Source organism: Amphibalanus amphitrite, unplaced genomic scaffold (assembly GCF_019059575.1).
Source record: "Amphibalanus amphitrite isolate SeventyFive unplaced genomic scaffold, NRLGWU_Aamphi_draft 000801F_arrow, whole genome shotgun sequence".
Taxonomy (NCBI): domain Eukaryota; kingdom Metazoa; phylum Arthropoda; class Thecostraca; order Balanomorpha; family Balanidae; genus Amphibalanus; species Amphibalanus amphitrite.
The window spans coordinates 271,724-330,948 of NW_024882295.1; the positions used below are offsets into that span (position 1 = coordinate 271,724).

Sequence of the window (59,225 nt, forward strand, 5' to 3'; positions counted from 1 at the left end):
TGCAGCGGTAAACGGTTTCATGTTTAAAAGACCAACATGAGATCACTAGCGTATCCCTGACATGTAATGACCATTGTAAACAGATTAACAAACAGAAGTAGGTACTCATAGAGTCATATAAGTTGTTGATATAGCATTTGTCAAATACAGCACGAGTGACTGCAAGGCAGAACAATAGAAAACAACCATGGAAAAGCCCGTATATTGTCACCATTGCCTTGGACAAAAATGAATGGCGCAATGCCGAGTATTTATTGCCCAACATTCGCTCTGAATAAATGACGAATCGCGTTTGTAACGTAAATCCTGAGAAAAAAGCCATTGATTTGTCCAATTGCACCTCTATTAATGCAAATCGCCCTAAGAAAAAAAAATCATTAACAAAAAACGGAAGGCTTCATATAATAAACTACACCAGCCACACAAAACAAAAACAGCCATCACGGCCATATTTAGCGTGGAAGCACACTGTCCCCGACAGCCAATCACCACACACACTCGCAGGCTGTTCCGCAGAACACACATCCACCAACTAACATTCATCCTCCTAGACACACACAAACAAACACACACAGACAGACACAATAGCTCGTAACATGACACGGGCGATCACGTGTCAGACTCGGTGTGACACGCGCAACCCTATCACACGAGCACGTGCGCTGAGTGATGCGCCCACGTGCACGGTCTCGTTATTGTGGCGGCACAGCCGATATATCAGGCGTCATCCGAGGCTGCCTCGGGTCGCTAGGAGCGGGAGGAGAGGCCAGTGGTGGCACGGTGCAGGTCGGGTCGGCATTGACAATGGACATTAGCCACGCTGCTCTACAGTGCGACGAGCCACAACTATCGACGGAGAAATAACTACGCTGAGCCGCAGCTCTGAGACGCAATAATGAGTCATTTTGAGCTATTGAGCTATTGCTCTAACCGGGTAGGAGTTCCCTTCACCAACACGGTTAGATCCACAGCTGAGTTTTCCCAGAGTCATGGTTTGCCCACTGCACGGACCAGTTTGGACGGCTGACAGCTGTGCTGTCCGTGGTCTCGGCGCCCGACCGACCGGCCCCGGACGCACCTACCGCCAATCCCCACCCCGAGCACCGTCCCTCCAAGACCCTCTGTCGTCCCTCCAGCTGCGCGCGTCCCGCGCCGGCGGACGGTCCGCGTTCCTCCACGCCCTCTCCTCGCCGCTCCTCCGGTCCTCTCTCCTCACAGCCGCCCCACTCTCGTCCCGCCAGCTCTTGCCCTCTCCGTCTGAGTCGTGCGACCCGTGCTGCCGTCGCCGGAACGCCTCGCACCACGGTGAACCCTTGGCCGGAGGGATGTCGTCACTCGTCACCAGTTCTGCAATCAGTCTGCCGGGAAAGAACAGGATAGATAACGATCCGTTTCGGTGGTCACTGGTCAGGGTGGGGGAAAAAACAAGAAGTGTGATGGTAGTACGGCAAATGGGGCGAATTGGTTGATATTTAACGGCGTATAGCTACAAGGGTTACGAAAAGTAGACCTGTGATTAGGTGGTTGTGGAGTGTCGACTGGATAAGATATTTTAACAAAATTCATAAAAAAACATCGCGAGCGTCAGCTTTATTCCACCTACCAACACGATTACCGAAAAAAATCTACCATCATCCCGCCCGGCTCGGTTCGGACCGGCCCGCGGGCGGCGGCTCCCCATATCGGGGCCATCGCTCGGTGAGCGGCCTCCATTTGTGGCTGATTGTCGGCCAACAGAGCCGGGCCGGCGGCGTGTTGTCATCGACCGCCACTGCGAGCAGACGACACCTCACCGGGCGCGTATTGCACATCGATCACCGTCCCGCTCCGCGCCGGGGGCGACCGGTGGCCAGTCGGGCCGGGGACAACACGGGCATTACCGGGGTGGATCTGCTATGGTCGGCAGTAGCCCGGGTAGTAGTGACGGTCACCGGAAATCACCGCCGGGGGACGGGTGGTGGTAGGTATTGTATTCACTTGTCACGTCAGACACTAATGAGCTTATAGCATGCTCCCACAAATGTACAAGTTGATAAGCCTCGTAATGCCTCAATGAAATGTCTCAGGACTGCGCTGGCTCATAAGCGGTGCTCTCAAGTCATCAGGCTGCGGTTACAATGCCCACTAGGGGCAATGGTCAAGGGCACAATAGAACAGCAGAGAGAAATCAGCAGTTGCACGAAAATAATTTTCATGTCTTCGCGTCATTAGTTCAGTTCGGCGAACTAGGTGTTGAAGGGAATGCCATGTAAGCACCATCCTTATTCCATAATGCAACTTTCAGTTCGGTAACATCCATCGCAGTGCAGCAAGCCGTCATTGCTATGCACGTCATATTTCATAAGCATATCAATACAAGTGACCAACAAATACATATGATAGCACGTAGTCCGACGACTTATGAAGAATGAAACTCAGAATCCTGAAGTCATGCAACATAAAAGGTCGCGGACAGTGCAAAACACCGCCTCGCTACGGTCTACGGCCTCCTCCCCCTCCCCCAGAACGTGTCCTACCCAACGCGGCGGGCAGACACGTTGGCTATCGCGGCTCCGAATTGTCAGAAAAGCTGCTCAGAAATGGCACGTCGAGAGGGCGAGCCAGCCGATGATTCTCATGCGTGTCCGAAGGCATCGGTGAGCTGGCATCGACAGCAGGTAGCCAGCTGTTTGGGTACTGGGGGGGGGGGGGGCTGGGCTGGGCACCGTCCCAATGTTTACCGCGGCGCCGACGTGCGTGGTAGGACGACTGAGCCGCGGCCGGCCTGAACGGGTAGACTGTGCCGCACGACACGGGTGTTCTGCGGCACAGCCTACCACCTACAGCGAACAAAAGCGAACAGGGTAGTCGGGACGGAAAGGAGCAGTAAAAACGACAAAATGATAATAGATGTGAGTGGAATCAACAAAACATCACTATGCTTCTCCCTTTTGGCTCCACAAAACACATTGCGTTGCTGCAATGCACAATTTTCACCTCCAGACGTCGCACAGTAGGCGATTTCGCTATCCTAGCACTTCATGAGTTATATCTTAAGTTAGACTCAAAACCAGTCATCTTTAAACCCCTTATTTTGTGCCTAGTTTCATTGCGCTTCAACTGATATAAGTGTTTGCATCAGAAGTAATCAGGTTTTCTTTGCAACGCGCAAGAGAGCGAGCAATGCCTTTTCCCATTAGGCTTAACACAGGACAGAAGAGGCTTAACAAAAACATATACAGTGTTGTCTGTGTTATTACTGTATGCCTGGCCTATTCAAATACATTAGCCAGAGGGGTGTGGTAATGACTGGTGTAAGCAAATTGACCACGGTCAAAAATGCATTACCAGAATGCACTTAAGCCAACATTTTGGGATGGTCTCGTTCCTAAGTCGGCTAAGAGCTTCGGTCCAGAAAATAAATTTATCGTTGGCATACAGTAAAATACATACCAAACTCGGCCGGTGATAAATTTTCAAGACCTCAGTCCTTACTGATTTTTGAACTCGGCCTTCGGCCTCGTTCAAAAATCCAGTAAGGACCTCGGTCTTGAAAATTTATTTACACCGGCCTCGTTCAGTATTATATATGACTTACTTCTCAACTATAGTTCGTTTTTTTCAAAAGGGCTCTGGCTCCAAGTACGTTTTTCGTAAAAGCACGCGTTTTAGCGAGCAAAACGAGCAAAAACTGAACCTGAGAAACTCGAACGTCGCCTTATTTTAACATGTGAAGTATTCCCAATAATTTCCATACGTGCATTTTGGAACCAGGTATTAGAACAGTGGTGACGTCATACTGTCGAACTTGTATTGCAATGTAACGTATAACTATCATGGACGAAACCGCTTACTCGGTTATAACCTCGGCAACAGTGAAAAACGAAGTTTCCCCCAAATTCGTCGAAACTTTGTCCCATCGTACGGACATTGGGTGCCTGCTGCCACCAGTGACGTCATCATAGTATGCTAATTTTTCAAGACACAATTTCCGGGTACTTACCGTGCACAATTTGAAATCGAATATTTTTTCGGTAAGAAATTCTTGGCCAGACGCTGAAGCTGCCAAAACTCACGTGAGAGCTTCGATAAGGAACTTGGAGCCAGCGTCCTTTTGAAAAAAAAAACGAACTATAGCGTCAGTTACGGATGAACCACTTGAGGCCTGTTTCACTAAAAACTTGCGATTACAAGTGTTTGAACTTTACAATTCATAAGTATTTTTGCAAACTATGTAAAATCCGATTTCACTAAACTTCATCACCAGCGGCACCTCCGATAAAAAGAGTTTGCAAAAAAACTTGTAAACAGTAAAAATGTTTTTAATCAAGAACTACAACATGTTACAGATATTGCTTCTTTTTATCAAATTATGTCTAGTATTCATGTCAAAAAAATGCATGAATAAATGATAAGTAATGATGCTGTTTCTAAATGGTATAAATGATAGTTCACAATATCTTATTGAAAGAAAATAACACGCAAAACATTTGACAGCAGAAGACTGTTGAATGCAATTATGGCGCGCGAATGACAGAACATGACGATATTTATTTATTGCTCGTAGCTGGTTCGTAGGGATTGTGCTAAGTAAAAAAGAGCATAGGATGACTCAGCATATCATATTTGTTTTAAATAATTGATTGCTTTGCATCATTGCACAAAAAGTAATAAAATTCCGAACGTAAGAGCCACTGGAATTTCGGGTTTGTAAGTACAACGTTTTCTTTCAAGTTTTTGGTCTTCGTGAAACAGAAAGTCTGCAATTTCGATGTTTCTTACACACTTTTTTCTTGTAAAAAATTTGGTAAATTTTAAACTCAAAATTCATGCTCGGAGGTTTCGTGAAATCCAAATTTCAAATGTTGGCAAATATTTCTTTTAAACTCAAGTTTTTTCTTTGTAATTACACACTTTATTTGTTAGTGAAACAGGCCTCTGATCGCAAACCACGTGAGCTGGTTTTGCAAAGAAAACATTGTTGCAAAGGCGCTTTCAGACTGGTCTGTTTGGGGGGAAATAGTACCAACAGACTACCACATTTCAGGAGATCGCAAATTATCGTGTTTTAGGAAGAAGGTAATTATCGGTGAAATGGAAATGGTTTAGCGCTGAAATTGCATGTAAGCAAAGCTAACATGCAATTGCAAAGCAAAAAAGAGGAGACCATGACTTGCGAAAAATTGTGGTTGTTTGAACGTTCCGATCACATGTTCTACAAATAAATAGCTTTAGCTAGTGCCTAGTATCGTGTCTACCTACAACGTAACGCTTATGTTTGGTGGTTGGGATTCAAAGTTGCGAAATGAATGTACGCTAACGGAGTTAAAGGAAGGAGTAGGAATTTCGTTTTCCGTTTGGCCTCTAAATGAGTTAGAACTTCGGTGCAACATGGGCATGCTGCTCTCCCCGAAGGGAAGCCCTATTGTAAGTTTTTGTAACTACCTACCCGATTGTAAGTTTTTTAGGTCAGAGTTCCCAGGTCACGAAAATGGTCGAAATTCGATTCGGCAGGTCTTCCTGAGTTCATTAGTGGCTTGCCTGAATCGCTAGCTCAATTTGTTGGGGAGTTATGGACCAAAAACTATAATGACCAGATCATAGTGACGTCATAAATGACGTCACGCAAGTTCAACAATGCAAAAGTACAGCATCGGACCTTGCAAAAGTAAAGCTTGAACTAGTTTGATATCGTTCCCGGCGCCAAAATAGCAGAGTTCATTTTACAATATTGACTCACAATGGTGAGGTCATGTGATCGACCTGACCTCATGCGACCTTTAGGGAAAATCCGAGACACACAAACTGTGAATCCTCTGGAGGATACTAGGTTCTGTAAGTTTCATCTCCATGTGAAAGCTGCTCTGGCATTGAGGGCTTTGCGAAGTTGCGACATCTGAGGATCCTGCAGAGGTTCACTTATGACGTCATTGGTCCGTGAACTGACCTGACCTAAAAATGTAGTTGGTGTCACAAGATTCGACTTGAATCAAAGGTCAGGTATGCCAAGTTTCAGCTTTCTATCGCTGGTGAGTTCGGAGCTGTCGCGAACAGAATCTTCGGTTGGGCGGCGGTACTTCGCCCCTCCCCTCGGCCCTGCCCCCACCTTATACGGTAAGGGTTGAGCAAAACGTCCATAACTCCGTGAATCGCAAAAAGTGGCAGCCGATTTTTGCAGGATATTAAAACCAAACACCAGGCTACTATGTAATGGTATTTTTGTTACAGAATCTCCTGGATGGTAAAAGGTGCGCATTGCCAAACATGGTTATCAGTATTGATCTGATGCAGGTAAAAGGTGTGCTGCGAAAAATTATTAAAAATATAGATAAGTTTCAAAAGTAAAATTTGTGTGATGCATACTGCTTACAAGGAATGTGGCTTCAAATAAAATTACGGTTTTCAAGATAATTAACTTTTGTCTTGAGTTACAGCCCTCATTGTAACTAAGGTCAAATCACGACCAGGCACCGTAGCTCAGCTTCTCCAACAAGTTCGTGTTTGCACGTTTGTGGTTTTAAAGTGTGTGGTTTGATGTAAAAAAGAGTGTCACATTTCAGATGCTGGGATATTTAGCTACAAAATACGCCAGTATTTATTCATATTTCCCATCATTTTTTTTCGGGCCCCTGAAGCGCTAGAATGCATGGATCGCCTACCGTGCGTCGTAGGAAGACCCAACGAGAAGTCTTCGTGGAAGCCAAGATCACTAAAATTAACAACTTCATCCATGTGTCTCCCAATCACGGCCGCCCCAATACCATCCCGCCCACTCTCGCGGTCCTCGCTCCCCGCCAAGCACACAGCCCCGCCGATCCTACACCCCGCCAGACACAGCTCCGCCCGCCCGGCCATCTGAGACGACGCCGGCGTCCCGGCGTCCCCACCGACCCGGGTGCTCTCCGATAGCGGTGATCCACCAACAGACGGACACGGGAGCCAAACAGCACCGGACACGCTTCCCCGCTGGTCGATGGCCTTCCGACGGCCGGGCCGGAACCGGCACCATCATCGCCGCCGCCGCCGCCGCAGTCTCTGCCTCCGTCGACAGAGCCGGTCTTGTACAGGGAGGGAATCCAAATGAGCTGTGACTGTATTCCATCAGCGTCGCACATGTATACACGCACAACACTACATTTGGTGCGTGATGATGTTGGCGACGGAGGTGATGAAGTGTCAGAGGTTACAGCGGAAGTGGGGAGGGATGGTGGGGAGAAGGGAAAGAACAGAATAGTTAGCAAGATCATAAGAGTTTGGGAAGACGGGGGAACATCACTGGCACAGGTAGAGTCCTTGTCAAAGTCTGTTTAGATCCATCGTGAGTTACACGACATTAAAGGTAGTGTGCCAGCTTTCCTGGACCGTATGGAGTTAATGGCCCAGATAAGGAGAACCGGATTTTTAGAACTTATCCATACCTTCAAAACTCATGGAAACGTCTTAAATTCTTCAAATTTTGAGTACCCCAGTGCGAAATTCGCCCCGACGGGTTGTCGGTCGTACCCCAACCACATTTCACACCACTATGAACAATAAATGCACACACTGAAATCGCTATTACCGATATGCTCATCCAATCAAGTTTCGATAAACCCGTTCATCATCATCTCCTGCGGTTTCGAACACGCCTGTTAGGTGGTGCGGTAGACCGCGCCCAAAGCCAGGGCCCCGGTAACGTGAGGTAGCCGAGTCGGGGCAGCGTGCGCTGACCCAAGCCGGGGCCGCGCGTCCTCCCGGTGTCATGTGATAGCCCGGGGCTGCCCGCGGGGATGCGGTAGACCGCGCCCAAAGCTGCGGCCCCGGCTTGGGTCAGCGCACGCTGCCCCGACTCGGCTACCTCACGTTACCGGGGCCCTGGCTCTGGGCGCGGCTTCTGCTCATACTTTGTGGTGCGGTGGTGGTGCGTCGGGCCGCGCGCTCTGACTTCGGCCAAGAAAAATGCGTCAGCTGATCATTGTCATTTCTGCCACTTGCGTGTGGTGAAATGGGGTCATAACTTAAGAGACGGCTTTTTCATATCAATTATTTTACATAAAATTATATTTCAAACCATAAATAATGTTCGACAGCCAAATAAAAGAAACAATACCAATACAGGCTTACAGTTTAAGGCTCGACATTGTGTTGTCTACGAGTAGACAGCTGATAACTCATTCCCGTACGTCGTAACTCTATAATGACCTTTGCTTATTGTCACATGTGCGCCGCATTCGCGATTGTTGCCGACGCCTGTTTGCAGGTCAGCCCACTACAGTTGTTATACATATCGAAAAACCGATAAACTTTTAGGCGAAAAAGGCACTATTCCAGGCCCATTTTTGATTTTCTTTGCGATATTAGGTAAAAACAGAAGCTTCTTATCCTAGGAAAAATAAAATGGGAAATCTTTCAAAGGTGGCACACTACCTTTAAGTGCAAGGGATAGTTTGTAGCTTCCGTCCCGATGAACATATTCATGACGACACATGACAAAACATAACGATTGATGATCACGCATGCCATTAGCGACTACAAACTTCGACAGTCCAATATCTATCACAAGATGAGTGAATAACTCGAAAGGTGCGCCACGAACGCTGCTAAATGGCACGTCTGGTAGTATTTCAAACATAGCGAGCATTCCAATACTCCACTGACACCTTGAAGACGCGGCACCATCATTTGTTTCGAAAACTTCTGCTTGACTGCCAACCGCTGGCCATTACTTTCACTTAGAGCGCATACCCCCGAGGTTCTCCAGAAACGTCTCCTATATATCCACGCTCCTTCAAAGCGTACTCACTACTCATGTTAGCTGGCTGCTGAAAAGCGATACACAAACTAAAATCGCAGTACCTAACGTCTCATCAAACTGTCAGCATCTATTTAAACTTTGAACACCATCTCCAACTACCAGCAACCTCAGAGCCAGAGAAAGCCTTCTCAGACCACCAGAACTTCTCCGCACCCTCACTCAGACAGAGCCGACCCATCTCATGACCCCTGCCCGGTGCACCCCCGCCTCCATCAGACGGCCGGAAGCCGCCGTCCAAACGGTCGTGACCCGGCCGGAGTGGATCCATCTGCCGTGAACTTGGAGCACAACGGGCCCATGGTCTACAGCTGTGTCTGAGGAAGGCGGGCAGGCACCGCCTTCGTCGGTAGTCCGGCTGAACCCAGACGGATTTAATCCCGCTGCTTATTAGCGCCGCCGAGGTAGACAGAAGGTGGTGGGAGTTCGGTGGAATCTGAATTGGGTGTGGTTGAGACATGACGGAAAAGGGAGGACGGTTACGCTTTGATGTGGTCTGCAACCCAACACAGTTTATCCCGGCGGATTGAGCCGGAATATAACCTCCATTGATCAAAGCATGATCCAATGCTGGGGTGAGCTGTGCAATGTGCATGCTAGCTGAGCTGCTCAGACATCTAGTTCAAAATCGACTGCAATTGACGGCAATACCAAATATTTACGTCTGGGGAAATCAAAATGGAAACTATGAAGGTGAGCCAATCATGAGTAATGGCATCCACAGTAAAAATGAAAATGCATGACTTCATTCAATCAAAATGAATGATAAATTTATGAACAGCGGATGGATATGTACTATCCGCAATTCATCAAACTTTGAGATCCTTTTGAGAAACAAAATACCGGACAACTTCAGCTAAAAAGAACGAGACAAACCCAACCTTTTACCGGCTGCCCCTGCCATTAGCAACGCTAGTCGCCGCGCCGTCATGGCCCATTCCGCCCGTCACTCTACCGTTCCCCCACGTCACCCGCAGTCACTCTACTTTTACCCCCCACGTCAGCGCCCGTCAGCGCACCACCTTCTCCATTACGGCGCGTCCGGCGATGACCGGGAATAGACGGACGATCCGGCACGGTACGGTCGCCAACGAGTCCCCTGGGAGTCCCGCTGAACGCTGTCCCGCTCAGCACACCGCTCAGCGCGCCCGCTGTCCATCGCCGTCGGAGAGGAGCGCGCAGGAATTGTCTCACGGCAGACCGTTTCTGCGCCGCAATCGTCTCACGGCAGAAGACTTCTGCGCCGCAATCGACGTCGGGCGCCTCAGCGGTCAGTAAGGCTGACACGAGGAAATGGGGAAGCAGTGACGGTCAGTGCCCCGCGGGGACACTGGGTCAGTCAGTCGAGCTGGATCGCCTCAGCTAAGGTCGGCAGACTGACCGTGTCTGTAAGAAAGATTTGAGCGAGACCATACAATAAGGCCCTGATCGGCTGATCGAATCGAATCTGCGTGCTGACCAGTAGCGGCGGAACACCTTCAATTAAGGGGGGCACCGCCGACTTTTGGTCTCATTCTTTCCATGCAACGCCCATAGGGCTAATGTTAACCTTCCAGGCGGTGGGGGGGGGGCATTTTTTTGCCCCCCCCTTTAGTTTTTTCGATATATCTCGAGAACCGCTGCGCCGATCGTCACCAAACTTTCAGTACCCTCCCGGGAGTAGCTAGCGCACATGGTGACCAAAAATTTTTCCAAAGGCTATGATAGGTTGGCCGCTAATGACGTCAGAGTGACGTCATTTTTGCCATTTTCGACCCAAAAAAAGGTTTCGCGGGAAGAGCTGTCAGGCCTACAGCTTTAGAGATACAGAAAAATGATTCAGACATAAAAGGTGTGGAATCAAGAGGGCTACAAAACTGCTATTTCGGTTTTTCGAATTTTTTGGATTTTGACCCCCAAAAATCAAAAAATAGATTTTTTGAAAATAATAGCCGAAAAATCCAAAAAGTTTTTTGAATTTCGAAAAACCGGAATATATGTGATAGTCCTCACCGCCTTCTATCTACATACCAAGTTTGAGATCAATACCTCTTTTTTTGGCCAAGTTATAGCGAAAAAACTGTTCAAAATTGATGACGTCAAATTTTCAAACTCAATTTTTAGCAATTATAGACCTCGTAGCGCAAAACAAAGACCACCATTAGACTCCCCGTGACGAGCTGCATCGAATCGATACCCATTTAATGCAAAAATATCAACTTTGAAATTTGACCTTTTTTGACCTGACCTTGACCTGACCTCCACCAGAAAGTGACCTAAACCGTACCTGATGGTCTTATAACCAATACCATTGAGTTGGAAATGAAAAACTGGCCATAAAACATGCATCGCACAACCTTAGTAAAGTTGGGTTCATGTGGTGACCCTTGGTGACCTTTGGTGACCTGACCTGTGACCTGACCTGGTATGACCAGTGACCTCTAATAGCAACATATGTACTAGAAAACTGGCGCCTTATCGCTGATTTTCGACAAAATGCGTTTTACTCGGTGTTATAGCGCTTTCCATAGAAGCCCCGTGAACGGTGAAACATTTTATCTTTGACCTGACCTGTGACGTCATCGGTGACCCCGAGGTCAATGAAATTTGTTTTCCGTGGACAAATTTGACAGGGCTATCGAACGCCGTTTGAATTTTCCGGATCCGTCCAGTAGTTTCGGAGATACGAGGGGGGGCAAAAAAATGCCCCCCCCCCCACCCCCACCGCGCGGAAGGTGGCTGGTAGGCCCACCGCCTGCCGGGTTAAAATGCCAAAATAAAAGGGGGGCACGGCGCCCCGGTGCCCTCCCCGTTCCGCCGCCTATGGTGCTGACATTATGAACAACAATAAGAACGCCATTTCTGAGGACAATAATGAACAAAAATATTATATACCACGCATCATTCGTGATAACCTGACCTTTGTATCCCGTACACTAATTGGGTGGACAGCATCACAACAAACCAATCAGTCAGTACGCAACTGTCCGAACGTCCTTCCGGCCGATCATACGAGCGGAGCTCGACATCGCAAACGAGCCCTCATCAGTACCAGCGTCAGTGGAGAGCCACGGAGAATATCCCGCTAGCAGCTAGCATTAGTGGCCCGCGCATGCTGCTCATCAGACCGACATCCGTCGCTCCGCTCCCCCGCCAGGGAGAGGCCCGTCGGCGGCGGCTCAATCAGGGAACACTTCCGGCCGGCCAGATAACCAGATAACTGGCGGAGAGGCATTGATCAGTAGCTGCGGACGGGCTAGTTACCGGAGCGGACTGCGGAGCGGAGGCTAGTTATCGGCGCGGACTGAGAAGCGGAGGCTAGTTACCGGCGCGGACTGCCGAGCGGAGGTTAGTTACCAGCGCGGACTGAGGAGCAGACGGCTAGTTACCGGCGCGGACTGCGGAATCGCTGAATGGTAACAATGTCTCACAGAATATCGAGCAATGGTGTGCTTTGGGACTGAATATCGCGCTGGGGGTGTGCTTTGGGGCCGAATCTCTGTCCGTACAAAACGTAGTGCTTTCCTAGTAACGAGGACAACGTCTCAAAGACTATCTTTCCATTGGGGCGAGTCTCCTGTTGAGATGCTCCAGTAATGGCTCTCCACTCTGAAGCAGCAATAATGACGAACACGCTAATGAGGAGAGACGACTGTTCAAATGTTTGAGCTATAAATGTCAAGGAATGTTGATTGCTGAATGGCAGATATGCGGATGCTCTTTCTTTTCTCGTCAGTTATCCAGCGAAAATTGAACGGAGAATCGAGCGCCTGACAATGAAGTGAAAACAAATGTTCACGACCAAGGTCCGTAACCAAACGTAGCTTTGCCCTAATAATCTGAATAATAATCCTACACCTAGCTAGACTCCATACTCCAACAAGTGTCCGCCTTAGATCTCTCCCAGAGCTAGCCGCCCAGAACTCAGTCACCTACCATGAACCCGACTCCCATACACTGAAACATAACCAACTCCCATTTCCTGCACGCCGTAAATTGTTCCCGAGTTCCAGTTCCATCAGCGACTGGGCTTCAGTCGACGTGTGTGTAATTTAGCTAATCCTGCAGCTCATATATCCGGAACGGCTCGAGTTCCTGGCCCGCTCACCGGCAGTTTGTTCTCGGAGAATGACGGACCGAGTTCATCAGCCCGCCGCGGGCAGCAGATGTCGGTGACCTATGTCCAGAACACCGCAGAGTCGCAACGGTGACCGGTGCGGCCAGCGGTAAAAGTTCCTAAACTCGCTGCCAAGTATATAACGTTTAAGACTGCAAGTTGGATAATTAAAATGATGATGGTGCCATAAAATAGACACAGCCGAGAGTTCATCTAGTGACCGGACGGCAACACACGGAGATTACGAAATCCCTATGAGATCAAATGTCTCCGAAATGCAATTATATCGACAGCACCGATGCTATCCATGCCAGCCGCTCAATTTGACGCCATGGTGCATAATGTCCTGCCACCGGGATATAGCCGAATCATCCAACCAATGACAATCTCGCTCCACATTCCAAACTTGATGGCACGACATCCCTCCTGCCATTGCTCTCCCCGCATGGGGAGTAAATCCTGAATCCCATTCGAATCGAGTCTAGTATTCAAACTGTCTGAAGTCAACCGGACTCTGCCTGCCCCCAGAGTTGGTACAGGAAGCCGGCTCCGATGTCTGCCCTCACGGCAGGCGACTTTTCCTGCCGTTCCGCTCCGCACTGCCCCGGCGGACGTCCGCTCGCTGTGCGGGGTCCGCGCGGGCGTAGTCTTTGTCAACGCGACCACAGCGGCGCGGCGGAGACAAAAACGACGCGCCACCGTCGCGCCGGTTTGCCTGACGCGCGCCCCGGCCGGAACCTGAGACGGTTTTTGTTAGCAATCTGGGCAATGTGGGTGGCTTTTTAGCTCGGAGCGGCGCGAGAAAAACTGGGAGGTCGTGTTGGTTGGTCTTTAGCCGACGTGGCCATATTATCTGAATTAGTGGTGATATGAAGCAGCCGACAAAACATAACGGATTGTGGAGCACCAAGCTTGCTGAAACATTATGTCTTTTGTTTAATTAGGAAAAGTTCAGTAGCCTAAAACTGAACCAAACTCCATGTCTCATTTTGATCCCCAGAAAGTGAGTGTAGTCTGAGTTCAACTATGACGTCACTTCTCACGTGAGCACGCAGTGTTCGTGGGGCGTAAGCGCGCATAGGACATCACTACTCACCTGAGCACGTCGCGTTCGTGCGAGGGTCGCTGCCAGTCAGTCTGACCAGGGTCGGACAAACGGTGACCGATGATGGCATCCAGCTCTGAGCGCAGACTCTGAAACGGAATACGAATATTGTGGTCACCAGTTATCACATAATTCCAGCTTCAGCCGGAGGCTCTCCAACATAATACGGGCATTGTGGTCACCTGTCGCCAAGTCGCCACACATTCTCAGCTGCGATTGCAAGCTCTGCATTCTGCAACAGAATACGAGAAGTGCGGTCACCAGCCACCATTCATTTCTAACACAGGGTGGCGACTGGCAAAACAAGAATGGAACGAGATAGCGCAATTCATTTGAATGTTGTGGAAAATTAAAATACATTGCCATCTAGGTTTAGTGAGCAAATGAAAATACATTACCGCCACGCGAAGACGGTCATATGAATAAAGCGGACTGGATATTTGGTACAAACGAAAACAAGTATGCTGGAGTAAAAACGTTGTTTGCTGTAAGCAGTAAAGAGTTTACAAACGCCTGTCAAGGCTTGTGAAATGCATGTTAGACACGAGTCGGTACTTGGATAACTGGAAGGTTTTGACTATGCATTCCTGGAAGAAATTTTTGAACTGTTCGACACAACCTATAAGGCGGTCGAAACTGTGGAGATTGATTAATCTCTGGAGAAGGGTTAATCTCATTAAGTTGGGGTAAAAATAATATATTCGAGAAGCCACCAACTCACCATAAAATCATTGAATCATAAATGTAAAAACCAAGGCATCTGATCCCAGATGTGATGCAGAATACCGCGCAGTTCAGCCCCGAATACTTAGGCTATTCTTTCCTCTGTCAGGTCTCTTTCCTGCCGCGGCCGAAATGGCTCCTGAGAGGCCGACTGACACTTGGCCGGGTGTCCTGTAAAGCCGCTGTCACTCGCCGACCCCGCGGGGAACGACCGGCGTGTCAGGAATCCGCTGACCCCCCCCCCCCCCCTGCCGCCTAGGAGTGACCCGCCCCTCCCCGTCCCCAGCCTGTACCGCATCTTTCCCAGAGGTGCCGCCGAACGACAGTTAAGAGGGGGGGGGTGACATAATGGGTCAGGGCAGAATGATGCTGCCATTTGGTCCTTTTCACAGAAATAGGTCTGCCATTTTGAAGTAGAGCTGACATAATTTCTCGGTAATTTTACTATATTAGTTTCGTATACCACCGTATATATATATACCGTATATATATATATATATATATATATATATATATATATATATATATATATATATATATATATATATATATATATATATATATAATATATATAGTTGGTAAGGTGCTCAAAATATCAGTGACACTCATATAATCATATTTTATCTTTCGACGCGTTTCGATTGTATTTTCACAATCATTTTCAAGATCTACATTATATGTTGATATAACACTGCCTATAGCTATTTCAAGTTACAGAGTCGCTTGAGATATAGCACTATTTAAATTATCATAAAACATGTGACTGACAGTATTCGAAACCTTCGTTTTTGCTAAATGTCTCTCGCATAATAGTTACGCTAGGGATACAGTTCACGATATATAGCACTATTTAAATTATCATAAAACATGTGACTGACAGTATTCCCATACGCCGAGATATCCCTTTAGCATTATCCTAGCCGTGCGGGAAACATTTGCACGTGATCTTTCCTGCACTGTTTTCCGGCACGGGTTGATGACCTACAGTTCTGGTGATTTTTTGATAAAACTCTTAAAAAAGGTGATTTCAATAATTAAATTGTGAGTTTCTGAATAGATATTAAACGACGTATGGGAAATATCTTACTGAACTTGCTCTGGGAAGAAAAATGGAAACCTCGGTCTTCAAAAAATCTCCGGCACTCGGCTACGCCTCGTGCCTACAATTTTTTAAAGACCTCGGTTTCCATTTTTCTTTCCCAGAGCCGTTCAGTAATATATATTCGAAACCTTCGTTTTTGCTAAATGTCTCTCGCATAATAGTTACGCTAGGGATACCCGAAGGTTGTTTCTTCATTAGACAAACACTATTCTTTAGAATTGTGTTTTTCTATTGAAAAACAAACTGAGGGTGTTTCCATTTCGGGATAGGATTCGTGTTTGGTGCAGCGAATTGGGGCACCTTGCACCGTTTGCACACGAACCGATAGATTTTGATTAAATTTTCAGGGCAGCTGCCCCCACAGATTATCTACCACGAAACACCCTCAGCTAAGAACATAATTATTTTTCTTGCACGTGGCACGTGCACGTGTTTTAGGCCCATAGGCTTCAACATTAGGTGGATTTTCGGCATCGCATTTCTCGCAGACGGGTGCTTGTAATGCGATGGGCTTCTATGTGCTGGGTGGCCGCCCCGGCATCTACCATGAGCCGGCGGCGCCGTTTCGGGCAGCTTCGGGAAGGGGGTGCAAATTGCACGTGCAGCCGCCATTGGTTTAACGTTACGAAATGTGCCAAAACGGGTTTTCTCGATTTGCTCAAAATCGGCTCCATAGATTTTCTTTGTTTTTTGAGTACCGGTAGTCGGTCAGTAGGTTCGTTCGTCAATGTCAATCGCTTGAAATATAATTACCTTTTTTGCACGTGGCACGCGCACAAATCTTCACGTCTTAAGTCAATGGGATTTCTTGAAAAAATTACTTAAATCAATTTTGCTCAAAATTTCCACGTTAGATGTTAAAAATGTTTCAGTATGATATGCACCCACATGTCGCCTACCAGGTGGCATAGGCCATATATGGGGCGATTGAAATGCACGTGCACGCCCCGCACTTGTTTGAGGGGACCACCTCCGTGAAAATTTGACCACTGCTGGTATGATGGCCTGTGCCGCGCAAACAATACGTGCCAGCGGAACCAATCGAGGCCAGTCGTCAAGGGGATGCTCTAGGATAGTTGTACACCTCATCACGTGGTGCACGTGTTTTCGCACGTGCGCCACATGGGTATAGCATTTTGGGATAGGTAGCCATTGGTGCATAATTATGCTCAGGTGATAACCTCACTGCATGGGTTTGAGCCAGAGTTCCAAGTCGGTTGCGATAATGACCATTGGTGTTGGGTCTACTACGTGTCAAACACGTGGCCGCCCGGGGTTCTCCATTCCGGAGATATTGTGACCGATAGTGAGGTAAGCCCTAATTTAAAGATTGGCCAAGTTTGATCGGCCGCTGGGAGACAATGGAGGCGCATCCGAAAGTCTACCCATGGGCACTGAAGACCCCTTTCATCTGGTACAAAAGGATGGTCGCTTTATGTCTTTAGGCCACACGTGGCACGTGGCACCCCACCTCGAGTGACCATGTGCACTCTCAATGTAAGGCGTTTTGGCCATAACTTTGCCATTTATGGGCCGATTTCGACGAAAATTGCAACATTGATGCATTAAAATGACCTGTGTCACAACCGGCGCTACGAATACAACAAACTCATGTGCGTCGTTTTGGTCTCTAGTGCGCCACTTAACCCACGCCCCACTGGGGTCTGCGTATAACACGCCCTACTGGGGGGGGGGGGGGCTATTCATAGCCCCCCCTCCTAACTCCGAAACTACTGGGCCGATCGTCAAAATTCAAACGGCGTCTGATAGCCCCGGAAAAACTGTCGAGCGAAACCTAATTTCATTGACCTTGAGGTCACCGATGACGTCACAGGTCAGGTCAAAGTAAAAATTATTAGCATTTTGATTTGTTCACGTTTTGGGCTCTGGCCGCCGTCTTACAAGTCAGATCAGGCTCATGTCCTTTGTCAAATCACACAGCTTTTATCCAGCAGAGAAGAGTCAGTTCCCTTTTATCCAGTGGAGTGTAATTCGGATACACCTCAGTAGGGCGGTTTTAATGGCACCAACATCAGGCTCTAGTGCGGCCTTTTCATGTTGATGGTACTCTCCTGCGTTAAACGGACGTCTTGGCACTTTACGAGGCTGCGTCAGGCGGGGCTGAGGCTGGGGAATGGTTGCTGCGCCGTGTGAGGTTATGTAAAGCTCCAGTAAATCCCCGCTGAAGTGTGAAGCCGCGGTGTTCTGCGCCGAAGTGGGTTAGTGGATGAGGCTGAGCGTGGGCTGGGCGGGAGTCGGGTGAGACAGGCACCCTCGGATTGCGCTCTCAGGATGTGAGGGTGGCAGGTTATGGCTTTATGTAGTAATATCGGACTCTTGGGTGATAGATGTAGTGCTCCGACTGTGGTAGGACTCGCCATGTATCCTCATCGTATAAATATAAAGAAACAAACACATTGATAGAAACATGCATTCTAGATTGATCTTGATGGTTTATGAGATAAGTTTCCATGGGATCAAAATGACCTTTGCAGTCGGCGCGCCCTAAAGCCCCAATAAACTACAAGAGATAAGTTTCCATATGAGCTTATTTGGTTATACGGCTCGAGCAATGTGTGATGACTCCAATCAGGAAATGTAAATCGTAGAAGTTCAAAGTACCCGTTACGTATAAAGCTGCTCTTTATAGCTTCCCGTTTGAGATTCCTTTGGAGAAATTCCAACATTTCCCGTTCCTTTGCTTGCATTTTTGCTCGTTGTAAATTCCTTTTTTCGGACATGCCTTTCTCCGTTGGACCGTCCCCTAGAAGCATGGTCTGCCAGAGTTCCTTGGTCATTTGTCCCGGGCCGAGCAATACGTTTTCATTGCGTCTGGTTTTATCTTGTTTTTAGTGGTGGTCGGATGGTCGCGATGCGCGCGTTCCATTTGTTGTCGGCGAGTAATCTTGTGTTTGATCGGGATGAAACTGGGTGAGTGATGGACCTGACGAGTCTGCCGACAGGAAAAGGGGTAGGGAAAGCTCCATAGGTCAGAGAGAAGCGTTCTTTTGAAGTGCCGTTTTCGTTGAGAAGTGCGAAGGTGGGCTTCAGTGAGCTGTGACGTTTCTGGTTTGCAGATGGGGCTGATGAGTTTAAAAGCAAACGAGAAAATGTCGATGAATGGGTTTGATGCCCAGTCTGTGCTGCTGCTACTTTTGCCCTGTGGTCTGGCGAGTCCTTGGGTCGTGATTCTGGCTCTTCCAGTGGTGTCCTGTGTTGCTGGTAGTAGAGTTCAGCTCTTGGCCTTGGCGCTGCTGCGAGAGACTCTTGCGCTGCTTCGTTCCGGGTCTTCGCAACGCCAATTAGTTAGTGATGGCAATGAGTCGTGACCAAGTCCTGTTCTTTTGCTTTACCTTTCGCATTTGACCCAGTCTTGGGTTTCCATTTCCGGAAATATTGGCCAAACATACACCTTCCCGGAAACATTTCCGAGGCAACACTTTCACCTAATTAATAATAATTATTTCACCAGTGCAACATAGTCCCTGATGAGTGTGCTTGCTCACTGCTCAATGCTATTGAAGCTGGCAAATAGTTTCATCGGATGGGTGATCTTTGACAGTAGTTCGAACTTTCAGCATTTGTTTACCTCGGTTCCTGCTACCCTACCCGTCTCCCTGTCTCCCAGCCCACCACTTTGTCCGTCCCACTGTCGCTGTCGGCTGTCCTGTCCGCTCCCCCACTGTCCGCTGACTACTGTCCGCTGTCCTGTCCGCTCCCGCTGTCCGCGGACACCCGATGATCGATGTGCGGCCCTCTCGGAGCCCCGGGGGTGGGTGTGTGTGCTCAGTCGGTCCGTCCCGAACCGATCGGTCTTCCGGGCGGGCGCCGATCGAAGAACGGACCGTGAAGGTCGTCTTGGTGTGAAAACATGGCCGGATTCCCTGTGTGGGCACTAGACAGTGGACACAGAGCTCTGGAGATCCCAATGTATCGGTCACTTGAACGATGAATGGAAGTATTGAAACTAATTAAATTTTGGGGAATGCTAAGAGCCATGTGTGGCTTTTTCGTCTGGGTTCATGAATGCCGTTGCAAAGAGAGTAAAGGCAATAGAAACTTTACTCATCAGGCCTTATCAACGGCCTTACAGGTCTATTATCTACTAAAATTTATTTCTATTCTACTAAAATTTAAAGTGATTCGCAATGTCCCTGATATGAACTTCATATTTTATATCGCAAATTTAGATGTACGCTTGATTTTGGGCTGGTGCGATCAAGCCACTATCTTCATCCGTCAACAGCGAAGCCTATGCGACGCCGCTGTGATCCGCGTTCCGATCCTGATTTTATTGCCCGGCTGTCGACAAAGGCTTGTGATTTATTGGCTATGGACGGCGCCCCGTCCCTCCCCTATCCGTGGTGGAACGGTGGTGGGAGTATGATCGAGCCGTCAGTGCCCCGCCATAGTGCGAGTGGGATGTGGGGGAGGGGCGGGGGGAGTGGCAATGAATGCGGGGATGGGGAGGGGAGGTATTGGGGTAGGTGTGGCGAGGGAATACCGAGAGCCGAGATTGGCGGGAGCAGTGGCGGACGTAGAGAGCACCGTCGTATCTTCCTTGATTGGTATTGGATATTGGTGTTATTCATTGTTGCTCATGAAACAGGGGTGACGGGGTCATTGCCCATTCGTTTGTCTGATGCCTAGATTTGTCGAGACGTCAATATATACGTCTTAGAACATATTGAATACCTGGGAGATATTCGTGTGGCAGCATGGTAATTCCAGGAACTAACTACTCATCACATTTTAGCTCAGTACATAAGCGCCGCTGAATGAACCGGCACCTCAAATGCGGGCCTGAATGAATAGGCATCGTTAGTCGTCAAGACGTAATGAAATTACGATAATAAGTATCGGTGTGTGAGCGAGCGCTAACTCGGGGCGAATTTCCTTCTATTCATCATCAACTTGTTCGCTAATGACGAAAACGAGCCATTGCTGAGCGCTGTCCCAAGTGATTAATTTTCTAAGTTTGATATCATTTCAAAATTTGCTTTGTTGCTGGCAGACGATATGAATGGTTTGGACTTCGGTCTCATTTTGGGAATGCCTGAAATATCAATTACTCATACACAGCCTCTCTTTTTCACTTTGAAGATGCTTCATGCAGGGTTCATTTGTAGTCATTTAGGGTGACTATTGTCATAAGGTCACGACGGTCACGTAGATCTGTCGTTTCAGTTGTTATATGTACAGTTGTAATATGTTATATATATATATATATATATATATATATATATATATATATATATATATATATATATATATATATATATATATATATATCATAGATAACATGAATCTGGATTGGACACGAAATCAGCCTGATGCAGAATGGGGCCGAAATTTTTGGAATGGGGAATCGACTGTTTTTCTGTGCAAACCATCTCGTTTTGGCTACCACTTGAATGGCAATAACTTTTTTCGACATTTTGATGTTTTTTGCTTATATTTCTTTAAAAATAAATCTAAAAACGTGTTTTATTAGAGCCGTATATTGCAACATTGACAAGTGGTTCATCAGCAGAGCTAGGCAATGGTCACAAGACGCTACAACGAGTGGAGAGAGGGCGAAATAAGCAGACAACATGAAACATAATGACTAATGAGCATGTTCGCCTCACGCCTGAAAGGGTACGCTCGCCGTTTTCCGCCTTCTCCAGGCTGGGACACATCGAGTACGTGCATAGCAGCGCCGGGCAACGCAGGTGGACTTGATTTTTTTTTCCGACAGACGGGACCGGGCGCTGCTCTGCAGTGGCGGTCGTTGCACTGCTCGCACTCCACCATTGACCGGTTCGGAGTTAGTTGGTGGACGTCCACCGCAGGAACCGTCCTGTCGCCGTCAGTGATAGCTAGTGGTAGCAGTGATCCCATCAGCTGCGCCTTCCGACCAGCCATGCCTGGATGGTGCGGGCCCTCTTGTGCGGCTGCGTCTCCGTGGGCCGTCTAGAGGTCCACCGGGACTCGATTCTGGCCAACATCGCTCGTTTCCCTGGCAATGATATCGACTCTCACTGTCTCACATTGCACTCCACACCGCAACGCGAGGGCACCCGCTGAGGTGGCTGGCTGACAGTCCTCGGAGAATCCTCCAGTTCAGCATGGAGCTCTGGACGGCTGAGCTGTTGCGGAGAGAGGCGGCGAGGGCGGACTGGAGGTCGTTCAGGCAGAAGACTGTTTAGAGAACAGTTGCCTTTGGTTCATGCTACATGTCGAAGGAGCAATGAGCAGGATAGTTTGTTTTCCGTCCTTGGGCTTCCTACCTTACCACCATACGGGCGTCCTCCACGGAGCTGATCACTTCGGGTTCAGATTACATCTACGGTTGAATAGTCGCAATCGTATAAACGATCCTCTTTCTCGATGCCACTGGGCGGGCTACTGAGCAGCCGACCAGCCAATGGGTGACGGTCTTCCCTCGTCCGATTCCTCGCACTCCAGGCACGCGTCGTCTTTCTACAGTCCGATGCAGTGATTGTAGGCTCCTAGCGTCTAGTAGCCGTTGGAAGCCGGAAGGTCTAGCAGCTTCGACGTTCTTCTGGCGTAGAGGGTAAGTTCACCCGACGTGAGCCATTTTAGAGTAGTTAACGGGTCTTCTCTAGGGCTAGAGCCGTTTATACCAGTGCCTATAAGCGTGCGTCTGAGTCTGTATCTCGCCGACCGCAAAGCGCGAAAGCCTAACTCTGTACATGGCTTACTCTGGCGCTCGCTCGCTTGTTGCCCCAAAAGGCGTCTTGATGTTACTATGGTTCCAGGATCCCTGTAGCTGTATCGGTAAACTTGCAGTGCTGACGACCCATGGTGCCTCGGATCGCTGATCCGTAATGTATCCAATTCCACGGCGCCAAAATTCCATCACTTTTCAAAATTGTTAACATTCGTTTGAAAGTATAGTTACTATAGGTACCAAAGCAAGTCTTCCTCAAATTGACGGCCGGAGCTGGGCACCATGAGAGTGGACGCTTGGCTACGATTATGTGAGCATTATGCATTTTGGTGTGGCCCTTCCGAAGAGACGAGATTTTCAGCACTGAAGCCGAGGGCACTGCAGCTCCTCTCTTGTACGAGAAGAGCGCAAACATTTGAAGTCGGGCTATGCAACTTGGATGCCCCGAATGCTCCTGTTTGAAGTCAACCCTGTGTGGTAGGGTTATCATCAGATTGGAGTCTGTTTTTTTTTTTGTCGGGAAAAACACGCTTGTCGCTTGTTGTTTGTCTTCTCCGTTGTAGCGCTTCTTATTCCTTGCTTTGCTGCTTGAAGGGCTCTCCAGTCACCATTTCTTTTCCGTGTTTCCTTTTGTAATGAAAGCCATAAGCTAACAAGCGTAAATTGTAAACGAAACACAAATCAAATGCCTCAGGCTTAATCACTTCATGAATTGAAAAAATATGTTGAATCGATTCTGATTACAAATAAGAGTAAACCATAAATACTTATAGGTACTCTGATTCAATACTTCGCCAAATATAACAGTTTCAAATGTTTAAATTGGCATCGTCTAATGCAGGCTATGGTGAATTTTAGCAGCTCGATCGCGCGGACAACAAACTAAGGATCCTACTGATAAATTTTCGGCCCCATTCTGCATTTATCAGAGTTCGTGTCCAATCCAGATTCATGTTATCTATGTATATATATATATATATTCACATTGAGACAAGTTTCATTAAACAGTACTGCACTTTTTGCTTTGCTAAGTTTCTTGTTGAGTTTTTGGATCTTGTTAAAGTTATGTTTGATCACAGTTGGTAAGGTGCTCAAAATATCAGTGACACTCATATAATCATATTTTATCTTTCGACGCGTTTCGATTGTATTTTCACAATCATTTTCAAGATCTACATTATATGTTGATATAACACTGCCTATAGCTATTTCAAGTTACAGAGTCGCTTGAGATATAGCACTATTTAAATTATCATAAAACATGTGACTGACAGTATTCGAAACCTTCGTTTTTGCTAAATGTCTCTCGCATAATAGTTACGCTAGGGATACAGTTCACGATATATAGCACTATTTAAATTATCATAAAACATGTGACTGACAGTATTCCCATACGCCGAGATATCCCTTTAGCATTATCCTAGCCGTGCGGGAAACATTTGCACGTGATCTTTCCTGCACTGTTTTCCGGCACGGGTTGATGACCTACAGTTCTGGTGATTTTTTGATAAAACTCTTAAAAAAGGTGATTTCAATAATTAAATTGTGAGTTTCTGAATAGATATTAAACGACGTATGGGAAATATCTTACTGAACTTGCTCTGGGAAGAAAAATGGAAACCTCGGTCTTCAAAAAATCTCCGGCACTCGGCTACGCCTCGTGCCTACAATTTTTTAAAGACCTCGGTTTCCATTTTTCTTTCCCAGAGCCGTTCAGTAATATATATTCGAAACCTTCGTTTTTGCTAAATGTCTCTCGCATAATAGTTACGCTAGGGATACCCGAAGGTTGTTTCTTCATTAGACAAACACTATTCTTTAGAATTGTGTTTTTCTATTGAAAAACAAACTGAGGGTGTTTCCATTTCGGGATAGGATTCGTGTTTGGTGCAGCGAATTGGGGCACCTTGCACCGTTTGCACACGAACCGATAGATTTTGATTAAATTTTCAGGGCAGCTGCCCCCACAGATTATCTACCACGAAACACCCTCAGCTAAGAACATAATTATTTTTCTTGCACGTGGCACGTGCACGTGTTTTAGGCCCATAGGCTTCAACATTAGGTGGATTTTCGGCATCGCATTTCTCGCAGACGGGTGCTTGTAATGCGATGGGCTTCTATGTGCTGGGTGGCCGCCCCGGCATCTACCATGAGCCGGCGGCGCCGTTTCGGGCAGCTTCGGGAAGGGGGTGCAAATTGCACGTGCAGCCGCCATTGGTTTAACGTTACGAAATGTGCCAAAACGGGTTTTCTCGATTTGCTCAAAATCGGCTCCATAGATTTTCTTTGTTTTTTGAGTACCGGTAGTCGGTCAGTAGGTTCGTTCGTCAATGTCAATCGCTTGAAATATAATTACCTTTTTTGCACGTGGCACGCGCACAAATCTTCACGTCTTAAGTCAATGGGATTTCTTGAAAAAATTACTTAAATCAATTTTGCTCAAAATTTCCACGTTAGATGTTAAAAATGTTTCAGTATGATATGCACCCACATGTCGCCTACCAGGTGGCATAGGCCATATATGGGGCGATTGAAATGCACGTGCACGCCCCGCACTTGTTTGAGGGGACCACCTCCGTGAAAATTTGACCACTGCTGGTATGATGGCCTGTGCCGCGCAAACAATACGTGCCAGCGGAACCAATCGAGGCCAGTCGTCAAGGGGATGCTCTAGGATAGTTGTACACCTCATCACGTGGTGCACGTGTTTTCGCACGTGCGCCACATGGGTATAGCATTTTGGGATAGGTAGCCATTGGTGCATAATTATGCTCAGGTGATAACCTCACTGCATGGGTTTGAGCCAGAGTTCCAAGTCGGTTGCGATAATGACCATTGGTGTTGGGTCTACTACGTGTCAAACACGTGGCCGCCCGGGGTTCTCCATTCCGGAGATATTGTGACCGATAGTGAGGTAAGCCCTAATTTAAAGATTGGCCAAGTTTGATCGGCCGCTGGGAGACAATGGAGGCGCATCCGAAAGTCTACCCATGGGCACTGAAGACCCCTTTCATCTGGTACAAAAGGATGGTCGCTTTATGTCTTTAGGCCACACGTGGCACGTGGCACCCCACCTCGAGTGACCATGTGCACTCTCAATGTAAGGCGTTTTGGCCATAACTTTGCCATTTATGGGCCGATTTCGACGAAAATTGCAACATTGATGCATTAAAATGACCTGTGTCACAACCGGCGCTACGAATACAACAAACTCATGTGCGTCGTTTTGGTCTCTAGTGCGCCACTTAACCCACGCCCCACTGGGGTCTGCGTATAACACGCCCTACTGGGGGGGGGGGGGGGCTATTCATAGCCCCCCCTCCTAACTCCGAAACTACTGGGCCGATCGTCAAAATTCAAACGGCGTCTGATAGCCCCGGAAAAACTGTCGAGCGAAACCTAATTTCATTGACCTTGAGGTCACCGATGACGTCACAGGTCAGGTCAAAGTAAAAATTATTAGCATTTTGATTTGTTCACGTTTTGGGCTCTGGCCGCCGTCTTACAAGTCAGATCAGGCTCATTTTTGGTTCACACACTCGTGAACAGATGCTCTAGATACCCTGAGGGTACCAAACTTGTACTTTGATTTTCAGGTCAAGGTCAGGTCATCACAGGTCACGAAAATATTACCTATATCATGCGTCGGTCACGTGACACATGTTTTATGGTCCATTTAGGCCAAAGATTTCGAATTTGATGTCGTCTGTGTCATTCGAGGTCATTTTGAGTCGAATTTACCTTAAGTCAGGTCACTTTCAGGTCAAAAAAGGTCAAATTTTGAAGCTAAAATTTTTCAACAAAAAAGGTGTGTATTAGATGCAGTTTGAGCTCAGGAACACGATGGTGCTATTTATATTGGCGTACGATGTCAAATACGTGCTGAAAAATTGATTTGAAAAATTAATAATTGTGAATTTTTTGCAATAATGCGCATAACTTGGCCATTTTTGAAGATTTTTAGCTAAAACTTGCTAGAGTTACTCAAAATAATGCGTTCTATTACAAAAATTCCGTTTTTTTCGAAAAGTCAAAAACGTTTTGGAAAAATGTAAAAATATAAATTTTGAATTTTATTATGTTAAATTTTCGAAATTTTCAAAATTTCGAAAATCCGAGATAGCAGTTTGATAGCGCAGTCTATTCTGAGTCCTCTCATGCAAAGAAATTGGATCTAGCTTAAAAACTGAGCTCTTGGGAGCGATTGCCGTGGTTCAATGTTTTGCGTCGAAATCGGCCGAACATGACGTCACTCTGACGTCATTTTCGGCCGACCTATGGTAGCTACGAAGTTCATATTTTGACACAAGGTGTCAAATTGATGCAGCCGAAGGTACTGAAAGTTTGGCGTTGATACGTCAAGCGGTTTAGAAGTTATTGCAGAAAAACGGGAGGGGAGGCTATGAATATTGAATAAGGCAACCCCCCCCCCCCCCAGTGGGGCGCGGGTTGCTACAGTGGCTAAAGTCGAGGAATATTACGCGTATTTATTTCAACGGGCCGATTTCGTCGAAACTTGCAACGGTAGTGCACGAAACTAGGCAGCGACACATATGAAGCGAGACAAAAATAGGCTGTTGTGCGCCATTTTTGTCTTAAGTGCGCCATTAACTGCCTAAAGTGGCTTAAACTAAAGAATCTCATCATTTTCATGCATTAATAAATTACTGTGAGGTATGCATGTAACGTCTCGCGCCACTTTGGTCTTAATTGCGTTAGCGTTTCGGGCGTGTGATTTGCGCGTTTTGCGGTGTTTGCGTTTTGCGGCGGGCGGGTGTTTTGTGTTTTTTGTGGTGTTTGTTTGACGGCGGGCGGACGGGCGATGCGGGTGTTTTTTGCGTCTTTTTCGGTGTTAAGTTTTTTTTTCGGTTTCCGGCGGCCTGGCGCTTTTGCCGTGTTTGCGTTTGGCAGCGGGCGGGCGATTTTTTAGGCGTTTTCGGTTGGTGTTTAGCGTGCGTGCGATGCGGGCGGTTTATTTTTTAGCGGCGTTTTTGCGTTTTTTGCGGTTTGTGGTGGTCGTGCGATTTTTTCGACGTTTGCTTTGGCGTTTCGGACGTGCGTTTTGCGCGTTTTGTGGTGTTTGCGTTTTGCGGCGGGCGGGCGGGCGTTTTGTGTTTGGCGGCGGGCGTGCGGGCGATGCGGGCGGTTTTCTTTTTTGCGTCGTTTGCGGTGTTCAATTTGTTGGCGGTTGGCGGCTTTTGGGCGCTTTTTAGGCGTTTTCGGTTGGCGGTTAGCGTGCGTGTGATGCGGGCGGTTTTATTTTTTGCGGCGTTTTTGCGTTTTTTTTGCGGTTTGCGGCGGACGGGCATTTATTTGTGTTTTTTCTTCCTGCGACATTTACGCTGGCGTTTCCGGCGTGCGTTTTGCGGTGTTTGCGTTTTGCGGCGGGCGGGCGTTTTTCACAATTCAAAGTTACAGTTCACGATACTTTGCACACAAATACTACTTCTTCACATTTGTATCACCACATGCAGTAAAGAAACGCCGCAAAGAGTTGATGTTTGGTTTGAGGCATCTTCAGTTGGCATTGCAAGTTGCAAGCTTTCAACATCAGACACCCCATAGGGCCAGTGATACGTGCGTTTGCCTTTGTACGTTGAGTGTGGGCTTCAGCCTGTTGATATGCAGTGCTTCGTGAATGAACAGGCGATAGTGATCGTTTGCACTGTCTAGTATGTCTGTGTTGAGTTTGAGAAGTTTGTGTGTTGGCTTTTGTTCGTGTTTTTGTAACCAGTGCTCGACTGGGCCTGTCCCTTCCTGTAAGTGCATGGTGAGGCGACGAGATAGTGTCGTCGTGGTGGCACCAATGTAGCATGTGTCTCGAGGCCTACAATCCTCGTGAGGGCAAGAAAATTTGTACACTACATTGGTGCGGTTGGATGGCTGGACTACGGAAGGGCTGTTCTTCATGACGAGCTGACGTGTTTTTCTATTCTGATAGTATATGTTGACTTGAACACGTTCGTCGACTCTCTTGCATTTGATGTTCTTTTTCAAGATGTTTTTCAAAATCTTTTCATCGGTCTTGTATTCAGAGTTCATGTAGTTCTTGTAGTAGAGTTGGTGTATCTTCGGCTTTGGTTCTGGTTCTGTCGGTGTTTGTACGCGTTGTTTGTCGAGTTGTTTGCGTATTTCAAGGTCCACCTCGGTGTTCTTGTACCCGTTGTTGATGAGAACCTGTCTGATTCTGTTGAATTCGTTGTTCATGAGTTCATAGGTGGAGCTGGTCTTGATGGCCCTTTGTACGAATGCACGTAAGACGCTGTTTTTAAATTTTGAGGGGCACTCACTTTTCGCATTCAGTGTCCTTCCTGTGTTGGTAGCCTTTACGTGAACACTTGTAATATACCTATCGGGTGTCCTCTCTATGCAAACGTCAAGAAATGCTAGTTTGTTGTCACTGTGGTTTTCATAGGTAAACTTTAACACTGAGTTTTTCTCAAGTTCACGAATGACTCCGGAGAGGTGGTCCTGGTCCTTGACCTCCAAGAAGATGTCGTCCACGTATCGGCAGTACGTCGTCGGTTTAACATCGGCATTCTCAAATGCTTTTTCTTCCACATGCGACATGTAGAACTCCGCAAATAGCGGGCCAAGTGGGGACCCCATTGCCACTCCGTCGGTTTGGATGTATAGTTTGCCATCTGGACTGCGGAAGGGGGACTCTTTGGTGCAACATGACAAAAGATTCTTCAAAATTTCTGGTGCTAGTGCGAGTTTGTCGAGACCGTTGCTTCTCTTCCGGTATACTTCTTCGATGATGATCTCGATGGTTTCGTTGACCGGCACATTGGTGAATAAGCTTTCTACGTCTATGGACGCGATCTCACCCTGGGGTTTCTTAATCCGTAGTAAATCGAGGAATTCTTCGCTTGATTTGATGCTGTTTTTAGAAGGAACAAACGGCTTCAAGAGAGTATTTAGTCTTTTAGCTAGCTTGTACGTTGACGTGCTAACTTGTGAGATGATAGGCCTGATGGGATTGTTTTCCTTATGTGTTTTGATCGTGCCGTAAACGTACCCTGGCGTGTACTCGCCTGTTATCTTTTCAAAATGGACTCCACCGATACAGGCGTTCGCGCTCTGAATAATGCGATTAACCTTTGCTTTGAGTTTCTTAGTGGGGTCTTCTCTCAATTGTTTAAATTTAGTTTTGTCAGATAATATCTTATTAAGCTTCTCACTGTACTCTTCTTTGTTTAGCACTACGAAAATAGAGTGCTATTTTCGTAGCACTCTATTCTCACCCTGGGGTTTTTAAGAAACCCCAGGGTGAGATCGCGTCCATAGACGTAGAAAGCTTATTCACCAATGTGCCGGTCAACGAAACCATCGAGATCATCATCGAAGAAGTATACCGGAAGAGAAGCAACGGTCTCGACAAACTCGCACTAGCACCAGAAATTTTGAAGAATCTTTTGTCATGTTGCACCAAAGAGTCCCCCTTCCGCAGTCCAGATGGCAAACTATACATCCAAACCGACGGAGTGGCAATGGGGTCCCCACTTGGCCCGCTATTTGCGGAGTTCTACATGTCGCATGTGGAAGAAAAAGCATTTGAGAATGCCGATGTTAAACCGACGACGTACTGCCGATACGTGGACGACATCTTCTTGGAGGTCAAGGACCAGGACCACCTCTCCGGAGTCATTCGTGAACTTGAGAAAAACTCAGTGTTAAAGTTTACCTATGAAAACCACAGTGACAACAAACTAGCATTTCTTGACGTTTGCATAGAGAGGACACCCGATAGGTATATTACAAGTGTTCACGTAAAGGCTACCAACACAGGAAGGACACTGAATGCGAAAAGTGAGTGCCCCTCAAAATTCAAAAACAGCGTCTTACGTGCATTCGTACAAAGGGCCATCAAGACCAGCTCCACCTATGAACTCATGAACAACGAATTCAACAGAATCAGACAGGTTCTCATCAACAACGGGTACAAGAACACCGAGGTGGACCTTGAAATACGCAAACAACTCGACAAACAACGCGTACAAACACCGACAGAACCAGAACCAAAGCCGAAGATACACCAACTCTACTACAAGAACTACATGAACTCTGAATACAAGACCGATGAAAAGATTTTGAAAAACATCTTGAAAAAGAACATCAAATGCAAGAGAGTCGACGAACGTGTTCAAGTCAACATATACTATCAGAATAGAAAAACACGTCAGCTCGTCATGAAGAACAGCCCTTCCGTAGTCCAGCCATCCAACCGCACCAATGTAGTGTACAAATTTTCTTGCCCTCACGAGGATTGTAGGCCTCGAGACACATGCTACATTGGTGCCACCACGACGACACTATCTCGTCGCCTCACCATGCACTTACAGGAAGGGACAGGCCCAGTCGAGCACTGGTTACAAAAACACGAACAAAAGCCAACACACAAACTTCTCAAACTCAACACAGACATACTAGACAGTGCAAACGATCACTATCGCCTGTTCATTCACGAAGCACTGCATATCAACAGGCTGAAGCCCACACTCAACGTACAAAGGCAAACGCACGTATCACTGGCCCTATGGGGTGTCTGATGTTGAAAGCTTGCAACTTGCAATGCCAACTGAAGATGCCTCAAACCAAACATCAACTCTTTGCGGCGTTTCTTTACTGCATGTGGTGATACAAATGTGAAGAAGTAGTATTTGTGTGCAAAGTATCGTGAACTGTATCCCTAGCGTAACTATTATGCGAGAGACATTTAGCAAAAACGAAGGTTTCGAATACTGTCAGTCACATGTTTTATGATAATTTAAATAGTGCTATATCTCAAGCGACTCTGTAACTTGAAATAGCTATAGGCAGTGTTATATCAACATATAATGTAGATCTTGAAAATGATTGTGAAAATACAATCGAAACGCGTCGAAAGATAAAATATGATTATATGAGTGTCACTGATATTTTGAGCACCTTACCAACTGTGATCAAACATAACTTTAACAAGATCCAAAAACTCAACAAGAAACTTAGCAAAGCAAAAAGTGCAGTACTGTTTAATGAAACTTGTCTCAATGTGAATATATATATATACATAGATAACATGAATCTGGATTGGACACGAACTCTGATAAATGCAGAATGGGGCCGAAAATTTATCAGTAGGATCCTTAGTTTGTTGTCCGCGCGATCGAGCTGCTAAAATTCACCATAGCCTGCATTAGACGATGCCAATTTAAACATTTGAAACTGTTATATTTGGCGAAGTATTGAATCAGAGTACCTATAAGTATTTATGGTTTACTCTTATTTGTAATCAGAATCGATTCAACATATTTTTTCAATTCATGAAGTGATTAAGCCTGAGGCATTTGATTTGTGTTTCGTTTACAATTTACGCTTGTTAGCTTATGGCTTTCATTACAAAAGGAAACACGGAAAAGAAATGGTGACTGGAGAGCCCTTCAAGCAGCAAAGCAAGGAATAAGAAGCGCTACAACGGAGAAGACAAACAACAAGCGACAAGCGTGTTTTTCCCGACAAAAAAAAAAACAGACTCCAATCTGATGATAACCCTACCACACAGGGTTGACTTCAAACAGGAGCATTCGGGGCATCCAAGTTGCATAGCCCGACTTCAAATGTTTGCGCTCTTCTCGTACAAGAGAGGAGCTGCAGTGCCCTCGGCTTCAGTGCTGAAAATCTCGTCTCTTCGGAAGGGCCACACCAAAATGCATAATGCTCACATAATCGTAGCCAAGCGTCCACTCTCATGGTGCCCAGCTCCGGCCGTCAATTTGAGGAAGACTTGCTTTGGTACCTATAGTAACTATACTTTCAAACGAATGTTAACAATTTTGAAAAGTGATGGAATTTTGGCGCCGTGGAATTGGATACATTACGGATCAGCGATCCGAGGCACCATGGGTCGTCAGCACTGCAAGTTTACCGATACAGCTACAGGGATCCTGGAACCATAGTAACATCAAGACGCCTTTTGGGGCAACAAGCGAGCGAGCGCCAGAGTAAGCCATGTACAGAGTTAGGCTTTCGCGCTTTGCGGTCGGCGAGATACAGACTCAGACGCACGCTTATAGGCACTGGTATAAACGGCTCTAGCCCTAGAGAAGACCCGTTAACTACTCTAAAATGGCTCACGTCGGGTGAACTTACCCTCTACGCCAGAAGAACGTCGAAGCTGCTAGACCTTCCGGCTTCCAACGGCTACTAGACGCTAGGAGCCTACAATCACTGCATCGGACTGTAGAAAGACGACGCGTGCCTGGAGTGCGAGGAATCGGACGAGGGAAGACCGTCACCCATTGGCTGGTCGGCTGCTCAGTAGCCCGCCCAGTGGCATCGAGAAAGAGGATCGTTTATACGATTGCGACTATTCAACCGTAGATGTAATCTGAACCCGAAGTGATCAGCTCCGTGGAGGACGCCCGTATGGTGGTAAGGTAGGAAGCCCAAGGACGGAAAACAAACTATCCTGCTCATTGCTCCTTCGACATGTAGCATGAACCAAAGGCAACTGTTCTCTAAACAGTCTTCTGCCTGAACGACCTCCAGTCCGCCCTCGCCGCCTCTCTCCGCAACAGCTCAGCCGTCCAGAGCTCCATGCTGAACTGGAGGATTCTCCGAGGACTGTCAGCCAGCCACCTCAGCGGGTGCCCTCGCGTTGCGGTGTGGAGTGCAATGTGAGACAGTGAGAGTCGATATCATTGCCAGGGAAACGAGCGATGTTGGCCAGAATCGAGTCCCGGTGGACCTCTAGACGGCCCACGGAGACGCAGCCGCACAAGAGGGCCCGCACCATCCAGGCATGGCTGGTCGGAAGGCGCAGCTGATGGGATCACTGCTACCACTAGCTATCACTGACGGCGACAGGACGGTTCCTGCGGTGGACGTCCACCAACTAACTCCGAACCGGTCAATGGTGGAGTGCGAGCAGTGCAACGACCGCCACTGCAGAGCAGCGCCCGGTCCCGTCTGTCGGAAAAAAAAATCAAGTCCACCTGCGTTGCCCGGCGCTGCTATGCACGTACTCGATGTGTCCCAGCCTGGAGAAGGCGGAAAACGGCGAGCGTACCCTTTCAGGCGTGAGGCGAACATGCTCATTAGTCATTATGTTTCATGTTGTCTGCTTATTTCGCCCTCTCTCCACTCGTTGTAGCGTCTTGTGACCATTGCCTAGCTCTGCTGATGAACCACTTGTCAATGTTGCAATATACGGCTCTAATAAAACACGTTTTTAGATTTATTTTTAAAGAAATATAAGCAAAAAACATCAAAATGTCGAAAAAAGTTATTGCCATTCAAGTGGTAGCCAAAACGAGATGGTTTGCACAGAAAAACAGTCGATTCCCCATTCCAAAAATTTCGGCCCCATTCTGCATCAGGCTGATTTCGTGTCCAATCCAGATTCATGTTATCTATGATATATATATATATATATATATATATATATATATATATATATATATATATATATATATATAACATATTACAACTGTACATATAACAACTGAAACGACAGATCTACGTGACCGTCGTGACCTTATGACAATAGTCACCCTAAATGACTACAAATGAACCCTGCATGAAGCATCTTCAAAGTGAAAAAGAGAGGCTGTGTATGAGTAATTGATATTTCAGGCATTCCCAAAATGAGACCGAAGTCCAAACCATTCATATCGTCTGCCAGCAACAAAGCAAATTTTGAAATGATATCAAACTTAGAAAATTAATCACTTGGGACAGCGCTCAGCAATGGCTCGTTTTCGTCATTAGCGAACAAGTTGATGATGAATAGAAGGAAATTCGCCCCGAGTTAGCGCTCGCTCACACACCGATACTTATTATCGTAATTTCATTACGTCTTGACGACTAACGATGCCTATTCATTCAGGCCCGCATTTGAGGTGCCGGTTCATTCAGCGGCGCTTATGTACTGAGCTAAAATGTGATGAGTAGTTAGTTCCTGGAATTACCATGCTGCCACACGAATATCTCCCAGGTATTCAATATGTTCTAAGACGTATATATTGACGTCTCGACAAATCTAGGCATCAGACAAACGAATGGGCAATGACCCCGTCACCCCTGTTTCATGAGCAACAATGAATAACACCAATATCCAATACCAATCAAGGAAGATACGACGGTGCTCTCTACGTCCGCCACTGCTCCCGCCAATCTCGGCTCTCGGTATTCCCTCGCCACACCTACCCCAATACCTCCCCTCCCCATCCCCGCATTCATTGCCACTCCCCCCGCCCCTCCCCCACATCCCACTCGCACTATGGCGGGGCACTGACGGCTCGATCATACTCCCACCACCGTTCCACCACGGATAGGGGAGGGACGGGGCGCCGTCCATAGCCAATAAATCACAAGCCTTTGTCGACAGCCGGGCAATAAAATCAGGATCGGAACGCGGATCACAGCGGCGTCGCATAGGCTTCGCTGTTGACGGATGAAGATAGTGGCTTGATCGCACCAGCCCAAAATCAAGCGTACATCTAAATTTGCGATATAAAATATGAAGTTCATATCAGGGACATTGCGAATCACTTTAAATTTTAGTAGAATAGAAATAAATTTTAGTAGATAATAGACCTGTAAGGCCGTTGATAAGGCCTGATGAGTAAAGTTTCTATTGCCTTTACTCTCTTTGCAACGGCATTCATGAACCCAGACGAAAAAGCCACACATGGCTCTTAGCATTCCCCAAAATTTAATTAGTTTCAATACTTCCATTCATCGTTCAAGTGACCGATACATTGGGATCTCCAGAGCTCTGTGTCCACTGTCTAGTGCCCACACAGGGAATCCGGCCATGTTTTCACACCAAGACGACCTTCACGGTCCGTTCTTCGATCGGCGCCCGCCCGGAAGACCGATCGGTTCGGGACGGACCGACTGAGCACACACACCCACCCCCGGGGCTCCGAGAGGGCCGCACATCGATCATCGGGTGTCCGCGGACAGCGGGAGCGGACAGGACAGCGGACAGTAGTCAGCGGACAGTGGGGGAGCGGACAGGACAGCCGACAGCGACAGTGGGACGGACAAAGTGGTGGGCTGGGAGACAGGGAGACGGGTAGGGTAGCAGGAACCGAGGTAAACAAATGCTGAAAGTTCGAACTACTGTCAAAGATCACCCATCCGATGAAACTATTTGCCAGCTTCAATAGCATTGAGCAGTGAGCAAGCACACTCATCAGGGACTATGTTGCACTGGTGAAATAATTATTATTAATTAGGTGAAAGTGTTGCCTCGGAAATGTTTCCGGGAAGGTGTATGTTTGGCCAATATTTCCGGAAATGGAAACCCAAGACTGGGTCAAATGCGAAAGGTAAAGCAAAAGAACAGGACTTGGTCACGACTCATTGCCATCACTAACTAATTGGCGTTGCGAAGACCCGGAACGAAGCAGCGCAAGAGTCTCTCGCAGCAGCGCCAAGGCCAAGAGCTGAACTCTACTACCAGCAACACAGGACACCACTGGAAGAGCCAGAATCACGACCCAAGGACTCGCCAGACCACAGGGCAAAAGTAGCAGCAGCACAGACTGGGCATCAAACCCATTCATCGACATTTTCTCGTTTGCTTTTAAACTCATCAGCCCCATCTGCAAACCAGAAACGTCACAGCTCACTGAAGCCCACCTTCGCACTTCTCAACGAAAACGGCACTTCAAAAGAACGCTTCTCTCTGACCTATGGAGCTTTCCCTACCCCTTTTCCTGTCGGCAGACTCGTCAGGTCCATCACTCACCCAGTTTCATCCCGATCAAACACAAGATTACTCGCCGACAACAAATGGAACGCGCGCATCGCGACCATCCGACCACCACTAAAAACAAGATAAAACCAGACGCAATGAAAACGTATTGCTCGGCCCGGGACAAATGACCAAGGAACTCTGGCAGACCATGCTTCTAGGGGACGGTCCAACGGAGAAAGGCATGTCCGAAAAAAGGAATTTACAACGAGCAAAAATGCAAGCAAAGGAACGGGAAATGTTGGAATTTCTCCAAAGGAATCTCAAACGGGAAGCTATAAAGAGCAGCTTTATACGTAACGGGTACTTTGAACTTCTACGATTTACATTTCCTGATTGGAGTCATCACACATTGCTCGAGCCGTATAACCAAATAAGCTCATATGGAAACTTATCTCTTGTAGTTTATTGGGGCTTTAGGGCGCGCCGACTGCAAAGGTCATTTTGATCCCATGGAAACTTATCTCATAAACCATCAAGATCAATCTAGAATGCATGTTTCTATCAATGTGTTTGTTTCTTTATATTTATACGATGAGGATACATGGCGAGTCCTACCACAGTCGGAGCACTACATCTATCACCCAAGAGTCCGATATTACTACATAAAGCCATAACCTGCCACCCTCACATCCTGAGAGCGCAATCCGAGGGTGCCTGTCTCACCCGACTCCCGCCCAGCCCACGCTCAGCCTCATCCACTAACCCACTTCGGCGCAGAACACCGCGGCTTCACACTTCAGCGGGGATTTACTGGAGCTTTACATAACCTCACACGGCGCAGCAACCATTCCCCAGCCTCAGCCCCGCCTGACGCAGCCTCGTAAAGTGCCAAGACGTCCGTTTAACGCAGGAGAGTACCATCAACATGAAAAGGCCGCACTAGAGCCTGATGTTGGTGCCATTAAAACCGCCCTACTGAGGTGTATCCGAATTACACTCCACTGGATAAAAGGGAACTGACTCTTCTCTGCTGGATAAAAGCTGTGTGATTTGACAAAGGACATCTGTTCAGTCTCGCGTAGCTGTTAGAACTAGAGATGTCAATCGGATACCAACTTTTTGGTAAACCGATACCAAACCGATACCAACTTGGTATTTGGTATTTCAAGGCGAACGCATTTAGTATTTTGTTGGTTTTATGAATCCTCTCTAATGTAAAAGAGGCTGAGAATTTGGTAAAAAGTTGGTATTTCCCTCATATTCACAAGTCGGTTCGGTTTCGGTATTTTTCCATGGGTATTGTTGGTGACTAGATAAGTGAAACTTATCTAGTATTGTTGGTAGTATGGTTGGTATTGTTGTTATTTTGTTTGGTATCGGTATCACGATTTTCCGCAATTGACATCACTAGTTAGAACGATTGAACTTAAAACCAACAATTTTTGCAACGCATTATATATTTGAGAATAAGCTGTGTAAGCTGAACATTTGCGTGTAGATATGATATGTACGGCACTGTGTCAAGCGAAGATCACGGCACATTCCGAACCAAGATGCGCCACAATTATATGCCGTTATCATTTCCTCTCAGTCAGGATTTGTGAATTGATGCGGGATGGCTTGCAAAGCCCGACAAATGTCCCAATCGGCAACTTAACTGACGTCAACTCATGATTCCAGGCGACGGATACTGATTCTTTCATCGCCAAGGATATATTCATACTTGGTTACCATGAAATGCATAAATCACAGTGATCAATAACGACGATATGACTGCGCCTATAAGTGGAGATTGCTCTGTTGGCGATCATGCAAATAAAAAAATAAATAAATTGGCAACGGTAAAACTCTGCACACGTAACGAAAAATCACAACCGAAAATACCCAACCCAGCGATTTGCCCAACACACCCACCGTCTCCATATTCATCTCCGAGCTCTCTAATTTCAACTCCGCCGTCCCACCAGTCGCTCTGGTGCAACGCTCAGCGTCCGTAGCGACCCAGCACAAGTTCATCACCCCCAAGACTGACGTAGCAGTCAACCCGCCGAGCTAATAATAATTAACGACCGACCATCACGACATTTGAGCTTGTAGTAGCTGGGAGCGGATGCCGCCAGCTCAGAACGGGGAGAGGGCGGAGGGAGGGGAGCGGAGAGGAGAGGAGGGGCCACGGTGGCACGCTCATGATCAGAGGCGTTGGAGCGTCCCGACAGGTCATGTTGGTCTGATGGATGACGCTCTATTATTACCGGCGAAGGACGGACGGCCCGCGGAGCGGAGCGGCGGCCGGCCGTGGCCATGCAAAAGACAAATGACCGAGGTGAGAGTTGAGCTAGGACGTGGCAAACATTGCCCTGGAGGTTTAGATGGAAACCGAGTCCTAGTGAGTCTGGTCTAGTTCTGGAAATTATCATTGAGCGATGAGCACACATTTCATGACATGTGGCATGCAGGTTGTATAATAAAGGCGGAAATGCCGCTGTCTCAGCTGTCTGATGTATTGTGTGATTAGGTTAAGCGTGAACTACTATAAACCAATCTATTACTATAACTTAGGCGCCTTACAAAATGCTCAAATTAGCAATATAAGCAAAAGTGACACATGAACTGACAATTTAAAACAACTAATAGGCTACCATTCATATAAGCCAAACAGTATATAACTCAACGGCATTAGGCATCAATATGCTAAAAATTCAAATCACATCGCACCATCCATCAATCTGGCATGGCGCATTTCGCCGTCGCTAGCGCTGAAAAATGTGCTCATGTGCGTGATGAAAGGCAGCGATATTTTACGCTTCGTCTGGCAGGGCTCTAAAATAGGCAGGCTATCACTAGCCCATGCGTCTGTGATCAATCCGCCAGCGGCTGAAGATAGATGATGGCAGGATCTAGCATTTCAGCGGGGCGGTTTTGCAGCTGGTGTCGCAGAACTGAAACGATGGCTCTGAGCAAGATTGAAACGCGAAAGGACAGTCCGTTAATATTTCGCCAAAAGGCGAGATGGGTCAAAGTTTTGAACAGAAAACAAAAGTTAGCTGTTTGGCGTTTCAGTAAATCAGGCCTCCAACGCGTAATAATGTTCAAAAGTATATGCGTTTGCTCTGCGTTTCGCTCATCTTTTGTAGATTCCACGGTTCTTGCTCCTCCTAACCATCTCCAAGTTTATTGCACCGCGTTTCTCTTACTCCGAGAAATCTCGACAGATCATCACTCAGTCATTATTCTCGCGAATTCAGCACGTCACTGAATCCCCCAGTCCACCGTGCCGAAAATGGTGCAGCTGCTCACCCACAGACCAGTTCCTTGCCCCCCCCCCCCCCCGCTCCAGGCAAGCCCAGACACACCCCTCCGTCGCTCGGCGTTCCAGCCATCCATTCTCGCCACCCATCGCAGGTCTCCCATCGTCCCAGGCCATGATGGATACAGAATCTGCCGCTCCACGCTAAATCGGCTCCAATTCAATAGCCGTCGGAGGAGCGAGCCCGCGCAACCGGCTGCGTAATGGACCGAACGCCTGGGATGGTAGGCAGCCCGCACGGCAGCGCTGGCGAACGCCTGGGATGGTAGGCAACCCGCACGGCAGCTCTACCGAACGCCTGGGTGGTAGGCAACCCGCACTGCAGCGCGGCCGCTGCGTGAGTATTGGGTCTGGGCGACAGCCTAAAGAACCAAGTCGTAGAGTGATAGCTATTTAGGTACCGTTTGAATTCAAGAGGAAAATGGAGCCACGAGGGAACGGAAGATACGCAAATAATAGCTTACTAAGCAGGGGAGCGCGAAAAAGCGGATGAAAAAGTTGAGTTCACAGACCACAGTAGTTCAAAAAATTCCATAAGAAAAGCCCACGGTGTTCAGTGGGAGATAGAGCACTTGTCAGTAAACTATGATAAATGATGGAGCATCATGTTCGATGTCCCGCGCTGCATTACGTGGGCAATTACGGTCGCGCCAAGGTTGTCATTCCACCAACCGACATTCGACCAAAATAGTTTGTCACCGATTGAAATTGGCACCAACGACAGCACAGCGGGGTTACCATCTCCTGCAAACCAGCGAATTTTTCAGTTACACAGCCAGTCGCATCTCATTGTGTCAGACTTTTGACCATTCATACATCCACACGGTACCTATATGCACCACGGAATTCGAGCTTGCATAGCTAGACCACGCGGTCACCACCGAACACCGACATGACTCTTTTAGAAGGGACACTATCTACCCCACAAAAACTCCAATTCCAACTGCACCGGCGATTCGGGTGCATTTCACCGTTGGATCGCGCGCCGTATGTTGGTACTTCACTGGACGCCAATCATCCGCGCAATCGCTGGTCCGGCTCGCCCCAGCGCCGACGGCACGACACACGGCGCTCGGCGCATCGATCTCTGTGTGTGCACACACTGTGCGGTGGTGTGAGCCGTGCACCGCAGCAGTCACGGTCAGTCAGACCAGCTCACCAGAGTGCACAATTGGTGCGGATGGGAGATTGCTAGGTGCACGGAGAAGGTCGTCCCTAGATGTTATGTTTATTGTACATGTAAGATGCCCACGTAACCAAAATCAGGTCAATGACCGCATGTTTCAGTAGGATGATTATTTGAATTGGACAAATATACGACATCATATACAATTTTTTTCCCCGTAGGATATTAAGGTTGCATCTAATCGTTTCACAAACACATGCAAAACTATTCGCTTTATGACGTCAAGAATGGCGCCCTTGTCAGGTGGCCACCTTCCGTTCCCGCCATTTACAGAAGACTGTTTGCAGTGTTTTATTCATTCATTCAGTGCTGAAGTTTTTCGGGTGAAGGGCGGCGACAATCCCACGCCACCGGATGGGAAATAAATAACGGCGTCAGACCGATTACAACCAAATCGATATTGATTTAGGAGCCATATAATGGCCGATTGTGAACCAGCGACTGGCTCAGGCCCGTCACACGGTAAACAGCTCAAAGGGCCGCTGCATTATTGGGCACCACGGGCAGGACGATCAATATCGAGCAAGTCATATTACCGTTATCAGCGACCACATAAAACGGCGCCGGGTCTGAAATCACCGTTCGTAAAAGTGTCTTGTAATAAAACAAGGCTCTTTATACCGTAATAAAGAGCGTATTTCTGGGCCAATATTGCTAGCCCATTTGATTCCATTCCCAACAGCTGAATGCACATGGAAGAAAGGTGAAATATAAAACAGAAAATGAAGGCTCAATATCAACGATACTGAATGGCCGACAATGATACATCATTTTATTTTTTAGAACACAGCGCATTAATCAACCAGTTGAAAACTGCCGTCAAAAGTACATCCCGTATATACCTATGTATATGGGATCACAGTGCACTGTATCATAAGGCTAAATGTTTTGTTAATTAACATCAATTGAGGTGGCATAATTGGCGTGAAACTGCTGGTAAGGGAAACAACGGTGGCTGCAGGCAACATATGCAAGTCACATTTCGCTCCACTTAAATATTCAGAAGAAGGCTGAAAAAAGTCGCGAAAAGTGCGGTCGCTGCTTCGCTTTCCTTTCCACGGAAACACCACGCTAGACTAATCTGATTAAACGCCGCCATCCGGCACGAAAAGTTCGCTATTTCAATGTTCGTCTTGCCGCTTTTTCAAACGGAAACACAGATGTGTCAGAGAAAGCCGGTAATATTAGATTTCAGACCTCATCTGGGGCTCGGTTATGCAATCAGGGTGGCACAGTGTGCTCTGGACCACGGTGTCAGCCAGAGAAGTTTGTGCTCCCGCATTGTTAACAGGTCCTCATAAGCACACCGGATGGGGGACGTACGCTCTCAAGGCCTCTACTGAACCCGATAGGCACGTATCAAGGATCTGCGCTGGGTCCTTTGCTGTACGCTGTCTACGCAGCGGACATGCCGCTGTACCTCGATGCAGATATTTCCCACGACCGCTGTCTCGTGCAATATGCTGACGACGTGCAAATGGCAGTGTTTGGTAGGCCCAGTGACAATGAACTGGTCCCTAGACTAGAGAGGAACCTTGAAGTGTTGTCATTATGGTTTCGTAAAAATGGACTGAAGGTTAACGCTAACAAAACACAGCTGCTCGTCATCGGAACAGGTCAAAATCTCCGCTCGATGCCTCCGACACGGGTTCAGTTTATGGGGGCTACGATTACCGGTTCCGTCACTGTCAAAAACCTTGGCGTAGTTTTCGATAGAAATGACTTTTTCGGCACATGTGGATGACGTTGTGAGACGCTGCACCGGCTTACTAAGCGGACTTAGCCACAGTAGGCACGCGCTTCCACCGGATACGCTCGCTACCATTGTACAGGCACTCGTCGTCTCATCGGTGCGCTACTGTATTAGTGTATATGGTGTGTGCGGCACCACACAGATGGCGAGACTGCAGAAACCGCTCAACTTCGGCGCACGCGTTATTTCAGGCCGCCGCAAATACGACCACATCAGTGACGTGTTGAAAACGCTGAAGTGGCTGTCAGCAGAAAATCTGCATCTCTACCACTCTCTGACCATGTTAAAACAGATTTTGTCAGCTTGCCAGCCTGAAACCCTGTACAGAAGCCTCGTGACCCGGGGTAGCATTCACCGCCGTGTGACCAGACAGGCTGACATGCTGGAGAGACCTGCAATACGGACGGAATCGGGACGCCGACGATTTCTGTTTTCTGCCGTCACGGGCTACAATGAATTGCCGCCGAGTTTCCACAACATGGGAACGCGAGAGTTCAGGCTAAAACTCCGCAAGTATCTTCTGGCAAAACAACAAAACGAGTAGCGCGATGTACAAATGTGATGTGAGCTGAGTGTGTGTGCGTGAATGTGTGTGTCAGTTGTGCAACTGAATTCCGATGTTCTGTTTTTATGACATGTCAATCATAATAGCCATGTGTTCATGGACCGATTGCACGATGTAAATACATACATACATTGTCGTCACCACGTCACCCTAGGAAGCCGGGCAAACATTCGAAATGAGGTTAGGTGCAAGGCCACGACGAACAAACGGCAGCGAAAAACAAACCCAGTCACGCTCGCTCCAACTGCGATGAAAAATGACTGCCGGATGCCATACACTGCATTGGGGCTGCAAAGTGCTTGTTGATATTTGCATATGCAAGTTAGAAATTACGGCCTCGATACAGGCGCTGCTTTGAACTTTTAAAAAGCTTAAACTAGTGTCAGTTTGATAGCCAAAGTATTTACCAAATTATTTTTTCTAAATCTATTATATATTTAGTTTATAGTTACTCTGATAAGCGTCAAAACCGAGCGCCCACTCCACTTACTTGGTCATAACCGCACACAAGACAAGAAGCCAGTGTGGTTAAAATCATTTTACGTTAGGGGGAGGATGTGGAAAAAAAAGACCGGAAAGGATGTCGTTATTTACATAAAACTTGACTTCGACCATTTTTAAGCACTGTTTTTATATATGTCACTAGACAAAAATGTAGAAATATTAAATACTGATAAAACTTTGAAGGTATTCTGATATTCGGGATGTTAAATGAAGTTTTAAAGTAGGGTCATATATTTGAACATTTTGGTTATTCGAACGGTTTTCTTGGCGTGTTGTGAGAGTTTGCGAGCTTTGTGTTTCTCTTGCTCCTAGACGTTTGGGTTCGAGATTATTATTATGAGTCGTGGTGACTGCCGTATGGATGTTTTTATTTACATTTTTAGGATGTCATTATACTTTTCGTTATGGGTGGATTTCCCCGCAACATTACATTCTTGGACACATTGCAAGAAGCCGTTTGAAAATGTCCACCATTCGAGACGCGTGTAAGTGTTCGATCAAGTTACCACAATAATCAGCTGATCCACCATTCCCTCTTCCCTGTCCCACCAACCTGCATGAGCTGGGCCGTCTGCCGGGGGCACTTGAAGCGGACGAACGGGTCGGCTGCGATGAGCGGCTGCTGGTTGTCCTGCTCTGGCTCCAGCAGGTCCAGTCGCTCGCCGAACAGCAGCAGCTGGTAGGGCGACACCAGCGAACAGTCGTGCACCGTCACACTGCTGCTCTTGATCTGACGGCGGAGGCAGAGAGGTGCTGTCAGACGAGTGGCGGGTACAGGTCACAAATGAGGGTACGTACTGGTTAAGAAGAACGGTGGATAGGGGAGAGGGTACTGGCTAGACGAGCGGCGGGTACACCGGAGGATACTGGTTAAACAGAAAACCTGTTAACACGGGCAACATGCGAGAACACCATGTCGCAACGAGAATGCGGCTGATTTTTGCCGTTAGGGATAAAACCAGGTACTTCCAGTAAACCAGTAAACAGCCTACAGGTATGAAACCAGGCATAAAACCAGTAATTCATGTAGACAGTTGAATTTGTTCAAACAACTTCGCAGCAGATCAGCCGTTGTGAATCATCAGGTTCGTGAATCCAACGAACAGGCGAAATCAACGGAGTCATCTCCTCCGTTACAAAGTTTGTGGCAGAAACGAGGAGCCATTGCATGGTATTAATGGGTTCGTCGTCGAATGGCGGTCCACGCCCAACCAAGCCTCCCTTGGAGTCGGGTTCAAGCGGTGCAGGCAGCAACTGCAGCTACGTCGAAGCAAACGGCGTTACCATGAGTGACGTCGTGTGCGGGACAGACGCAACGTGATTGGTGGAAGGCATGAGTCTGACGGCAGAGTGCGAGCGCTGTGATTGGTGGAGCTATTCCTCCCGACTGTCGCCTCAAGAGCGCATAAATCGAACGGATGAGGCCATCTACCCCGGGCCAACGTTGGAGTGAATCGATATCCGTTCCATGACATCAGTACTGCGCGAAGCTCGGACACATTTTGCCTTGAGGACTACCAAGTATCTGAGCAGAAGCAATACCGCATATGATAAGATACTGCGAATATTTCGTGTGGGTATATGTATCATAATACGCCGGAACACATATCCCCGATAAATATAGTGATTTATGAGGCAATCCCAACAGAAAATACGATAGAATCACACACAATAAAGGAATACATCAATTATCAATAGAATTCACCCTATACGAGGTCAGATTCAATAACATCAACCTGGCAATAAAAACCCTACGAGTGTCATTTACGGAAATGAGAAATCGGCGCCGGCGGCCTATATATGTACCAAGGTACGGGCCCAATCACTCTCGACGAAATTTACCGAGGTTAGACATACCTAGAGCGGGTCGGAGCCCTTCAATATCGTACCGGGCGTTTACACAGGCTCTCCGCACTCATCGAAATGAGTGCGCCGAGACGGGATATTGGACTGCGCCGGGCGGTGACACCGTTCACCGCGCCCGCCCCTAGCGCGGTCTCAGGGGAGTCTCGGCCGGCTCTCGGTCAGGGCGGACCCCCGCGGGCTCTCCGGGGCCGGCCGTGTCACCGCGACAGAGTGGACCCCAGTGACCGTCCGGAGAGCCAGTAACGGAGGTCGGCCGAATGACGCAACCACGGGAGGTCAGTGCCCCCGGGGCACGGCGTAAAGTGCTGGAATGACGGACAGGGAACGTGACCTGAAGTCGGCCCCGGTTGGTGACACTCTGGGGAGGGGAGGGGGACTCAAGGTGACCTTGGAGGTGGGGTGAGGGTGAAGAGGTGAAGGCAGGACGGCTGGGGATACCTCGGTATTATAGCGGATACCTGGGTATTACCATGAGTGGCGAGTAGGCATATGGACAGATAGGAACGGCTAAGAGGGGGAGCGACGACACATGCGTTGCATTATTGAATGGTACATGCACAGAAAGGAAATTCACCACCTCAGATATCATAAACGGCAACTAAATAAGCCCTTCTGCTTCCGACAATTAAGACCCGACAACTAACACTACGCCAATATCAGTTCAAATACCACCAAACTGTCGACTACTATCAAACATCAGAGTCTCGCATAATCACGCTGATTGGCACGACCATTATCTGGCCGTTAGTATACATTTACATCTCATGAATAGCCAGACAAGCGGCAGCTGAGCACTGCGGTGGCTAGGAGCCCCCAGTGGTGAGTGATTGTGAGCGCCGTGACGCCCCGCTGAGCTCAGACAGTGGGCTGATCGTGGGCGTGAACGGAGAGCTGCTCGCCCCCCAGTGATGGAGGCAGACGGTGCCGCGAGAAGAATGGTGTGATGTGTGATTATGGCTTGATGTAACGATCGAGGGATAATGATAAAAACGGCGGGGTAGCCAAGAAGGAAAGGGAGTACCATGAGCGCGTATAGATTGGCCAGCGTAATGCGTAATCATTGTGATGGCTGGGGGTTTGGAGCTGCAATAGCCAGCCTTCCTCACAGACTTGCTAAAGGAGCGCACACGACTCCGACAGCGCTTCTGTCAAACGGTGATAAATGCCTTTATATGAAGACGTTAGACTGAATAATACCTATAAACAAAATTCTGCCTACGATCTATGAATGAAATTAGGGGAGAGTGGGGCAAAGCGGCCACCCTAACGCCTCTCACGATGCCAACGCTTGATTTTTAAACTTGGAAAGATTCTTTCTATACCAATGTGATCCCTATTAAGTTGCCTTTTATTTCAACTGCGTTTTATTTCCAAAGGCGTTCACATATGAAAGATATTGACAAAACTTTAAACCTATGCATATTGGCCACTTTGCCCCATACCCTGGGGCAAAGCGGCCACCGGCGTACTCTCAAGTCCCGATATGAGAAACAAAATAGTTGCCTCGTGTACGACTAGGGTATTTGATGGTGACAAGGTTAAGCGAGGCTGGATGTTTACTTTATCATCTTCCACCTGTAGGTAAACAAAGAAAAGATTTTTATGAAAATAAACATTTAGTTGCATTATCTGGTAACTCATGCAACTGAAAAGTGGCCAAGATGAATGCATGACGACACGTTTGAATATAAATAATTTTTTTAACCAGATGGAAGCAACCTAAGGCCAATTGTGGGTGGCCACTTTGCCCCGGCCACTTTGCCCCGCGCATACCGTCCGAGACAAAAATATTCCAGCTTAGCTATTAGTGGGGTAAAAAACATTAGAATTGGTAGAATACATGTACGATAACCATGCAATGCATGGACAAGAACGCTTATAAAAATTTCAAACGGTTATGGAATAACATAACATCTAAAAATTGTAAACATAGTTGGTAACCTGGCAAGAAATGCTTTTCCGTGTTTCACAGAACAATGGTGATGGGCCTGAAACCCCGGTTCTGGCTCATTCGAACGACCGTGAAGAGAAGTATAATCGGAAACTATAAATTGGAACTGACGCCAACTATGAAGGGCTAAAAGGATGGGTGGCCGCTTTGCCCCGGGTGGCCGCTTTGCCCCACTCTCCCTTACATGAATGCATTGATTGGGCGGTGGGACGCATTTATAGCGTGCTCGAAACAACTCGACATACAAAACGCATAAGCGCATCGCGACAAAGAAACGCACAGACGCACGAGATATCGTAACACGGAAAATCCACAAAATCAAACCTAGACCCCCTAGACCCTTGCCTAGACCAGGATATATGGCCTTGGACCAGGGCATGACCCGCATGACCAGGGTAACCTAGACAACACAGGGTCAGCAAATCTCCTCAACTTGGGCAAAGGTCAGATGCCCTAAGGACACCACCATACGTTTCGACGCCGCAAATAGAAGTCTCCCTTGAGCCCGACAATCTATCAAGGTAAGCCATGATCCCGATGTATTTCCACGTAAACTTTGTCGGCAACCGGCGTCTGCAGGCCTGGAATCGCATTGCCCAGAAGTCAGGAGCCGAGCGAGGCCATTTGTTCTGTCATTGCTCATCAGCCGTAAGAAATTAATGCGATCATACAGAACATAAATATCTTGCGTCTTGTGTCCCTGGTAACCTGAACCGAACCCGAAGATCACAGATGCCGTCTCGCTTTTCTGACCGGCCGCACAGATAGGGTCTCCTGCACTCTAGGTCCAGTCCTCAGAGGGCCTGGGGGCAGTACCTGGCCCAAGCAACTGTGCCTCCGGGCGCCCGGCACCGCCAAGGATATAGAACCGAACCGGTACCGTCCGACCGTGCGCGCCCGGTTTATTTCTGCGCCGCTGCGCCCGCTCGGGCCGAGCACCCGTAGACGGCCAGGTTTCCGGGCCGTCAACTCTCAGTACGCCGACCAGACATGCTGCTGGCAGTGGCAATCCCCGCCACAGCCGCTTCACCGGCGTCGAATCGGCCCGCCGCGAGCAACTACGGTTAGTTATCCCGACACCTGCGTACCGCGGTAGGCGGGAGAGGCGGCCGCGGGCGCAGAGATTATCACCGAAACGGCACCGAGGAATGTCGTACGAGCCCGAGCTAGGTTGAAAGAAATAAATGTTTCAGACACCTTGTCTGGTTAGTAGTTGGTAATTAAGAAACTTGTTTTACTTAATTCAAAACGTCTTCACCGCTGTGGTAGTGTGCTCCTCGAGTGGCCTCCCTGGAGCCGCCTCTGCGGTTACTTGCCCGCCGGCGCATGGGCCGACGGCCGGGGTCAGCGGACGCAGTTGGAACGTGTGGCAGTCTGGTTCGAGACGCAATACAAGAGGGACCGCTACTGTCGCCTATAACATGGCGCAGCCGGCAGGGTGTTTTTAACCACGGGGTGGAACAGAAGTAGTTGGTGTTACGGTGACAGAGCGGAGTGATGTCTCTGAACAGTGAGAGTGTGGACGTTCCGCGGAGTGATGCCGTCGTGGCCCCGGCGGCCGGGGCTGGCCCGGTGTGGTCTGGTCGAAACACTCGACCCGACAGGCTGGACATCGCCAGTGACCGAGGCGAACTGTTTAACGTCTGGAGGGAGCGATGGGAAGACTATGTTCTACTGTCCGGCTTGGAGCGGGCGGAGCCACGCGTCCAGATTGCTGCCCTCCGAGACTGCCTCACGGACGACACCGTCCGAGTTCTGCGGAACCTGGAGTTAAGTGAACGTGACCGTATCGATGTGAAAAAATCAATCGACGCTTTAGAAAAATATGCTAATGGCCAGGTAAATGAGGTTATTGAACGTAAGAGGTTCAACGAGAGGATACAGTCACAGGGCGAATCCTTTGATGATTTTCTAACGTCCCTTAAAGAACTCGCCCGCAGCTGGAGGCGGCGTCTCGCGACGCACAGGAGCTGTACGTCTGCGCTTCTGACGGGCCATCAGCACTGCAGGTGCGGTCGCCCCTGGCGGGCGGTGACCCGACGACCTGCGCCGGGTGCGGCCGGCGGAGGCACCGGTCCGATCAGGTGTGCCCCGCCCGCGGTCAGCGGTGCCGGGCCTGTCAGGGACTACACCACCTCGCTGCTATGTGTCAGCTGAAGACGGATCGTCAACGGAGCGGTGACGGACCGCGCGGCCGGTACCCGCCGCAGCCGCCGCGCGGCCGGTACCCGTCGTCCCCGCCGCGGGACCGGTACCCGTCGTCCCCGCCGCGCGGCCGGTACCCACCGTCCCCGCCGCGGGACCGGTACCCGTCGTCCCCGCCGCGCGGCCGGAGCCGGTCGCCGCCGCCGCGGGGCTGGTACCCGCCGCAGCCGCCGCCGCGCGGCCGGTACCCGTCGTCCCCGTCGCGGGGCCGGTGCCGGTCGCCGCCGCCTCGGGATCGGAACCAATCGTCACCGCCGTGGGATATGTCCACATCTCCGCGCAGTCGACCCCGATCCGCGTCTCAAGACCGTTCCCGACCATCGCCGGGACGCGGCGGCCAGGTTCGATTTCAGCAGGACGACTGTTCGGCAGCCGGAAACCCCAGAGCATCAACTATCGTCGCTTCAGCGTCCATACAAAGCGCGCCAAGAGTACGGGTGCGTGTGGAGGCGTATGCAGCCGCCTCGGTGAACGCGCTACCCGATACCGGAGCTGATGTAAGCGTCGGAGGTCTCCAGTTTCTAGAAGACATGGGCGAGTTTCCTGAAAATCTTCTCCCGGCGGAAGAACATCCGAAGGCGGCAAATGGAGAAACCATCAGGTCCATCGGTGTTCTGCCCGTCCGCATCACTCTGGGTGACGTCACAGTGGACGACTGCATCCACATTCTCCCCAGCGTCACAGGACTGCTGCTCTCCTGGATCACTACCCGCGGACTGAACATCATCCCTAGAGACTATCCGCACCAGATGAAGAGCACCCACACGCCGTCTATGGATGCCGGTGCTGGCGCTCCGGAACGGTCGGCTACACCATTGACTGCCGAAATCGAGGTCGACCATCGAGATGGTCTCCAGAGGGACGACTACGCACCGAAACCAGCCACCGCCCAAATCGCTGCCGGCACCAGCACAGATCGGAGCAAACCAGATGCAGCAGGAACGACAGCAGTGCCACCTACACCATTCGACGAACAGGTGGCGGCACCTATGCAGCCGCAGCTGCCTGCTACTGAAAAGCCAGCGCCATCTGGTGGGGGCGAGCTCCGAGCCCAACAAGTAGACGTTCGCCTTCAAGAGGTCCGAGAGGCTGCAGCAATGGACCCAGAGTTTCAGCTCCTGGTGCAAACAATTCAAAACGGATTCCCCAGCAACAAATCTGAATTGCAAGAACCCGTCAAACGATACTGGCCGGTTCGTGATCAGTTGTCGGTAGATGACGGGATCGTGCTCTGCGGCTGCAGAGTCGTCATACCTGCGGTCCTCCGGAAGCAGACGTTGAAGACACTCCACGCTGGACACCTGGGACAGGACAGGACCAAGTCCAGGGCCCGGCAGATAGTATACTGGCCGGGAATGGATAACGACATAGACAACATCACGCGGCTGTGTGAGCGGTGCCAAAGTGAACTGCCATCTCAGCAACGGGAGACGCTGATCCAGCGTAAGCCAGCAGAGCGCCCGTTCCAGCACCTGGATGCCGACATCGCCAGTCATGCTGGAGGTAAATATCTCATTGCTGTTGACGGCTTTACTGGGTGGCGTCATGTAGAATATCTTGGTACCCACTCCAGCACTGCTAGAGTCATGTCCGCACTGCTTAAGATTTTCCGCCAAATTGGAGTTCCAGAAGCTTTATGGACTGATGGAGGGCCAGAATTCACCTCCTGCCAGTTCAGAGACTTTCTTAGAAAATGGGGCGTCATTCATACCACATCGTCCCCCCACTATCCAAAGTCAAATGGTCGTGCTGAATCGGGAGTAAAAGCAGCTAAAAAGTTACTCAGAAGGTGCTGGGATCTTCGCAAGTGCCGATTGGATGAAGACGCCTGGACCAGAGGCATATTACAGCACTGGAACACGCCGGGGAGCCATGGTGCATCTCCGGCCCAGCTCGTCTACGGACGGCCTATCCGGGATACCCTGCCGACACACCGCAGCATCTACCAACAACAAACTCCAGATGGTTTTGAAGACCGACGACGAGAGCGCAATAACAAAGTCAAAGACCGCTACGACAGCCAATCACGAGACCTCCCAGAGTTCCCCGCCGGAACTCGAGTGCGAGTGCAGGATCCCCGCACCCACCGGTGGGAGAGATGTGGTGTGGTGATTGCCGTGTGCCCGCACCGGAGGTACCGTGTGCAATTCGACGACGGTGGGGTGGTGGATCGAAACCGGTGTCATCTTCGTAGGAGGCATCTGGTCGTCGAACCGTCTCCGACTGCGCAGAGCAGCACACTGGGGACTGCGCTTGCCGGCGCGGGAATGCAGAGCGGTACCCGTCCGGCGCGACGGAGGCCGGCGCGCTCGGGGGCGGAGGCGCCGCCGGTACGCCGATCGTCGAGAGTAAGAAAGCGAACACAGCGACTGATAGAAGAGATTTAGACATTTTCTGTTGCATGTTATTGTTATCCATGTGATAAGGGTTGTTTATGTCGGCCACGATCGTGTTTGTTTGTTGGTCGGCCACGATCTGTTTGTGTTTATGTGCGGAGTTAGATTCCCATCCTTTCCGATGCGGCCCCTTCCCGGGGGGGGGGGGGAGATGTGGTAGTGTGCTCCTCGAGTGGCCTCCCTGGAGCCGCCTCTGCGGTTACTTGGGGGAGATGTGGTAGTGTGCTCCTCGAGTGGCCTCCCTGGAGCCGCCTCTGCGGTTACTTGCCCGCCGGCGCATGGGCCGACGGCCGGGGTCAGCGGACGCAGTTGGAACGTGTGGCAGTCTGGTTCGAGACGCAATACAAGAGGGACCGCTACTGTCGCCTATAACAACCGCAGATGGCGGAAAATAGACGAAAACACGCATTGCTTTTGCCTGCGCATAGCTGCTGTGTTTGATATTTAACGTACGCCATACCAGCGATTGCTTTGTCTCCGCCGCGCTGCACAACCGCTCGCAGATGTTCCGTATCCCCAAACACATCTGTTGTGTTCAGCCTAAGCAGCGTGCCGACCCCCTACGGAGCCATCCCAGCGACTTAACCCGGCCAAACTGACAGCCAATCTATAGGCCGCGCACGCCTGCTGCGTTCACTTCTGCGGCAGCCGGGGCAGCGTCAACGCCACCGTGTTTAGAGCGGCAGGAAAATGACGGGTCCCTCGGGACCAATTACTGACGGCGCATGATTGGATCTGCTGATTGGGAAGGAGCATTTATGTGTGGTTGAACGGTGCTCTACTGAGTAAAACACTGAGTATACCAGAACACACGTAGTTACTGCATCAAACGCATTCCACAAGTCTTTCGGTAAACAGCGTTATCGCTGGTCAAGCTTATGGAATCCACTAGCGCCATAGCTCCACTAGGGTGTCGTGAGAAAATGAAGGTGTCTACATGGCTGAGTGCTTAGCACGCCGACGATTTAATTAACGCCAACGACCCCATCACCGGGGCAGACATGAGCTCATCACTGACGACACAGCTTAATTATTCGTTGGGGGCAAAAAGGGAACGGTCCAGTTAACAGAGAACGGCGTCATTTTGCTTACGGAGCGAAGAAAGGAACAACGAAATGCTTTTGTGTAAGCGCATTCCAAGAGTTGACGTTTCAAAGCGGAATGAGCTTAAAACGGCATACAAAGAGCAATAACGTTTTTAATAATAAAAAATAACAAGTAGGACGGAAGGCCGACAGAACATCAAGTACAGCCGTGTCCTGCGCATACTGTTATTTGGCACTATTTAACATGCATGTGTGTCCAACACCCATGACGGCGAGGCAGTTACGTACGCTGAGAACGGCTACTCAGGGACCATTACCTAACATAACGATAATTCCACAGTGAATTCGTAATATTGTCTGCGATACTCGAAGCCGTAATACCAATGGCTGCAAACAACATGACTTTGCAAGGACATGGCCGTATTTTAACCGCATATCAGCCTGTCATTGGCTAAGTACAAAATTTTATACCACGGAAGACTGTCAGAAAATTATAAAATATACTCAATCGATCTTTCTAATATACCTGAGTAGTATCGCCACAGCCTTCCTCGAATGCCTTCCCCTCCCCATCTTCGCCGTCGTGCCCGTAATTCTCAGTACGGAGAACACTCATCGGTAGAGCCGCCCGACCGACTGGGAGTGGGCTCCCGCGTCCCCCACGGGGCGGTCAGCGACCACCACCACAATCACGCCAACAGTGCCCCGGGGAGTGGTATGGGAGGTCACCACCACCCCATTCAGAGGACAGTATCAGCGCGCTCCGTGGTAGCACTCGGTGGGAAACTCTGGGGGTATAAATTGGCTGAGGCGGCGACCAAGTGGGAACAAGCGAGATACTGTAAGTTCGCTGTGCTGCTATTTGTGTGATCGTTAGATGCTCGTGCGATGTGGTGCCTTTTGGCATTCGCGACACCGACTGTAACTTACGCAATGAAAAACATTTATCTTAGCATTTAGTCTACAGCAGTGCTAGGAAAACCGAAGTTTAACTATGGTCGGAGCAGAATAACTATCATATTCAAACGATATTTCACTCAATAATCGCACATGTTCGGGCCTTTAAACGGAAATCATCAGCTCGAAATGTATGCAGTTAGCAAACTGAGTAAATCATCATCCCACCACATCCTGACATCATTTACCACAATAGCCATATCACAAATCACACTCCGTCACCACAATATCCCGGGTCAGTGACCTCTCTCACCTTCAGTTTGTAGACCAGCCAGTGGCCGGGCAGGCTGGGCGCGCGGCTGAGCACCGACTTGGGGTGCAGAGAGACGCGACCCTCCGGTGAGTAGAAGATGGTGCGGTGCTTGGACGGCCTGAGGGCAAACGTCACGCCACGTCACACGTCACGCATGTTACTCGGTGTCACGTTATGTCAACGTGTCACGCCACCATGTCAAGCGTCACAAAAGTCACTGGGTGCTTGCTGAAACGTCCCATGGGTCGTCGTTCCTACCCACGTGTAAGGCTCTGCCTTGTAACTCGACGTGGACCAACGTCCAAGCAATACCACCGCGGCTGTTTCAATCGGACGTTTCAATCGCTTAATCCAGGCACGTTTCGGTGAATGGGGAGCAATCAGCACCGCAGTATCCCGGCGGGGGGTCTGCCCGACGGGAGGGGGTTCTCTGTCGGCCGGGGGGGGGGGGCACTCTGCCCGGGGGCAGGGCACTTCCGCAGTGCTCGCTGCTTCCAGGGGAAGAGCTGGAGCTTCATGCGTCAGTGGCCCCTCTCAAAGTCGGCTCGAGGTTTTCGGAAAATATGTCGAGTATTTCTCAGAAAATATCACGCTGATGACAGCTCGGAGAGGCCGCCGCTTCTTCAACATGCAAATGCCGCACGGGTTCAAAGGCGCTTTCGTTTGATGCAAGAATTGAATATGCTCTGAATTCACAAACAAGCCCACTCCTAAACATGAGGGCCATTAAACTTGATGAGGTAGCTATCTGGGACATAAAATGACGCCCCGAATTTCGCAGTGAGTTTATGCCAGACGCGTGCCAGCCGGGTAAGCCGCGCGAATGGATCGCCAGATACGGGATATGAGAGATAAGCCAATGTGGCGTCGCTCCCCTTGGACTGACAAAATTGGCGACAAGTAAAAAAAAAAGAAAGAGTAAAATCGTGAAGAAAAATATTCTTAATTGCATGAATTCTTCTATGCATGAACGGGCAGTAACACATTGCCATATCCACTTGCTAACCGTTAATATTCACCTAGCTAGCGCTAACCTCACAACCGGCATGCATTGCCTACGATGATCTATGATTGAGCTTAAAGTAAAGGTCACACAAGCTTTGACCAGGTGCAAGTAAATGACGTTTGGGCAGCCATGCTCTGCGTAGATAGCGTTCAGCTGGACTCCATTCGTGCTTTATTGTCACAGTTTCTCATCGAGCGTAGATGACGTTCGGGTTAAGTCTAGCGTGCTTTTCATGCCCTTCAGTTATTCTCTCACCGTGCGTAGATGACGTTCGGGTAGAGTCCCGAGCTGATGACCGCCCGCACCACGGCCAGGTTATCTGAGTTGACGTTCAGGGACGGATGACGGGCGTCTGTGCCGGACACAAACCGCAGCTTGCTCAGCTGCTCCAGGAACTGCTGCCGCATGCCCCTGTGAGACACAAAGCGGTGACAGATGGAGGCAGAGGGGGCGAAACGGCTCAGTGAGATGGGTACTACGAGCATAAATAACCAAGGTGCTTCTCCCCTCCCCTTCCCAACACCACATTAAGGCTAGTAGTCTGACAAGTTTCGCTCAACGTAATCTAATGTAATGATGGCTGGCGGTAATCAATCAGAAGCCTAGTAAAACAGCAGCAGGGTACACACTAGTCCAACGTTGGCAACTATGAGCAACTGCACCATTAACTGGGTCATACAGTCCACTGTGGACGGTAAAAGCGCAACGTGTGAATTTATGACTGCATGTGGCGTTTCATAAGGAAGTTTTGTAATGTATGGTGCAACCGTAAGTTTGTGTGAGAATGGGTACTACGCTTTGGAGGACAGGATGGATCAGTGTATCATTAAATCATGACAGGGTGTGCCATTAACATCAGCAGTCAATAGTCATAACGGAAAGCGTGTCATACTTCCATTATCATAACTAACAACAACCGTGTATCGATCTGGGGGAGAACTACAAACAGCGCAGAACCACTGCAGCTGCGCAGCGCCGCGCGATGAAATTACACCCGTCTGGCGCTCATGATTGGATTTCATTTCAGTTCACCGTTCATTGAGCTCGAAATGCCTTCCAGGCCGGACATTGTCTTCGCGGAACGGTCGAGCTGAGCCAGCCGATCCTTTCATTCCAACCTAGCATAACCAAAGATTATATTCCCTAAAATGAGGTGGGATGAAACATTAAGGTAAATAGTCCAGAAATACCTTCCACGCACTTGCAGTAAACCTAGTCCTATTATGATTTCCTGTTAACCGATATTCCAGTGAACAAAGTCACTGAACAACGCAGACACTGACACACCACTCAAGACCTACGAGAATCGCCAATAACGCTACTTCCGCTGTAAGCCACACAACGCACCTCCTCTGTGAAAAGATGCGGCTCCTATAAAATATGAACATCCTTGAACATGAATCCCGTTACCTCGGGACCAAAGCCACGGTGCAGAAGTCGCCAGGACAGCTCCAGTATCACCCGTCCAAATGCCATTATTAAGTCAGGCCCGACTATAGAAATACTCGGACTCGTATTTCAAGGCAGGAGAATACTCGTACATATGTGCGTTGGATTCAATTACACAATGTAATGACTATTCTGAAGGACGCTTCGACGGCGGCGTACGCGGTTGTCTGGAAATCCATTTTACTCGGCGTATGATACCCTCAGAGCCGACTGACTGAGACTGACGTGTACTGGCGATACGTCAGCTGCACATGACGTCCCATCAGCAGCACAGAGAGCCACTGACATGGCGGTGACGGCTGACTGACGTGGCCACATTAATGGATACATCAGCTCAGGGTATATAGGGGAATCGCCCAGCCATGAGCGACCAAAACGCCGACCAAGCGTTCGTTCGACACCCGCATAATCAGGGATAATTTTCCGGGATCAACGGGACCATTCGGTGTTTTAGGCTGACACCGTGCACAACGGACATGACAACGAGTAAAAGAGGCATTTGTTAAGCAAAAACAATATAAAAATGTGACTAATGGCATCGGTGGTCCCTGCAATACCAAAAAAATTACTGTTGATCCCGCAAAATTATCACTGATTATCCGGATGTCGCAAGGCAAATATAGTCCGGTTTACGACATATGAAACATGATGTGTGACATTATCAATGCAGCAGTAAACCAATATCGCAATGTTGCACGACACAATGCTGACGGATTTACTGAATCAGCTTCAAAATTATATAATCGTGGTATATGTAATTATACGGTGATCTACCGACGACGCTGATCCAGATATTCGTTGTAACACGCGCGCCAAATACCCAGCAATACCCAAGACCGTAATAGAGCCGATGACAGCTGGTTAATGCATGTAGCTTCTAAAATATCCCCGTTTCCAGGTTCCGGATGTATGTAGGCTCATTTCCTAAATATTAGGAACGACGCACCGTCATGAGGAATACCTGCCGACAGCTATAATCAGGTAGTGCCAACAGCAAGCTCATATTAGAACAAACGACCATGCGACATTGTAATTACAATACCATGTGATTAACGGAGTGAACCTCAGGGAGAAGTTCAATTAATAATGAAAGACACTCTTAAAATAGTCATCAGGAGCTGTAAATCAGAAATTACGAGAAGCATTACCTCGCTTAATGCCGCAGCAATTAGTTCATCAGACATCAATCATGTGCAAGGTCGAACGGTTTTACCGGCCATGCAGTGGTGGGAGCTGAGACCTCGTGTAAGCCGTCACGGCCCCCACCTGATCATCTCCAGGGTGCTGCCAGAGAGGAAGTTTTGCCGTGCGAAGGCGCGCCGGTCGCGTGCGTTGGTCCACTGGTTGAAGGCGTTCACCATGGTCATGTGGTCGCTGTAGAGACCCTCGGAGAGACGCTCCCGGGCCGCGTCAGCCTGCCGCTCGGAGCCCTGGGCCCGGGGAGACGGGTGGGTCATTGTGGCAGCATAGAGTGGGGTGCTGCGGGTTATGGCAAGACAGGGGGACAGAGAAACCTGGGGAGGGGAAGAGAGAGAGGGAGAGGGAGAGGGAGAGGGAGAGGGAGAGAAAGAGAGAGAGAGAGAGAGAGAGAGAGAGAGAGAGAGAGAGAGAGAGAGAGAGAGAGAGAGAGAGAGAGAGAGAGATTCAGATTCAGATTCAGATTCAGATGTATTCGAATAAGGTCCACAATAAACGTGGCTTTTCACTCATTCACGTCTTATGTAGAGCAGAAAGGGAAGCTGGAACACAAGACACTACGGCTACTCTCATTCGTACACATACGCATGCACGCGGGCGCGCGCGAGCGCGACACCAAAACACTGAAGCTCACAACGACATAGCAAATCGCTTCGCTTCAGCCCGAAAAGATGGAATGCCGGGCTCAATGCGCGAGTTATTAATGAGTGACATTCCGCGATAACAGAGTCGCCGCCTGCCTGCCTCAACTCGGATTGTTGGTAGGGTATACAGATCAGCCCGTCTGGTGTCATGATTGTGCCGCTGACGCGCTCGCGGTCCAAAAGTCTTGAGTATGGCATCCGGCTGGCCTGACCTTATTGTCCGATCGACAGCGCACACTGTATGGTAGGCCACAAGCTGCTTAGCCGTGAGCCAGCGAAGCTGCGATATTGCGTCAGAAATGTGGTCACATCGCCGCTTTCCTGTCACAACACGTGCACAGAAGTTGATGATTTTCTGCACACGGTGGAGTTGGGTCTCAGTACATGATCCATATACAGACATGCAGTATCGTACAATGGATAACACGAGTGCCTGCACAATGCCCTTCACGACACAACTGGGTATAACATGGCGTGCATGGTTCAGGGCAATCAGGATCCCAGCGCATTTACGGGACATGGCGTCAATGTGGGCTTCAAAGTTGAGATGCCGATCAACCGAGAGAGAGAGAGAGAGAGAGAGAGAGAGAGAGAGAGAGAGAGAGAGAGAGAGAGAGAGAGAGATAGAGAGAGAGAGAGAGAAGAGGAGATATAGATAGGAGAGAGAGAGAGAGGAAGAGAGAGAGAGATAGAGAGGAGAGAGAGAGAGAGAGAGAGAGATAGAGAGAGAGAGAGAGAGGAGAGAGAGAGAGAGAGAGAGAGAGAGAGAGAGAGA

The 59,225-nt window shown here is 48.7% G+C and overlaps 1 protein-coding gene across 1 annotated transcript; it reads right to left on the reverse strand.

The window, feature by feature from the left end:
- Window positions 1-380: 380 nt before the first annotated feature.
- Window positions 381-58,039, reverse strand: LOC122366380 (ATP-dependent DNA/RNA helicase DHX36-like; the record flags this gene model as incomplete). Its single annotated transcript, XM_043338588.1, has 6 exons — window positions 381-1,358; window positions 13,963-14,060; window positions 44,034-44,210; window positions 54,155-54,272; window positions 55,416-55,571; window positions 57,876-58,039. Coding segments are annotated over 6 exons (993 nt in total), but the record flags the coding sequence as incomplete, so codon positions are not given.
- Window positions 58,040-59,225: the final 1,186 nt, after the last annotated feature.